The sequence below is a fragment of the Catharus ustulatus genome, chromosome 26 (genome assembly GCF_009819885.2).
Source record: "Catharus ustulatus isolate bCatUst1 chromosome 26, bCatUst1.pri.v2, whole genome shotgun sequence".
Lineage (NCBI taxonomy): Eukaryota > Metazoa > Chordata > Aves > Passeriformes > Turdidae > Catharus > Catharus ustulatus.
Window position 1 is genome coordinate 2,876,498 of NC_046246.1, and position 70,385 is coordinate 2,946,882.

At 41.6% G+C, this 70,385-nt stretch overlaps 4 protein-coding genes across 5 annotated transcripts; 3 read left to right on the forward strand and 1 right to left on the reverse strand.

Annotated features, from left to right (window-relative positions):
• Positions 1 to 4,818: 4,818 nt before the first annotated feature.
• On the reverse strand, positions 4,819 to 10,220 carry LOC117007557 (NF-kappa-B inhibitor delta). Of its 2 annotated transcripts, none has more exons than XM_033080807.1 (12): positions 10,142 to 10,220; positions 9,455 to 9,543; positions 9,332 to 9,365; positions 9,108 to 9,226; positions 8,530 to 8,606; positions 7,975 to 8,080; positions 7,181 to 7,327; positions 6,963 to 7,014; positions 6,350 to 6,489; positions 5,896 to 6,009; positions 5,484 to 5,648; positions 4,819 to 5,174 (listed from the first exon to the last, which is right to left on the reverse strand). In XM_033080807.1, exons 1-12 carry the CDS (start codon positions 10,155 to 10,157, stop codon positions 5,115 to 5,117), a joined length of 1,119 nt encoding a protein of 372 aa, XP_032936698.1. In that variant the 5' UTR covers positions 10,158 to 10,220; the 3' UTR covers positions 4,819 to 5,114. The 2 variants fall into 2 exon arrangements, with proteins under 2 accessions (XP_032936698.1, XP_032936697.1); XM_033080806.1 differs by having other exon boundaries at positions 8,530 to 8,714.
• Positions 10,221 to 14,816: 4,596 nt separating this feature from the next.
• GJA9 (gap junction protein alpha 9) lies at positions 14,817 to 18,426 on the forward strand. Its single transcript, XM_033080472.1, has 2 exons — positions 14,817 to 14,895; positions 16,288 to 18,426. Exon 2 carries the CDS (start codon positions 16,309 to 16,311, stop codon positions 17,830 to 17,832), a length of 1,524 nt encoding a protein of 507 aa, XP_032936363.1. The 5' UTR covers positions 14,817 to 14,895; positions 16,288 to 16,308; the 3' UTR covers positions 17,833 to 18,426.
• Positions 18,427 to 20,777: 2,351 nt separating this feature from the next.
• Positions 20,778 to 25,896, forward strand: LOC117007673 (MYC binding protein). Its single transcript, XM_033080991.2, has 5 exons — positions 20,778 to 20,865; positions 21,065 to 21,137; positions 22,735 to 22,783; positions 23,477 to 23,606; positions 25,801 to 25,896. Exons 1-5 carry the CDS (start codon positions 20,851 to 20,853, stop codon positions 25,843 to 25,845), a joined length of 312 nt encoding a protein of 103 aa, XP_032936882.1. The 5' UTR covers positions 20,778 to 20,850; the 3' UTR covers positions 25,846 to 25,896.
• A 2,053-nt stretch (positions 25,897 to 27,949) lies between these two features.
• On the forward strand, positions 27,950 to 38,986 carry RRAGC (Ras related GTP binding C). The gene is made up of 7 exons (XM_033080847.1): positions 27,950 to 28,247; positions 31,673 to 31,876; positions 32,560 to 32,759; positions 33,608 to 33,722; positions 35,168 to 35,310; positions 36,386 to 36,534; positions 37,037 to 38,986. The coding sequence occupies exons 1-7, from the start codon at positions 27,981 to 27,983 to the stop codon at positions 37,186 to 37,188; spliced, it is 1,230 nt and encodes a 409-aa protein (XP_032936738.1). The 5' UTR covers positions 27,950 to 27,980; the 3' UTR covers positions 37,189 to 38,986.
• The last annotated feature ends 31,399 nt before the right edge of the window (positions 38,987 to 70,385 follow it).

Genomic DNA, 70,385 nt, shown 5'->3' on the forward strand with positions numbered 1-70,385 from the left:
TTACATAATGTTATCTCATAGTTAGAGTTACTCTTCTGTACCATGCTTGTGCTTGCCCAGTTTAGGTGTTTTTGGGGGTTTTCTTTGATGAAAGCTCAAGGTCTTCCTCACATCTGAATTTTTCAACTTTATCTTTGGAGCATGTGCAGTTATGGGGTTCCTTGGTCTTTGTGGATGTAACCAGTTTAAATTCTCCATTTTGTGGCTAATTGGCTTTACATTTGCCAATTCCTCATTAGTACATGTCACTGATTCCCAATATAATTATACCTGTCTATTTTTGAGATCATTCACCTGGCGAATTTCTGTTTATTTAAGCATTCAGTGACTAATTAACCATACACTAGCTATTACATTGTATGGACAGTTATATTCAGGTTATGTGGGTACCTTATAACTCAAGCTATGTTAGCACCTGTTGCAGTGTGGTTTTGGTCAGCTGTATGTTCTGCCCAAGTTAATGGTTTATTCCAAAATTATACCCTCCCACCCACCCTGTCAATCCTATTTTGTGCCAACCTCCTGCTTGGCATCCCCCTTTGGAAATCCCCTAAAACTCCAGGTCTCATTAGTCCATGTGACCCAGTTTCCCCCCTACCCCCCTCATTGAACAATGCCTTTTTGAACCCTACCCTTTACCCCTCCCCAGAATTTTTCCAATTTGCTAGCAATTTGTACCTTCCCCTTGAACCTCCCCCATATTTCAGTTGTTGCACCTTTGCCATTTTTGTATTCTGCCTCCCCAAATTCCCCAGAGTAAGAAATCCTTTTTATCCTATGCAAAATCCCTCCCCCTCCTCCTGGGCTCCTTGGGACACAACCTGACAGCCAAAGGCCATGGAGCCTGAGCTGGAGCCACAGCTGGACCTCCTGTTCCAGGAGTGTGACCCACCCTGGGCACAGAACCGTGGTGGCAAAGTGAGAGCAGCTCTGGCCCTTGTCAGGCACTTTGTGACTTTGTCCCAGGTTGTGCAGGTGTCACCTGTCCCATCTCCCTGCCTGCCTGTTAGCACAGAGCACATCACCACAGGGTGATTGTGTGCAGTGCTTTTATTGAAGAGCTCTGGGAATCAGGGGCACAACCCCAAATCTGACTCCACATGGATTCCAGAGGGACAGGTTTTTATACCCTTTTCCTTATGTAACTATATAATAAAAATTAAACCCATATTGTTCTGTTGTATACATTGATCTTATCCAAGCATGTATTCTTGTGATTTTCATCAGGTCCCCAAATATCCTTTCTCATGATTCTTGTTATGATTACATTGTTTCTCATGATTCTCATTACGATAAAACAATAATATATTCAATTTACCAAACAATTATTACATTTAACAATCATGTTATTTATCACAAGATGATTATACAGGTGCAGTTTCACATGATCTAATAAAGACAAAGCCCAACATTCGTTCCCAGAGCCCAGTTCCCTTTCCCAGCCCTACCAGACCCAACCTTTCTCTCTACCCCCTGAATCTATTGTATACAATTCCCATTATTTTAGGAACATTTTAACCCCATGCTATCGTGCCCAGCCCCGCGTTTTCTCCCCGCGCGTTCCATTCCCGAATTCCCGAGCCGTGTCCGGGCGGTCCCGGCTTTGGGGGCCCTTGGGTGCTCACGGGGTGCCCCCTGCTGGAGCTTTCGGGGCACGGCGGTGGGGGAGCGGCGGAGATGTCCCTGCTCCAAAGGGATCTCACTGCTCCAAAGAGATGTCCCTGCTGCAAAGGAATGTCCCTGCTCCAAAGGGATGTCCCTGCCCCAAAGGGATCTCATTGCTCCAAAGGGATCTCATTGCCCGAAAGGGATGTCCCTTCCCCAAAGAGATGTCCCTGCCACTGTGTTGATGCCTTCAGTGATGCCTGGATTTTTTACCTTTTTGTATTTTTCCTGTACTGCATTAGTGTGTAACTCTGAACTCCATAGAGGGTGTTAGTCAGCTCTCTTCACATTTTGGTGAGACAAAACAATCCTTCCATGCCTGAGAACCAAGGACACCCTCTGCCTCAGGCCCCAAAAAGTGTAAACAAAAGTGAATTGGGGAGGGGGGAGCGAACTGGGGGTATCTGATTTCATTACCTGAAGCTGTAATTGGACAATTAACCCCTGATATGCAAATAGAATGAAAATATGCAAATCTGAATCAAAAACTCGTGACCACCATCCATCCTGGGTGTAGCCTCTGGGAGGATTTTGACTGCCCAGGGTGTATCTGTTGAAGGCCTTTATTAGATACTCACTTTATTCTCTTAACTCTGTCTGGCCTCTGTTTTAGGTTGCCACTCCAAGGCATCCTTGGTGCTACCTATAAACAGAGGCCAGACAAAGTTAAGAGAATAAAAAGGGGTTCTATTTATTGAAAGGCCTTCATGTGTACTTTGGGCAGACAAAGCCCCCAGGGGTTATAGCCAAAATGGATGATGGGCCATGGGATTTCACACTTTTATAAGTTTGGTCCATTTGCATATTGGGGGTTAATCTTCCATTCACAGCTCCAGGTAATGAAGTCATTTACCCCAGGTTTGCTCCCCCAACTCACTTCTGTTTCTATCTCTCAGGGCCTGAGGCAGTGAGGTGTCCTTGATTCCCAGCCTGGAGAGGAATTGTTGTGTCTACCCAAAGTGGGAGAGCAGCAGCTCACACTGGTATGGAGTTTAGAGTTATACACTAAAGGATTACAAATATAGAAGCTAAAATCCTAAGGCATCAGGGTGTCCAAACATGAAGATTCAAAGTTGAAAACATCCTTCCCTCTGAGAAAATGTACCAGAACAGAAAGATTTCACTGACCTTCCCTTCCACCTGCAAACTTGAATTCACACCAGAATCAAGTGGCAGCTGCATTTCCTTGCAGCTTTTAAACTGTGCACATAACCATGGTGGCAATGTCCTTTTGTTCTCCACTGTATCATGCACTTTCAGTCTTGCAGAGTCAGAAAAACGTGTCAGGATAGAGGCAGAGTGGCAGGCTGCTTCTGTTGAAGCAGTGTCATGCACTTTCTTTCTCAGCTATTCATAGCATCACATTTTGTCATAGGGAGAGTTTCAGTACAGATGTTCTTAGTGTCTTCATCTCTGCTTTCTGCAACACATTCATGTAGTCTGTAAATTTTGCACTCCTGGTGTCCTGTTCTGATGTGCTTAGGCCAGCAGCAGGACTCAGCCAGAGCTGACTTACAGGATGACCCCTGTGCATTATGTGACTAACAAAATCAGTATTATTTAGCTAAAAATAGATGACTGAGATGCTTACTCCAGCTATTTGACACCAAACACTTTAGAAACTTTCTAAACTTTTTTTAGAAACTGCTTTAGAAACTTTCACATAACCTTGGGGAGTTATCTCCAAGAAATGTATCATTTTAAGAAATTTTCCCAGCTGACATGAATAGAAGCTTGTTTGTAAGATATTTGAGGGGAAACCTTCCCAGCCAAGGCCTGGGCTCTGGCCAAGCCCTGGCCCCTGCTGATCAGAAGTTGCCATCAGATCCACAAGTGTTTCTTTACCAAAAATATAACCTAGTCACTTTGACTTGTTGGTTTGGGCCTCTCCAAGCTGGACCCAGCCTCAGGGTGATTTGGAGACCTCACCTGTGAGTGGACACACGATGTAGGATTTTCCCAGTTCTGGGAAGGGTTCTCCAGGTCCTGGCTGTGAAATGAGGCTCCCCAGAGCCTGCAGACTCTGGAGGATGGTGAAGCATTTAGGCCATTGGTGATGTATTTTCCTCAATCACTGTCTTGTCTCTCCTGTAGTAATGATTAGGTGCACTACCTTGGTTATTTTTGCTTGCTGCTAAAGCCAAGCATGTGGTTTTATTGAATGTATCATTTTACTTTTGTTATAGTAAAATAAGACCATTCTTTCTGTTGGTGTCTGTGTCCTTTAATTTGCCCCTGTCACTTGGCAGAAAAGTTCTCAGCATCATTTCTCTCCCTCAGGCTTTGTTCATTGAAGGATATCAAGGTTGGTTTAGCAAAACTTAAAATTGCTGTAATTGTCCCAAATTGTTCTTACAATAACAGTTTGTGAAAAGTCTTTGCTACATACTGGCTAAAGTGGGAAATTACACTGCTTATTATTAATTAAAATAATTAAATTTTTCTACTTAGTGGAGTTAATTAACTTTAAATTAATTAGCAAAATTCCATCATTTCCATCTCTAGGAGGAGTTCTGTAAGGTGCTGGTACAGTGTTGGAGATGCTAGGAGGAGTTTCAGTGCTGGTAAAGGGAAATGGGAAGGATTGTATCAATTGGCCTTTCAGGTTTGAGAGTGCTAAAGAGGAGCTGTAGCTGGCTAAAATGGTTTTGGGTGATGTTGGGCAGGTTTGAAGGTGGATTGGGGGAGCTGGGATGCTTTGGGCTGTGAGTGGGTGCAGTGAGGGGTTTGGTGGCTCTAAAGGGATGCTTCCCTCACCAGTTCCTCTAGAGCACCCCTAGGCCCAGGGAGGGGAAAACCTCAGCATTTGGGGGTACTCTGGCAGTCACCTCAACTGGCTCATGGTTATCACCCTTTTCCCCTTGCATTTCTCACCTTTTCTCCCTCATGTTTCCTGCTTTTTTCCCCCCTCACACTTCCCACCATTTACCCCCTTAATTGAAGAGCTTAAAATAGTGCCAAAGGAGGGTTTTTAGATGACTTAATCCTTAAAGTAAGAGGAAAGGAGGCTTTCTCAATTTGAAGCCCTTTGTTCCTGAACCCTCTCCTTTTCCAGGGGTCACTGGGATGGACTGAGGAGAGACTGAGGGCACTGGGAAAAAAACAGACTCAGATTTTAAGAAAGTTTTTTTTTAATTCCAGAATTCTCACAATTTTATGGGTTTCCCCTCCAGTTTGGCATCCTCCACCCCAACTCCCCCAATTTGGAGGATAGGTTCCTCATTAGCAGCCCCCATTAATGAGGCTGGGGGGGAGGGCTCATTGGGGAGGGGGGACAGGAGGACTGAACCCCCTCCATGCTCCTCCCCCCACCAAACCAATGTGGTTCAGACTCATTTCACAGAAATTTGGGGGCAATTTCATTGAAATCAGGAAAAATTAACATGGAGGGGGGGAAATCCCCCAATATGGGGGTGTCCCCCCCATCTGATACCGGGGACCCCCTGACGTCACTCGGCGGTGGGGGGTGGGCGATGGGACCCCCGGTGGCTCCTCAGGAGCAGGCGCAGCTGTGGGGGAGGGAGGGTTCAGGGAGGGCCCCAAAACACAGGGTTCTACCCCAGAATTTGGGGATGTCACCCAAAGCTCCTGGGACAGGACCCCACAGTTTGGGGTGGGGGGGCTGTGAAAATGCAGGAGTAAAGCAGCAGGATTTTGGAGTGCAACAGCAGAACTTCTGGGCATAGCAGCAGGGATTTGAGGGCAAACAGTGGGTTCCAGGAGCAATTCTGGGCATTTCTCCCTATCAGCAAGGAGTTTTAGGGTGCACTGGGGTGCTGGGGATGGTGCTGGCTGTGAGGGTGATCTGGGGGTCTCACCTGGTCTCCGGGGGCCCCGGGGGGCAGCAGGCCCTGGGGCAGGTCGTGCTCCAGGTTGCAGGCGCTGGGGTCAGCACCCCAGGCCAGGAGCAGCCTCACCAGGGGCTCCTGGCTGGGGGTCCCAGGCAGTGCTGCTGCCATGTGCAGGGGGGTGTTCCCGTGGGCCTGCGGGACGTCAGGGGGCTCAGGGTACCCACAAGTCACCGTCCAGCCCCCCAGAGCTACCTCAGAGAGCTGATACCCATTCCTCCAGCCCCCCAGATCCCCCAGTGCCCTTCTGATCCCTCTGAACCTCCCAGAGCCCCTTCACGCCCCACAAGCCACTAGCTGGACCCCAAAGAGCTCCACAGACCACTCCAACCGGCCCCCAGAGCCTCACAGAGCTCCCCCCAACCCCCCCAGCCCCTCAAACCTTCATGTTGACAAGGCGGGGGGCCATGCCGGGCTGGCGCAGCAGCAGGTGGGCCAGGGCCAGGTTCCCTCCCCGCACGGCCAGGTGCAGCGCTGTCAGGCTGCTTTTGGTGTCCTGGGGGCGACACAGTGTTCAGGGGCGGCCCCGCAGGCGGTCCCACCCCCCTCCAACCTCCTCAACCTCCCCAAAGGGACCCCAAGAGACACCAGTGCCTGCGAGCACAGGTGTGTGCAGCCCATGGGGACCCTGCAGGGAGATGCAGGGGTCTTTGGGGGGCACACAGGTGTTGTGGGGGTCTTACACCCCTCCCCAGTCCCCCTAAGGTAGCCCAAGGGCCAGGAGCTCGGGTCTGCCCGGCACACAGGGACCTTGAGGTGGGACAGAGGTCTGTGCGGGGAACCCAGGGAATCTGAGGGAGCCCTGGAGAGTCGTGGGGTCCCTGGGGGGTGTGTACCTGGCTGCTGCTGTCCGCCCCCATCTGCAGTAGCAGCTCAACACAGCGGAATCGCTCCTGGGGAGTGCGGGACCCTTCTCCTGAGCCCCCCTGCAGCGAGGCGTTGTGGGCCAGGACAGCGCAGTGCAGCGGGGTCTGACCTGAGGGGGGAACCAAGTGGAGTCAGGAAGGGCCCCTCCCAAAAACAGGGCCCCCCTGGAGTTGGGAACCCTCCTAGGGACCCCCTCAAAATATAGACACACTCCCTAGGACCCTCCCATCATCAACCAGGACCCCAAACTGGAGATCCCCCATCCCCCCAAAACAGTGATGCATCCACCAGGAATCCCACCAAGAGCTACCAAAAAATGGGGATCCCCAGGGTCCCCTTCAAACCAGGGACCCCTAAGCCCTGTTTTGAGTACCCCTCAATTGGGACTCTCCCACGACCCTCTGAAATAGGGGACTGATCAGATACCCAAATCAGGGACCCCTGAGTCCCCCTCCAGTTGGAGGCCCATCAAATGAACTCTCCCCGGTCCCACCCAAACAAGGGCTTCCCAAGAATCACCCTCACCCCAAAAATCCCACCCCAAGCCCCTCCACCACCCTTGCCCCCCACAAATTTGCTGACCCTCAAAATTTCTGGCCTCCACGTTGACAGGAACTCCTGAGGACATAATGGCCTGGGAAGGCAAGGGGAAAGATTTGGGGTCCCCCTGGATACCAGGGACCCCCCTAGGCCAGTTCCCTGGTCTCCCAGGATAACTGGGTCCCTTCTGGACCCATTTTGGGGTCCCCTTTGGGAGGGTTTTGTGGCCCCCACGGTTACTCATGGGGTTGGGGTGTTACCTGGAGGATTTCAGGGTGCCCATAGGCTGCAGCCAGGTGCAGGGCAGTGCGGCCCCCGTAGTCAGCAGCATCAGGATTGGCCCCCAGGACAAGCAGGTCCCTCACAATCTCTGGGGCTGCAGCTGCTGCTGCCACCAGCAGTGGAGTCTGGGGGGATAAAATGGGGGGGGGGGTCAGGGGAGATTAAGCGACTCCTGGGTGGAGTTAAATATCGAGATAAAGGGGACCTCGGGGATCTTGCAGGAAAGAAGGAACGTCAGTGGGATTTGGGGGAGTCAGGGTGGTTGGGGGGCACTAAGCACCCCCCAAACACTCAAATTATCACCCTGGTATTCTGTTACTGCTCTGGCCCCCCTTATCATTCCCTTATAATCCCCTCATTAATTATTTGTTATTAATTGCCTCTTCATTAGTCCTTTATTGGGGCCTCTAATTACACTCTAATCACAAATCACCCATTATTACCCCCAGTATTAATTACCCCTTTATCCTCCACTCCCCATGATTATTTATCCCAGAATTAATTACCCCACCCCCATTACTAACTACCCCCATAACCCCCTGATCTATTATTTTTTTTTTACCCCCCTCATGCCCTTATTGCACCAGTTAAGACCCACTTATTACCCCTATAACCTCTTCTTTACCCCCAGTGCTGTCAACTATCCAGGTGTTCTTGCACCTCTAGCTTCATCCCCCCCTCCCCCAAAACTTGTTGAGGTGCTCCTGCACCTTGATCTCCTCCAGATGTCCCCTCAGCCCCCCCAGGTGTCCAGGTGTGATGTCCCCCTCACCTTGCCCAGGTGCTCCCGCACCTCCAGTCCCCCCAGGTCCCGCAGAGCCTCGGCTGCAGCCCGGGCGAGGGCCCACAGCCCCCCAGCACAGAGCACATGCAGCAGCCTGGGGGCACAGGGGGGTTAGAGGGGACCCCCTCGCCCCTCTGCTTGCCCCCCACGTTCCACCCAGAACACAGACCCCCCAAAAGGACTGTGTCACCCTGCAGCGCCTCCCAGTGCCTCACACCTGCCCCTGGAGGCTTCCCAGCCCCGCTCTTGCCCCATTGCCTCCCAATTGGCCTCCCATGGGTTCCAGATTTGCTCTCCTATTTACCCCACACTGATCTCGCCCGCACTGACCCCACTTCATTGCACTGCCCCCCCACTGAACACCACACTGACCTCCACTCACCCCACTGCCCTCCCACTGCACCCCATGGGCCCCACTGACCCCCTAAATCACCCCCCACTGACACCCCCATTTGCCCATTGACCCCTCACGGACCCCCTGACCCCCGTACCCCGTTATGACCCCCGGACCCCCCCGTGCCCTCCCATGTCCCCCCTGCTCACGTGTCGCCCTCCTCGTCCTGCCGCAGCAGCTCCTGTGGGTCTCGGCCCCCCAGAGCAGCGCGGGCGGCTGCGAGTTCCTGGGGTTCAGGATACGGCTCTGGGGTGTCCCTTCCCAGCAGGGGCGCCCCAAATTCTCCCCATGGCACTGCAGGATTGGGCCAGGCAGGGCCAGGGATGGCAGCAGCCTTGTGGGGGAGCAGTCAAGGTGGAGGGGGGGGCTTGGTCCCAGTTACCCCCCAGGGTGTCCCCCAAATCCTGCCCCAACAAACCCCCGCATTTTCCTCCCCTTGCCCCCCCAGCTGCCACCCCATTGTCCCCATCTATATCATCTCCTCCCATTGCCGCCCCCATTGCCCCTCCACTGCCCCCAATTGTTTCCTTCATTCCCTTAACCATCCCATTGTCCCACCATACCCCTCCCACTTGTCTACCCCCCCATTCCCTTCCATTCCCCCCATTCTCCTCCCACTCCCCTCTCATTTTCCCCCACTGACCCCCATTTACCACACTCCCCCCTTTAACCTCCCAGTTCCGCCGCATTTCTCCCCCTTCTCCACTGTCCCCTCCAGCCCCCTCACCTGGAACCCGCTCAGTCCGGGGGCCCGTCCCCCATGGGACCCCCCCGGGCTGTCCTGGGGGGACACGTGTGGCACCGCACAGAGCTGGGGCGTCCCTGCGGCACCGGGCCAGGGGGCACCTGAGGGAACAGCAGCGGTGGGGGGACATGGGGAGGTTTGAGGGGAAGGACATGGAGGGGAATTGAGGGACACAGCGGGGATCTGAGAGATCGCAGGTCACTCACCATCCGAGAGGCGCGGCGAGGGCAAAGCCAAAACCTGGGGGGCAGAGGAGAGAGCCAGGGGGTCAGCGAGGAGCCTGGGGGTGTCACTTGGGATCACAGGGTGTCACCCTGGGGGTCACCCACCGGGGATCTCGCCTCTTCCCTGCTCTTCTGCTGCCGCAGCTCCTTCAGCAGCTGCTTCACCGTCTGGGGCGGAGCGGCGCGGGGGGCACCTGGGGTGTGCAGGGAGGGATCGGGGCTCACCGGGGTTCCGCGGAACCCTGACAGCTCCTAGAGCCCCGCCAAGCGCCCAGGCCTCCCCCAGATCCCCGTGTCTCATCCAGACCTCGGGGGTGCCCCCTGAACCCCCGAGACCCCCAAAGCCCTGAGCCCCCCCCAGCGAGGCAGGAATCCCTCTGTGGTGACGTCACGGGGATTCCCATGCGTCACCACCCGCCCTCCTCCCCGGGGAACCCCGTCCTCCCCCGCGGGGAGAATCCGGAGGGGAGTTCCCGGGAACTCCCCCGCTCCTTGAAGGTCAGTGTCCCCCCTCCTGCCCCCCAGGTCTCAGAAAGGGTCCGCAGACCCTTCTTGGCTCTCTTAAAGGGCCAGTGTCTCCTAAAAGCAGCTCTTAAAGGGCCAGTGTCTCCTAAAAGCAGCTCTTAAAGGGCCAGCGTCCCCTAAAACGGGGTGTTAAAAAGCCAGCGCTCCCTCCCAGGTATTTTAAAGGGCCAGCACCTTGTCCCAGAGCTCTTAAAATGCCAGCGTCCCCTACGAGCGGGTCTTAAGGGACCCGCGACACTCCCTCCCCACCGCCCTCTCCCCCACTACCTCTCTGGGGCCGCATCCCGCGGGCTCCGGGGACAAGTGGGGCTGGGGCGGGCACGGGGGCCGATTTTGGAGGGACTTGGGCGAGGAAGCCCCGCCCCGGAGGGAAATGCCATCAAAACGCCAACGCTGTCGCTGTAGCGACGGGTGACAAGGGCAGGGCGGAGCTGCGGAGGGGCCCCTGGGACCCGAGGGATGGGTGAAGGTTGCGGGGTCACCCGGGGTTCGGGGTTCTCTGAGAGGGTGTCGGGAGGGGTCCCAGGTCCTGGGGTGTTCCCTTGGGACCTCATCAGCACCGATTTGGGGCGACAGTCCAGGGTCCCACCCCCCCATCGTTTTGTGGGGGTCTTTGCCCCACTGGGGGGTGGTTGGGGGGTTCTGTCTCCCCAGCCCCAGAAGATCTCGAGACACACAAAGACCGTGACTATGGAACCCCAGGGCTGGAGTCTTTATTGGGGGAGGGATGCTACACCGGGCTGTCCCCCCAGCCACAGTTTGCAGGGTGTCACTGCTTCCCTCCATACCCCCCACCTGGGGTGTTTTACCCGTTTGGGGGAGACCTCTGCCCCATTTGAGAGAGGCTTCTGACCCACTTGGGGGGACCAATTTAGGATAGGGGAGCTCAGCCCGATTTTGGTGGCAGTCTCTGACACATGGAACCCCCAACTCAAGGAAACCATGAGACCCAGGGAGACCATGAAGATCTCTGAGGCCACCAGGGTTGGTGGTTTTATTTTGGGGGATGACACACAGTAGGGGGATTCCCTCCAGGATCCTGACTGGGGGCGTGTCACACGTGTAGGCTGCCGAACCTCCACCAGTCCTGAAGCCTGAGTCAGACAGGCTGTTCCACTTCTCTAAATGCCAGAACATACCTGCCCAAAGAGTCAAAACAGCCTAGGAGCTGCCAGCAGAGGCTGTGGTTTGTGCACCCCAGCCTCAGTGGCTGCACCTTTTGCTGCCCCAGCCCATCCCTTCCTGCAGCCTGTCTTAATCCTTGGCTCAGCCACATTCACACCTCGTGAGTACAACCCAGATGCTGCAGCTCACAGGTGAACTCCATCTCCCCTCCCCAATCACAGACATTGGCCCTGAGCCCAGCAGATGGATACAGAACAGGCAGGGAAGAAGAAAAAAAAAAATAGAGAGGAAGCCTAATAAAGTAGACATGGAAAGAAACTTGAAAATGCAAAGAGGAGCAAGGTCAGGAGAGAACTAAAAGCAGGCACAGAAAGCTACAGTACCCGTGTATATGTATAAATAAAATTATAAAGCCAAGGGATTGAGAGGAAAACAGCAAGCTGGATAAAAGTATACAGAAAATACAAATTTTTTAAGCTAAGGAACTAAGAGAGGAATGAATCTAAATTTATCAACAGTAGAAGAAGATAAAGACAGACAGAAACTAAAATAAACCACCTTAAACTTTCTGATACAGACCAGGGTATCCTCAGAAATTTTGCTTGTGAAAGTGAAAATGTAAATGTGCACCTAATGATTTGCATGTGTATCTGTGTGAATCTATAAGGCAGCACAGAAAATACACTAATATGAGGAACATGTGCTTCAGTCTTTACATGGTAATCTCTGCTCTGCCTTCTAACACAGTACTGCTGAATTGGTGATCCTAAAGACAACATTGAGTAGTAGAATTGTCCAAATTTCTCATTGTTGCAGTTTATCATTTGTGGTTGTCCTTCACTACTGAAAGAAAACTGTGGGAGTGAGCTCATGTTGCCCTGAAAACATGTAGGACTCATCAGTGATGTTTGTGTCTCTGCTTATCTTGTCCATTGTGGGTCACACAGATAACAGTGGCAAATAAAAAATCAATTGTACACATAAAGTGCACATTATTGATGTATAGAAATGAAAAGGCCTTCATCTTCAGAGAATATTTCCATTTGACGTTTGACCCTAAGCTAAGAAAAATCAATACAGTCATAAAAATTTAGAGAATAACTTTGCAGTGAATCAAAAGCCAGTGAGGTAGCTTCTATACCTGGAAGAAAAATGAATAGTCTCCCCATATATCACTAAATTACTGAATTCTGAATGTTGATATAAACAGTTTGTGTAAACAGTCAGAGCTGCAAGCTGTCTGACCTAAGGTAAAAAGCAATATCAGCACCATAAAATTATTGTTGGCACTTGAATTTATTTTCCCTTGTGACTTATCAAGTTGTCATTTAACTGTAGTACCATTTGAAATGAGCTAATGCATCCTGGAACACTGTGGATCGTTACATGTTTGTTGTAATATTTAGGTTTTACACAGAGCACGTAAATCTCCAGCCCTGCTAGTTCAGTCTCAATCACTTTGGGTTTTCAAACAAAGCTTCAGCATCTCTGTGTCTGTGGACCACTTCAGCAGACTTAGAGGGGTTTTTATCAATGACAGAAAACACACGTTTAGCATCCTGCTTAAAGTGCTTCATAGAAATGGCTGGCTGGACACTGCTGGCTTGCCAAAATGATTGAGTACTTCAGGCAAGCAGGCAAGTGTGAAATCGGACACGACCTATTGACAGATCTTCCGCACCAAAATTAAAAGATAATGATTAGCTTTTTAGAGTTCTCAGCAGAGGAAGTTTAATCATCCTTTTTAGGGCATTTGAATCAGCACTACACTTTTGCAGAGTGCTGATGAGGATCACCTAAAAGAACATTACAGTGCTAGATATGCTTCTTAACTCATATTGGTCCTAGCAGTGGGCTTGCACATTAATACCAGGCATGCCTAATGAGGCTGTGCCCTTGGCCATTGCACTGCTAATGCTGGCTCCAGAAAAAGTTTTGTACACAAAATAAACATATTTATTTCTTTTTTCCCTTTTGTAAAGTAAGGTATTTCCCCTCCCCACTGCCCAACATTCCTTAATGTTTAGAGTGTCTGAAAGGGTTTTCCCAGCTTACCATCAGTACCCAAAATAGACTTAAGCAGTTTGATCACCTCAAAAAAAAAAAACAACAAGTAGATTTTTAAGCTCTCCTAAATAATTTTCATGCTTAATCTCAGCTTCCAAGCTGTGGTCTATCCCCAGGTGCCAAGAAGAATTTTTAGAGAGCATTTGCTCTGAGGATTTTTGTGTGAGACTGTATGAAGGTGATGAGACATGGAACAGCTTGTCAGAGAAGTTGTGAATGCCCCATTGTTGGAAGCATTCAAACTTCGTTTAGATGAGGCTTTGAGCAACCCAATCTAGCAAAAGCTGAATCTGCCCATGGAAGGGGTTTGGACAGGCACTGTATTAATGTCCCTTCTGACTCATTCTATGATTCTAGGCACCTTTAACATATAGAACCTTCCATTGCCATTCTTCCAAAAATGTTTAAACTTGGTAAAAGGTAATTTAGGAGTATTCATTCTGTTCCAGTAGCTTTATCCTCCTCTAGGAAGACACAGAGAATGGTAACTTTGTGGATTATAGGTACTACTGCTGCTTTTAATTTCCAATTCTGCCACATGCTAACATGGTGAGGATGTATAATGCACAGCTTTAACAAATCTTCTACCAGAAGTGTTAGGAAAGATGAATCAGGAAAACCTTACAAATATGATTGCATAGCAAAAGATCCTGAGACTATGGAAACCATAAGCTTGATTGAAATGAAAGCTATCTTTGAGATACCAAACCTACACAGAAGTAATCATGTTCTCCAGTAGAAGAATCCCATGCATTCATCTCAGTCACAGGCCAACTGTGCAATCCATCTGAAATAAAGAAAGGAATAGGAAAGGGAGTTAATAAATAAAAAATTAACAACAGTAGATTTTAATCCATGACAATTACATCATCAATGTTCTCTGAGATCAGACAGTCTGTGCACACTTTTATAACAGAAAATATTCCAGCTGGTTCTCACCACTTTTTCCTGCTGAGGTAATGCAGATGGGCAGGTTAAGGTCTGGATTAAAAATGGAACTTGTGTCATCCAGTCAGTTTTTACAGGCTACACCTAAGTATCACTATCAAGAAGAATGCCACCTTTATTATGTCTGACATTTAAGACAAGAAAGATAATGATTTGCTCCCCAAAAGAAACACTGAATTATATGGATGGGGAAAATAGAGTAAAACCATTGTCAGGTTCAGGAGTTTTAAAGATGTCTGTGTGACAAGTGACATGGCCTCAGGAGAATAAACGAAAAGTGAAGAATCATAGAATCTGTGAACAGGAAGTGAGTTTGGAAGGGCCAAAAGTACAGCCACTGATCTGTTTTTACATCAGGAGTGTGGTGCTAAGCTGTCAAAGGAGAGCAGACTGCTGCAGGAATTTACAATGATCGTGTTTGGGAAGATTTACCTTCTTTTGCACAGGCAAGCTGAATGTTTGCTACTCCTGAGATACATAAACTAAAATTAGTCTGAAAGTTCTGTTTATTCTGTTTCTCTGACGCTGAGACTGTTCTTAAATTTAGAAGGTGCTATAGAGGCAAAAGAGAAGATAATCTCAAAGAACTTAAAGCTGCAGATTTTTTATTTCTAGCTTTTAAAAAATTAGAATCTTTTACTGCTCACAATTAAATGATGCTTGGAGCGGTAGTACACTGAACAATCGGTCGATTTTCTCCTCCCTTCAGCCCCAGCAAATATAAATTCAATGTGCAAAGCTCCCACTCTGCCACTTGCTCCTGCAGCAAAATAAACTGCTTATAATGTGTCAATTTACTCACATAGATGGAAGATGGCAGGGGTTGTAATATTTTATTGGACGTCGCAGATGGTTAGTTTTACACATTTTTGTAAAGAAAGGTATGTTTTATTTTTAATTTACCACTTGTTTTTAATTTGTTTCTCTTTAAAAAATGTCTAACTTGCCTAGTCATATACTGATTTGCCGAAGTATTTTCATGTTTAGAAGCCTTAACATAAAGATTCCTGTACAGACATCAATATTGCAACCATAAAATTCCAGCTTCTGTTGACCTGTTAGCACTCCTGTTTTACAGGGTAAAAATTAATCCCATTTGAAGAGAAAATGCTATGCTAAAGCACCTTTATCCTAAAAAATACCAAAATAAGATATTATTCTATTGAATTGTGCTGTACATACAATGACAAGATAAATCTACAAGGGTTTTGCTTGTCCCCACACATATGAAAAAATGTGTAACAATTGTATATGTATACAATAGCATAAATATTGAAAAGAAATTAAAAATTCTGTCCACAATGTGTTATCCTGTTAATGGAGAAACAAACATATGAAAGAAAGGTGAGATGCACAGTTACAAACATATATTGCCAGTTTATCTGTATTCAGATGACAGTCATTTAGGAAAATGCTGATAAAGAATTTTTGGGTAAATAATTTATTTTTCAAAGAGTTGAGGTCAAAAGTAGTAATGCTTGACATTTAGGCACTCTATTCACTATTTCAAATGCAGGTGTCATTGATCAGAGGAAGCTAAGCAATTACAGCAATTCTATTTATTTATTGTTGCCATCCATAAATGAAAGGCAAATGTCTGCACAAATGATACGGTTAAACGAGTCTTTTTAATTAATATTGACATTTTCATGAGATGATTTATTCCCTCTTGAGCTCCTTTACATAACCAATTTTCTCTGTGAAACAGTAATTGGACTGCCACAATTACAGCTGTGACATGGGGCTTGGAACATCCGAAAACGAGGACAAGCAAATATTCCTGTACCTCGATAAGTGTCCTAAATATAATATAAACATAAATATTTATATAAATAAATAAATGAAATTGTATATAAATAAATAATTATATAGAGATTATATATATATATATATATATATATATAAATATGAATGTACTGCTCTCACATTGTTGTTGGATGATGGTTCAAATGGATCACACAATGCTTTTAAAATCCTGCTAGAAGTCAGGGACTCCAGTTTCCAGTGATCTGATGCAGACTGAGTGTGTGTAATATCTTGTAGTGATGTGCTTGTCAGGATGTTAATAATAAAGTAGACACAGGCAGATGATGCAGTTCTCCATCTCATAGATGTGAGAAAATAATACCTAATTATCAATGAGCAGTTGGTCACATTCCCATGGTTACAATGTGAGATATGACAATTTTCCCAATATTGGTTTTTTCATAATGCAGTAAGGAAGGAATGCAACTTTTACAATGTTTGATACTTTTTTCTCTCATACATTTTAGTGTTAATATGGCAGAATAACCATGGGAGACTGGAATTTCCTTGGAGGCATTTTAGAGGAGGTCCACATTCATTCCACCATTATTGGCAAGATTTGGCTAACGATCCTCTTCATATTTCGAATGCTTGTCCTCGGAGTGGCAACTGAGGATGTTTGGAATGATGAACAATCAGAATTTATATGCAATACTGAGCAGCCTGGCTGCAGAAATGTGTGCTATGATGAGGCCTTTCCCATCTCTCTCATAAGATACTGGGTCTTGCAAGTTATATTTGTGTCTTCCCCTTCCCTGGTGTATATGGGTCATGCCTTATACAGACTAAGAGCCTTGGAAAAAGAAAGGCAAAAAAAGAAAGCTCAGCTAAGGGTGGAACTGGAAAGCACTGAATTAGAAATGACTGAAAATCGTAAAAGACTGGAGAGAGAGCTGCGGCAGTTGGAGCAAAGGAAGCTAAATAAAGCACCCCTGAGAGGCTCTCTGCTCTGCACTTACGTGATACATATTTTCACAAGATCTGCAGTGGAAGTTGGCTTTATGATTGGGCAGTATCTTCTTTATGGTTTTCATTTAGATCCCCTTTATAAATGTCAGAGAGACCCATGTCCAAACACAGTTGACTGCTTTGTATCTAGACCAACAGAAAAGACAGTGTTTATATTGTTCATGCAATCAATAGCGAGTGTATCATTGCTTTTAAATATTCTAGAAATTATCCACTTAGGATTCCGAAAAATTAAAATGGGACTCTGTGAGCAGAATAAAAACAAGGATGACTCTGACAATTTCTACATAAACAAATCTAAGAAATACTCTGTGATACCACACTCCTCTTTGGAAATATCCAGCACCCCTCAGAAAACACTTCCTTGTGCTCTTAGCAGTCATACCTTTTTGATAGAGAAGCAAACTGACAGTATGCTCTACCCAGTTTTAAATTCTCCTTCTATGTTTCAGTCTGTGCAAAATAACCTTACAGGAAGCAGCAGCAATTACACCCATTGCAATCAGGGAAGTAAATCTCCAAAGAAGAGGCCAGCTACAAATGCTTTAGACAATCAGACTCAAAATGCTAGCACAAATAACAACGAAGGTTTTCCTGGTGAGCTTTGGACTGACATGCAGGATGCACCAGAGGCTGAAAAGAAACATTTTCTTCTTGTTACTCAGAATGCAGATACAGCTTCAAACTTGAGAAGCTTTGCTGAGATGCCATCTCAAACGTCATTGCAACCTGGTACAACTTTTCCTAGTACCAGTTTTAGACAACAGGCAATGGCTCAGAGCACAGGAGCACCAACAAATTCTCTTCTGAAGAACAGTGACAGAAGACAAAGCGGTTTCAGTGGAAACAAAGCCCAAATTCCTTACAATGCTGATGTAAAAAATTCCAGCCGACCAGACACTTCTGATCCTATGGGGGTGGTGAGCTCAGAATCTACACAAAGCAGAAACAGGAATAGTCCCAAGCTTTTCTCTCCATCTAAGCAACAGTCCCTGCCAAGCAATGCCAGCAGCAGGCGTGCCCCCACTGATCTTCAGATATAGTGAGAGTTAACCTTCAGCTGCACCAGCCAGTGCTGGGATAATTCCTGAACACACATAATATGGACCTGTGTGCAAGTGTAGCTAAATAATTCAACTTTAACCAGCTGTTTACATAGATGGAAAAGTTGTGTAACCCTTTCAGTAGTAGCTAAGTAATTTTAAACAGTTTCTTTACTTCCTTTGTCATGAAAATGTGCCATAGATCTCAGTGTATAAACTTCTACACTCAGCTAAAAAGGAAAACATACATCCTCTCAATCCACACATTAGGGAAAAGTCAGGCATAAAATCACAGCTGATACTATTTAAACTGAATAAAAGTAGAAGACAAAATTTACAGTCTAATGATATTTTTTACAAAGGCCAGTAAATCAAATTAGGCTAAAGATGGCACTGGTACTCTCAGAACTTATCGGTAAACACATTTCCACTTAATTGGTCTGAGAATTCCAACAGACATTTGATAGCTGTCTGAAAGCAGAACATCAAACATATTCCACTGTTCAAACTGTGGTAAATACAAAAAGAGAAAATATACAAAACAGATCACTAATTCTTTGACTCCATGGTACCTTTTTTTCAGTGTATCACCACTGACTTCCTCAGCAGAAAAATAGTGAATTTATTATAATATACTATCAGAATTCAATACACCACTACATTTTTAAAACATCATGAATTACAGACATGCTGTGAGCTTTACTTTTGATATTTTTCATAACACTGATAAGATAGCAAAATTAGAAAATAAGTTACTAAAATTTACTAATCAGACATTTTGAATTCCAGAAGGCTTACTATAGAAAACAGAAAAAACCCAAAACCAGAAACAGAGAACAAAAAACAAAAGCAAATATGGTAGTACCTTCCTGATTTCAGTTACAAAGTTAAAAGACATATAAAAGGTTTATCAAACAGTAAAAGTACTCCTTTTCTGTTTGTCTCTCCCCTGAATTCTGATACACTTTTAAATCAAACAAAGCTTCTACCAGTTTAGTAGCATTTGTGTTTGTGCTTTTGATGGATATAACAAAACATTAGGACATTCATCCACTTGCTGTTCAGGTCCAGATGGTGGAAAGGAAGTTCCATGAAATATCTTGAAATAATAAAGGAGGCAAAGATGAACAAAATACTATGGTATATTTGTAACCAATCTTTCTATGTATGAAATACATTTATTGGAGTTGCACAGCACTGAAACACTGGTTGGTGAGGATGGAATGCATTAGTATTTTTGTGTGTATTTTTTTCTAGCAGATTTGACTTACTGTACATGTACTGACAAAATAATTTGTGAGATGTAGCATCGTGATGTTACAGCACAATTAAATTCTTAAAGTACATTGTCATTTTGCTTACCACACAGCCATGCTTCAGATTAACTGCTAGCAAAAAAGGATTAAACCTAAAAGGCTCTTTTGCTTGTAGCAGCAACATTAATTTGCTGATGTCCAGGTAAGAAATACACACTAGAACTATTAAAACTATTCACTGTAGATTTCTCTCCAGCAAGTATCCTTCTCACTTTTAGTACTGTTCTATGTGTACACACAAATACAGCCCTACTTAATTGGGTTTACACTGCAGAATTTCAGATTGTGCAATACACTGGAAGGTACATAGATGTAGAGTGTGACTTAGGCAAGTTAATGCTGCTGCTGTGGCTTTGATTCTTGCATTTCTTGATGTGTAAGATCCTGTGGGCAATAACTGCTAATGCTTGTTTTGCATTTAACCTCTCCATAATAAAACCCCTATTACTTAATGCACTCTGTTCCTGCTGTCTAAATAATAGAAAATTAGCATTGAGATATTCATGTATGGAACATGACATTTGTATTTTTGTTGTTCGACACAAGTTTAAAAAGAATATTTTGCTGCTGTTAGAGGAATATTATTAACTTTTTTGTCTGCACGAGTCAAACATTCTGTTTCATCACAGCACCTTGGCAAATGAAGAGTAACTACTGAAAAATATAAAATATAAACATTGCAGAAGAGCACGGAGAAAAAGTGTGAAAAGTCCCTAACATCATACGTGCAAGATTATTTGGTTGGTCTCTTTTATTATTTTTAAAAATTTCTATAATAAATATATTTTATCTGTCAGCGTTTCAGAAAAATAAAGAGATATAACTGCTTCTGCTTTTTTAAACACAGGCTAAGACTTTCCTTTCGATGTGAAGTTTTCACCACGCATCACTCTCGGGCAGGCACCTGTGCAGCTGCTGCTTGCTGCAACTTTCTCCTGTGATTGCAGCCACACGAAATTTATTAATCAGACATTTGGAATTTCACAAACCAGAAGGTTTACTATGGAAAACAGAAAAAAACCCCGAACGACCAGCAGGACAGCGGCGGGGTCTCGGAGGGAGCTCTGGGGGGCTGCGCTCCGCCGGGCCCATTGCTGCTCGCCTCGTTTGAGGGGGGCTCCGGGGCTTGCCCCTCGCAGGCTGAGCCAAGCGCTGGGCCGGGCAGAGCAGGACGAGGGAAGAGCCGAGCAAGAGAGCGGCACAGCGCCAGCCTCGGCTTCCCCTCGTGCGGAGAGACCGGCCCGGGCAGGGCGAGGCCGCCCCGAGGGGAGCGAGGCCGGCCCGGGCAGCGCGAGGCCACCCTGAGGGGAGCGAGGCCGCTCTGAGAGGAGCGAGACCGGCCCAGGCACCGCGAGGCCACCCTGAGGGGAGCGAGGCTGGCTCGGGCAGGGCGAGGCCGCCCTGAGGGGAGCGAGGCCGCCCTGAGGGGAGCGAGGCCGCTCTGAGAGGAGCGAGACCGGCCCGAGCAGACCCAGGCCACCCTGAGGGGAGCGAGGCCGCCCTGAGGGGAGCGAGGCCGCCCTGAGGAGAGCGAGACCGGCCCGAGCAGACCCAGACCGCCCTGAGGCGAGCGAGGGCGGCGCGCGGGGCGGGGCCCCGGACGTCGCCGCGGCGCCGTTGCCGTGGTAACCGCGGGGAAGCGCTCGCGCCGTTAAAGCGCAGGGCGCAGGCGCGCGGCCGGGGCAGGCGCCGTGCGGGTTAGATGGCGCACTACAAGGTAGGGGGGAGCGCGCCGGCGTGGGCGCGGTGCCGCTCTCTGTGCCGGCTGCGCGGAGCGGCGGGCCGCCGACCGACACCGGCCCGGCCCTTCGTGCCGCCTCCGCGGCGGAGAGCGGGACCGGCCTCGGCCAAAGGGCCGCCTCCGCAGCCGAGGCGGGGCGCGCCGCCGATCTGACCGTGTGGGCGTCCTCCCTCAGGCCGCGGACTCCAAGCGGGAGCAGTTCCGCCAGTACTTGGAGAAGTCGGGAGTGCTGGACATGCTCACCAAGGGTAAGGCTCCGGCTCTCGGCTCTGCGGGGGCGGTGCGGGCGGCTGCCGTTGCTCTCGGGGTGTCCCGCCCCGCACGGCGGTGTCGCGGCCGTCCCTCGGGCTGCCCTGCCGCTCTCCGTTGGCTTCCATCGCCTCGCCCATCGCTTTTTGTCCTCAGTCCGGCGGGGCGGCCGGCAGAAGAACTCGCCTGGAAAAGTTGGTGCGGCGTGGCCCGGAGGTGGAGGCGGAGGTGCCCGGCGGGGCGGGAGCGGCCGCGGGCCCTGGAGCGTGCCCGGAGTGCGAACCGGCCGCTCCCGCACCCCCGGCTGGGGGCAGGGCTGGAGGCGCGTGGAGAGCAGCAGGGTCGGTCCTTCCCCGGGCGTGCTGTGCTGGAGACCTCTCTTCGGCCAAAGCGCTTCTTTCAATGCCTCCTTTGCCTATTTTCTTTCCTTTCAATGGGTGCTTTTCGCTATGTTCTGGGGACTGTTCCTCTGCAGAGCTCTGTTAGAATGTCAGTGCTTGAGATGCGATAACAGCAGATATTACCCTAAAAAAACTTCACTAATACCCTTTCTTGGATGGGGCTTAGTGCTTTTTCTAAAATGAATGAAACTAAGTTCTGGAATAATGACTCTCCATATCAAATGATGCTGCTAAACTTGGCACATGTGACTGGTAGCTTTGAAATCCTTTAAAAATATTTTTTAAAACCTTCCAATATTATGTGGCGAAAATAGGTTAATAATGGAAAAAAATAATATTCTGTTAATATTGAAAATATGCTGTTTGAAGAGGGAGCAGCAGATCTAGGATGTCAAGCAGATAGCTGCTGCACTAAGACTCTTGCCTGGTGTGTGAGTACCATTTGATTTTTCAGTCACAGTCTTCCAAGCAGTGAGGCAGCCCAATTTTGCTTTTAGCTTAGGAGGTACTTCGCTTAAAACCAGTTTGCTGTGTAGTTCAGACATCTGAGGTTGGCAATTTTCCCCTGTGGGGAGCAGGGAGTGGTTGTGTGTTTGGGAACTTGGTGGGTATCCATGCGACAGAGTCTCCAGATATGTTGCTATGGATATGGCTAACTTTATTTAGGTTGTGGGGGTATTGCTGCTTTTGTCTGGTGGTTTTGGCCATTAAAGCCCCTCCATCCATAAAGATTATCAGTGTCACCTAGCCATTTAGAAGCTATTTAATTTTGTAACTGTAGGTGCTCAATGGAGGTTTGCTTTTAAGCTGGGAGTTAAAAAAGTGCTGATGTCTTGTGGTTCAAAGATGTAGCTTGAGTAGAAGTTTTATGAACAATATAGTTAGGATTTCAGTCTTACTGGTAAAAGCTAGTACTAGGGTGCATATGGTATATGTAAACATTTTTCAGGCCATTTTGTGTTCTGTGCTAGAATAGCCAAAGGCTGTGTGGGGTTAGGGATCAAGGAAACTTCAGCTGTTACTGGGTGCAATGCTCTGTCCCCTCTATACAGCAGACCTGTTGCTTATGTCAAAGTATGCAGGTGAAAATCTTGTTAAATGGAAAAATGCAGCTTGTATACTTTCTGACTTATGTGTTTTAAAAACTTAGAGTTGCATGAACTTCTTGCAATTGTTAAATATTTTCTATTTGCAGTGTTGGTAGCCTTATATGAAGAGCCAGAGAAACCAGATAGTGCACTGGAGTATCCTTTTTCTTTGCTGTGACTTATTTATTGAGACTTCATGTGTATGCTTCTGACTCATGGGTGAGCTGGATAGGCTCATTTTGGAGCCTTGCATTGAGAACATGACTTTCACCAATGCACTTTACCTAATATTTGCATTTTCACAAGCTTACAGAGTCTGACAGGATGCAAGAAAGCTGGGTGTCTCAGTATGCCAGCAATGATGAAGCTAAGTTCTAAGTTCTCATTTCAGAGTGTTGTAGACCTGCAGATTAGTTTTGGGTACCTGCAGTGGCAAGGGGTTCTGAAGTTTGCTTCTTCACACTTCCTTTTTTTTTGTTTCTTTGGTTTTAAATACACAAAGAAGGGGGGAACTAGCATATTTTGTTTCTTGTTGTTTTTAAGGAGCCTCCATTTTTGGGTATTGCTGGGTTTTTTTGTTATTTGTTTTAATTCTTCAAAATATCTGCAATTAAGAAGAGAAAAGAAAATAAGGGGGTAGTAACATAAGAATTTGTACTGATACCTTGTTTTTGTTTATTTGTTTTATGAATTTGAACAGCTCTTTTATTTTGCTGACTTTTTTCCTGTAGTAATCTGAATGGTTTAGTGCAATTTTAGCCATGTGTACTGCAGTGTGAACTTCAACACGGGTGTTAAAACTAAAATGTAGTTTTATAACTGAAGAAATACTTAACATCTAAATATCAGTTTTCTGAAGCATCATCTGGGAGCTTCAGCTCCTGAGAATCCAGAAATAGAGGCACTTCGCTTGGAAGTGGCAGAGATGAAAGAAAAATATGAAGCTGTGCTGGAAGAAAATCTAAAACTGAAAAACAAGGTAAAAGTCTACTTGGTGCTACTCTATAATTCCATATTATACAGCAAGAAAAATACTTTAATTACTCAGAATAGCAATAACTTTCTTCCATTAGAGTAACTGATGTTGTTGCATTGTTTAACCTTGTGACTGAGAAATGCTGATAGCATTCATTGTATTAAAGATTATTATTTTCCATGGAACACTTATAGTCTATACCATAAAATATTGCTAAACTATTTAGGGAAAGTGTATTATGTCTAATATGTTGTATTGAGTCTCGTGTGGATGTGTTTAAGTTATCTGATATTATGTAGATCATGCTTTCAGGGGAGTTTCGAAAAACAAGTGAAGTCATGTATCCATTATAAAGCCTTTCAAAAGGCAGATTGAAGAAGGAATATTATGTATTACTTTGTGTCACTTGGCACTAACATGGCAGGATCTTACACAGGCACTTAGATCTGTGCAGAACAGTAATTTGTGCTTTTTACCTAAAACGATCCTGGTGTAACAGTGGATCTGCAGTGCTAGGACAGGGCCATTCTTTAATGCAGGCTGTCTGAGGTGTGAACAACTTTGTGACAACACTGGAGAAGGAAACCCATGAGTTAATATTCTAGTAGCTTATGTCCACCACAGACTTCCATGCATTTGTTCAAAGAGGATGGTGGCTGTTATGTCTGAATATCCCTGAGTTTTTTACTGGGAGATGAGACAATAAACTCACTTTAGTTTAGTGGGAAAGGATTATTGGGCATTATCCTTCTGTATTTCTTGTGTAGAGTGCCATCTTGCTGCCCTAGCAATTCTCCTTCTTCCCTGTTATCTGTTATGAGTCCTCAGCTACATTTGTTATTTCTTACTACAAAATATGGCAAAGAATTTTAGGCAGAGTAGCAATGGACCAGCCATTTGTTTGACTTAGAAATACAGCTGATAGTAAGCAGATAGATGAGAGCAGAGCAATCTGGGTCTTTGCTTAAAGAAGTCTTTTCAAGAAGTCAAAACTTGTTGCAGGAAAGAAAGCTTTTTGGCATCGTGGAATTTGTGTTCTTCATTCTATAAATAATAACTCCTTTACATATTTTTCCACTCTGAGTGTTTTGTTTTTTCCTGTTCTTTCCACTGCAATGTAATGCTCATCATTCTAACATACTGTAGAAGTTCACACAGCATGCAGGGAGAACACTATTCTTGTAGCAGTCTAACATAAAATACATGCCTTTATCTAATATAAAATACATAAAATACATGCCTTTATGTGCATTTATTGGTAACTACTGCTGCATTCATCACAGCAATGTCAGATATTTGTGTGTCTTGGGAGGACAGGAAGTCAACAGTTAAATCCTTGGTGGAAAAATGGCTTTGGGTTGTGTACTAGTAATCTGTTGTAGTAAAATCCACAACAATAAAATAAAATACCATTTTAGTGGTTCTTGTTAGCAGCAGAGTGATTGCTGCAATTTACTGTTGCCAGTAGGAACACATGGATGTTTTATATTCTATGTGTTTATTAATATTTTAAATTTTTATTTATAATTTTAATTTATTTTTATGTACTTTATTTTTAACCCACTCTGCAGTTTGCAGGGGGAAGGAATCTTAATTGACTAAACTGAACTGGCATATTTCAGAGAGAGGGCCCTAATTCTTAAACTGTTTTTGAAGCTTGAACTTACCTTTAATGCCACTGAGGTCATGTGAACAACTGGCTATCTTTCTTTGGTAGTAACTTTACAAGTGAAAGTTGTATTTAAGTGTTTAGTTGCCCAGCTATACTCTCCAGAAAGCATAATGGGAGCTAGGATGATTGCAAGGTTGGATACTATTGCAGTGAGAATGACTGTTTCATTAAATCATGTTTCAGTGAAAGCTTATAGTCACTACCAGCTGCTATTTAAGCTGAGAGTTCTTAAAGACTGCTAGAATAAGAAACAGGGAAAAGTTAAGGGCAAGACACATGTGGTTCAAAGTGCATTTAAAAATCCACCTTGTTATGGCTGCATGGTTATGCAGTGTGAGAAATGGATATTTTGGGAGAAGGGCTGCTTTATTGTCTGACTTTAAAATGGACTTGCATAAGGATGAGTGAGTTAAAATGCACAAAGTAAATGGCACAAGTCCAGACCATACATTTTCCTTCACATTTTAATATAGAGTGTTACATTAAATATTTTGACTAACTAAATTCCTTTCTTTAAATCCACAGCTGGCTCAGTATGAACAACCTCAAGATGAGAAGCATGGTGAATAACAGTAGTTTTTTCCTTTATTGCCTTGACTTAATAAAGGGCTTCCTGAGAAATGTGGTCTTTTGTATGTGTGTGTGTGTGTGAACTCTGTATTGTCTACTTTGTTACTTCATCTTAAAGGAAGAATGCATTACCATGAGCGTGCAGATGCCATGGCAACTGAGTTAAGCATACTGGCCACTGTTGCTGCTTTCTGTGTTAAGAAAAGGTGGCAGTTATGATTAACTTTGAGATAACTGTGCTTGCCAACTTCATGTGGTTTTCACATCATGGTCAGTGGCCCTGTTGAATTGCTGATGTCTGTTTTCTTTTAACTGGAAGGGGTGACATGACACTGATGGACCAATTGTACATTAAATCAGGACCTTCACATTACTTTCTGTGTTTGTGCTCAGCACTGAGGTGAGGCTTCTGCTGAAGCTGGCAGGGTAAGTGCACTCAGAGGGGCATGGAATGAGCAAATATAGTAAAGTGATGGACACAGCACCATGTGAATGCAGTACCTACTGAACTTACACTTAAATTTGCATCTTCCCATGCAGTTCATGTCTCTGCTCCCATCTCAGACTGGGCTTTGAAGAGCTGATCCAGATATTACCTGTGCAGTTCTGAACAGAATACAACATTCTGACTTGTGATGAAAGTTCTGTGCAATTAGAGTGGCACATATAAGACTACAATGTGGAGAGTTCTGCTTTGTGATTCATTTAACAAGGAAAATAAAATCCAAGTGGGGTGGGATGTGATTTTTGATTATTAATTTGCCTATGTTCCCTCTCCCCTTTCCCTAAATGGGTTTCAAGACTTTTCTGAAATGCAAAGTCGACCTTTACAAAAAAGAAAAGAGTAATAATACTTTTAATACTTTAAAGAACTGCATTTGTTTCCTACCTTAAAACTAGGTACTTTAAAGGCAGCTGATGACAAGAAAAATAAAGAAAGGGGAAATGAAATGCAGTAGTTGTCTTATGTATTAGATTTAGTGGTGGTTAGTCTGCAAAATCCACCCTAAAAATAAGGAAGTTAAACTATCTTGAAAATGCAGGACTGATCAGAACTTTTGTTAGTCATTGTAATCGAGGGCTAGTGAATGCAGTAATTGCTTACCTTAAACGTACTTTACTGTGAAGTAAAAATAGATACTGTTGTATCTATTGACCTGAACAGAGCAGAAGAGAGTGGTAAAAGGAGAAAACAATGTTTTAAGTCTAAAGTATTAATTAGGAGGAAAAAATGCCCTGCACCAACAAACCAAAGCCAAACAAGAAAGGCAAAAAATGTCCTCAATCTCTGGAACAAGGGAATGAAGAAAGTTCCCTTGAACGTAAGCTAGAACATGAAGCATTAAGTTGCACCATGTGGAAGCAGGGGCAGGGCAGTGCTGTGGGAAAGCTCTTGTACAGCTGAACGTGTTTGTGACTGATGGGACAGGCACGTCCTGCTGAAGGAGCAGCAAGGGCGGTCCGGGTGTGAGTGAAACCGCGCAGGGCACGGGCAGGGCGGCAGCGCACACTTACACTTCCATCACTGTATCTGCTTCCCGCTGAAAGCCCTCGGATGGGGCGAGCCTTAAAGCAGGATTGTGGTGAAATAACAAAGATTTGTTAAAACTTCAGCACCAGGGCTGCCAGAAGAAAACTAATGAGGAGAATTGCTTCGCCCAGGTAACGTTGGCTTCGGCGCAAGATCCCGTGCCGCGGCGGCTTCAAGGCAGCGGGAGGGCGAGCGGAGGGCGTGCCCCGAGCAGGGCCGGGGTGGTGCTGCCGCTATCGCGGTGCGGCCGGGGCGGTGCTGTGGCTGTCGGTGCCGCTGTCGTGGTGCTACCGGGGGCGGTGCTGTGGCTGTCGGTGCTGTCGGTGCCGCTGTCGCGGTGCTGCCGGGGGCGGTGCTGTGGCTGTCGGTGCTGCCGCCGCCCCGCCGGGCCCGCCCCGCCCCGCTCCCGTGCGGCAGCGCCGTCAGGTGACTGGGCCCGGCTGACCGGAGCCTTCCTGCCTCGCTCCCGCCCCAGCCAATCGGCGCCGCCGGGGCCGGCAGCGGCCAATCAGCGCGGCGCTCGGCCGGGAGGGCGGGGCCGGCCCAGCACAGGGAGGCTCCGGGCCGGGCGCTGGCGGCTGGCGGGCGGCGGGCTCGGGCGGACATGGCGCTGCAGTTCGGCGGGGCGGGCGCGCCAGGCACAGCTGAGGAGCCGGCCTTGGTGGGGGGGAGCTTCGGGGCTGCGGACTCGTTCCCCAAGGACTTCGGCTACGGGGAGGAGGAGGAAGAGGCGGAGCTGGAGGGAGGCCCGGGGCCCGGTGGGCCCGGGGGCGGCGCGGGCGGGCCTGGCGGCGGCGCGGGCGGGGCGGACTCCAAGCCGCGGATCCTGCTCATGGGGCTGCGGCGCAGCGGGAAATCTTCCATCCAGAAGGTGAGGGGCAGCCGGCGGCTCCCCGCCCCTGCCTGCCGCGCTGCCTCTCCGGCGCCGAGCTGGTTCTCCCTGCTGTGCTGCTGCTCGGGCAGTTCCTACTCTTTATTGTGGGCCCATGTGGCGAAGTTCGAGCGACGGGAGCCTCCTCCTTAAAGACGTTTGCTTTCCAGAATGGACTCTGATCATCTGCCCTAGAGAGGAAGGTTGTGTAGCATAGGTTGTAGCTTTTGTATTTCTTCACTTTTAAGGCTTCAAAAGTAAAAAGTGAAGACAGCGGTGTGAAATGTGTATAATGAGGTGTTTTCTTGCGTGGTACAAGTGTGTGGTGTTGAGGTAGTGCTTCCACTTGGAAGAAGACTTGAGCTGCTGTTCTGCCCTTTGATGCTTTGGAGGAGACTTCTGCTTTTGTGTGAGCGAGAACAGCCTCTGGTTTCCTTTAGTTTGCTAGGCAGAGTAAACGAGAGTCACTCGGCAATGAGGAAGCGCAGCACTTCTGCTGCCTCAGGTTTGTTGGTAGCTTTGTGAAGTCACTAGTGTTTCTTAATAAAAATAACACAAACCTGACTTTTCATTTGCCGCGTAGCTCAGTAGAATTGTAGCGCTCAGAACAATCTTTGTTCCTCAGTGTGAATTTTATGTTTGCAGTCCCTCTTGTGAACTTCTCAGGTGATACTTTTATGGGAAGATATTACTAGTGAAATGCATCAGTCTCAGCTCTAGACTTTAAGGCCTCAAATTTTTTTCAGATGCAAGTGTGAAAACCTACAGAGTTTTCTGTAAAGGTTTTGTGCAGAGAAGCCTTTTTGAACATTGCAGTATAGCAGGTATGCATCTGCTTTTTTTAACAATCTTATGCAGACTGCTTGGTAATCCATAACTGCAGTAAACCAATGAGTTCTGATTTCGGACTGATAGTGAGAAATTTTTCCATTGTGCTGTGCTGAAATACAGTGGCAGACTGGGCTGTTGTTGCTTTTTAGCCTTATCAGTTATTCCCATTATTTAGGTCAAATGCTCCCACTGTATGTGCAAATGTACTGCTTTCACTGAAAGCCTTTTTCTGACTCTTTTAGTCATGTGAATGGTATTCGTTGTAGATTCTTATTAGAGATCTTATTGTATCCACTTTTGAAAAAATGGAACCCTGAAAGCTAGAGGAAGACAGGAACTCCAGATTGCAGATAGATTTTTAAGACATTATGAGTCTTAATAGATGTGGCTTTTGCACCTTTTTTATGGCCAGGGTTGGTAGTCTTCAATTCTTTGAGGCCTAATCCAGTAGTTGTATAGGAAAGGAATAGTGTCATGTTGAATATGCAAAAAGAGGAGATAGAATTTATCTTTTGCTAGTTAGTTACCAATCTTACTTGGGAATTGGAAGCTGTGATTCAGGTACCTAGGAGCTCATGGTGATGCTGCCTGAGCAAACTTTAATATCAAGAAATTTCTTATTAACAGTGTCCCTGCTCTTAAATCTCTCTAGTTCAAAAGTGGTCATAACCAGACCCAACCCTTCTGTCCTTCTGTCTGGGCACTAGCTGTTGATCCCCTTGCCAGAAAATTGGGGTGTATGCAAGATAAACACTGTATTGGAGAAATCATTGGCTTTGTGATTATCTAGAAATTTCTGTCTAAAACATGAATTACTAAATCATTTCGTGCTTCTCCTGAGAGCAGTATTGACAAGAGGTCTCTCACAGAAGAAATAACCATGGGACTCTTTTTTCCCTCTTTGGTCAATTGGGTTTTCTTACTGGTGTAACCTATGAATATTCACTAACAAATTGTAGGTAGATTTTGTGAATGTGCTGATTGCTTCTGTTCATAAACAAATTTTTGTTCAGACTTGCATAACTGGACTTGCTGTACTGATGTAATAGGAAACTGGAAAGAGTTCAGGTGGAGAACATCAATCTGATGAGATGTGTTGTTTTGGGAATAAAGGAAAAAGGAGGTGACAGTGTTGCTTCCCAGAAACTTAGCAGTTTTAAACTGAATTTACTAATTCTGTCCTGCTCTTGTGGGGGATGCAGAGTTCCAAAAGAAGTGGTGATTTCAGAATACTTTAAAACTGTGCTGCAAACCTGGAAGGATGCAGTATAGCTGCTATGTATCCTGAACTGTTCTCACTTTTCCATACAAATGTCCTGCTGTTTAAAACCTCATTTAGACCCTGGCCTCCTAAGATGTTTGCCCCAAGGAAATAAATTCTTTCCCTTGGCCTTAAAAATCTAGGCTGAAGTATTACTTTAAACCTCACTAAACTGCCCTGGGTGTGGAGCTGTTTGTCTTGCAGGGTTTTTTTGACAATTTGTTGCATCAGGTCTCTAATAGATGACTTCTGTAACAGTTTGAAACGTTTGAAGAAACTGAAATTCCCAAGTTTGCAGTCTCTATTGTGAAGTTTTTAGGTTTACCAAGTGCTGCCTGTGAAACTTATTTGTTGCAGTCCTAGTGTGTGACTGCATTATTTGGAGTAACTTTATATTGTCTGGTTGAGATGCATTAGCATGACATTCTGTGTTGACACTTTTTGCTACAGGCTACTTTTGCTGGTTCTGTACAAGGAAGGGCTAAAATCCCAGTGGGGCTTTTTGAGTTCTAACAGCGAGTATGTTTGTCCTCCTGCAGCTAAACTGTTTTTATCCTTCATCCTTTCTTTAGTGAACTTTCACAGGACGTCCCACCTACATATGAGGAATTGCTTATTTACTGTGTGGATGCCTGAGCCCTGGAACAGGCTGTCCAGAGAGGGTGTGGAATCTCCCTCACTGGAGTTACTCAAGAACTGTCTGGATGCAATCCTGTGTCATCTGCTCTGGTTTGACCCTGCTTGAGCAGGGAGGTTGGATCAGATGAACCCACTGTGCTCCCTTCCAACCTTACCCATTCTGTGATTCTCTACTCAAAAGGAGTTGTTAATAGATGGCAAACTACCCAGCAGTTTGGGTCTCTGAAACTGAGATCTCAGATGTGATTTATGAGATGTTATTTTTGTACATAGGAGCCATCCAATTATATTGTGTTTTAACACTTGACACCAGACTGAAAGTGAAATTTCCTTGGGGAATTTCTAAGACAGGAAAGGTTCTTAAAATCTTGCAATTATTTAATTTTTCAAGATCTGAATATAACAATTTGAAAACACTATGCTAGCCTTGCAGGGAAAGAAAGAGTAACTTGGATGTCTGTGTCTTCAGCCAGCAGTGTTATTTGAACTTGTGAAATGTTTAACTGTGTTCAGTTGCTTGGTTCTTTCAGGGGTAGGTAATTTCCTTAGTTGATGCAGGAAGTTATCTATTTACCAAAAGGAAGCTGTACATTTTAGAATGGATAAACCTATTTGTAGAATTCAAGTCACAAATCTTTTACTGATTTCTTCTAATAAGGTAAAATCTCGACTATTATTTGTGTTCTTTCAACAGGTGGTGTTTCACAAAATGTCTCCCAATGAGACTCTGTTCTTGGAAAGTACCAACAAAATCTACAAGGATGATATTTCCAACAGTTCATTTGTGAACTTCCAAATATGGGACTTTCCTGGACAGATGGACTTTTTTGATCCAACATTTGATTATGAGATGATCTTCAGAGGAACAGGTGCTCTAATATATGTTATTGATGCCCAGGTAAATACAAATCACAACCAGGTTTTATTTTTGCTTTTTGTGCAAAAGGAATGATTGAGAGACCAATAATTTATATTTTTAGTAAGTTCATAAGGCCTCTGCTGTGTATGAAGGGATGCATTGGCAATCTGATTTCTGGTGTGTGGTTTTGTTTTGGGGAAGTGACTGTGGGAGTATGGTGGAGAGAGTGGAAAAGGGCTTGTGCTCTGAACTTACATGTTCTGCAATAATAGTGAGAACCTGCTTGCCTGGAAGGTCTCAATTATCCCTTTTTTTCTGCTCTGGAGTTCAATTAATAGCAGCACACTTCTGACCTCAGTTTCTAGAATTGGTACTGCTGGGTATCTGGTAGCTTCTAATAAACCCAAGGATTGCACTGTGGGAGGTCACTGGTTATTGGAACACCTTGGAGATCCCTGCCTTGTGCTGCAGTTCAGGTTTAACCCACCTTTTGCTCTCAAGTCTGGTTTTGTGTAGCTGAGCCTTGTATAGCTAATGAAACTTAATTGATATAACGAGTCTAAGGTGCTTGGATTTATGGCATGTCAAGGTATTCTCTTCTCCCATACTTCTATTTAGTTACAGAAGTGAATTCTTGCACTGAAATATTTTGTCTTTGTGCAGAATGGAATAGTTATCAGGCAGAAACTTTGTCATTCATTCCTGCCAAAACTGATTTACAGGATGACTACATGGAAGCTTTAACAAGACTCCACATTACAGTTTCAAAAGCCTACAAGGTCAACCCAGAAATGAACTTTGAAGTTTTTATTCATAAAGTTGATGGTTTATCAGATGACCATAAAATAGAAACTCAGAGGGATATTCATCAGAGGGCTAATGATGATCTTACAGATGCTGGGCTTGAAAAACTTCACCTTAGGTGAGTTAAAGACTGGCAAATGTGATTCATACTGTTGTTGATGTGGATACAGATTAAAGGCTTTCAGTAATACTGAAATAATGAACAACTGGAGCAAGGTCTGGGGAGTTTCTTAATATTGAACCAATTTGTGTTAATAAAATTCACTGAGTTTATGGACAAGCGTCAACTGTTAGGCTGACTAAAAAGGAGGCAGGCTGCTGTATCAGATTCCAATCAGCTGATTTATAATTGAAAGTCTTTCTCATTCAGTGTAACAGATTTGTAACAAATTTGTGCCTGTGGGCTGGAGGGGCAGGGAAAAGAGAGGGGAACCTCTCTGCATTCCAGTCCTGCCTTGCACTGGCTTTTTCCTGTTATTAGTGTGATTGCTTCTAAAAGCTTGGTCTGTTACTTGAGATTTGGCTCAATTTTAAGGTATCTTCTACAGACAAGCTTTTAAACAAGCTATCATTTCTCTGGTTTTGTTTTCTTTTGGTTTTTGTGGAGCCAGTATCTTTTGATGTTAATGAAAAAGGTGCAAGGCCAAGAACGGGACTGAAAGAAATCTGATAAAACATTTTTTCACCTTTGTGATAAGATTCTGTGGGCTGTGTTCTAACAATGTTCAAATTTTTATCCTTGGTCTCCCATCTCTTGAGGATGGGGAAAATCTGCTTCATTTGTCCTCCAGCTGCTCAGAACTTAGATTCTGTGTGCAGTGTCCAGACACATTTGTGATAAAGGCATCCCAGGCAAAATAGCAGGCCTGAATGTTAGAAAACATAACTTCAACATTTCTATTGCAATTCTGAAATACTTAAATCTTCTTTTTCTTTTTTCTTCTTTGCCTTTCCTCCTCATCTCAGCTTTTATTTGACCAGTATCTATGACCATTCAATATTTGAAGCCTTCAGTAAAGTTGTACAGAAGCTCATTCCACAACTGCCAACCTTGGAAAATCTACTTAATATCTTCATATCAGTAAGTGTTCATCTAACACAACTTTGAATGAAATATGCAGGATGGTAAAACAATCCTTCTGCTAAAGATTGCTGGCTAGATCTGCCCTTGAGAGATTTGGGTAGTGCTCATGTAGGTGTACTCTGCTGACCTGCTTTTCTCTATTAAAAACTCTTCACCACAGCTAAATTGTACTGGTGTGTGCTTTGTGGGGTTTCTCTAAATATTGACAAAGTGTACTTTGCCTGGTTATAACAGCTGACAGAATATTCCTGCCAGCAGGGTATCCTGATTATTTCCTAAGACACTTAGTAGTCTTATGTAGCTGTATAGACAAGAGACTTTTTTTGGTAATATGAACTTGGCCTTGGACTTAGCTGTCTTTCATTTGGCCTGTGAGACTTTTGCCCTTATTCTTTTAGTGTTTGTGTTTCTTGTGGAATTGGTGTCATAGAAATCTGCTGCTCTATACTTTTAATCAAATAAAATATCACCCTAAAGAAAAGACCATCTCATTTAAGTTGTCTGTGAGGCTGTTGCAAGCATGTGGACAGCAAAGAATGAAACATTTCTGTCCAGGAGGAGCTGTGCACTTAGACATGGCCCTCTGTGCTTGTTTGGTAGAGGACTGTTTGTAATAACCTGGCCCAGTGGATAAAGACCATGTTGACCTTCCCCAGTGCCATGAGGATGTGGAGTGTAACCCTAATGCCAGAAGGATTGTCTGGATGTTCTCAGGATACTGTCCTGGGTATTCAGACTAGCTAGGAAGAGATAAGGAATGCTTCTGATGCATAAAAAGAAAAGAAGCTTTGCCAGTAGTGTATATGCAGTAAATTGAACCATAGAAAGCTTCTGAGCTTTGTATGAGCACAAAGTGCTCAGTTAGAAGTGGCACTGTGCTTTTCCACAGTCACAGTGTGGTACTTTTCATGGATTTTTAAGTTCAGTAGCTGACATAGCTGCTCTGTATAAATTGTTAAACTGCATGGCAAATGCTTCATGCAGAAACTGAACTACCCAGATACTGCAAGCACAAACCTTAAGAATCAATGTACTGCTGTGAAATTGTCTCATCTCTGAGCCCAGTCCCTTAGGTGGATGTGAATTATGGCTCTTTTGGAGTTAATAGAAATACAGAAGAGGTAAATTACTAAATGTGGATTCTGGAATCATAGTAAAATGTAATCTTAGTAATGACTAGTTAAATAATAAACTAAAAAGAATGGTAACAAAGTCCCCAGTTTTATTTTTGTCAGCTGTGTGAGGTTGATATGTACTATGACAACAAGGATATTGTATTTATAAAGTATATGCTCTAAATCTTGAATCTGTCTTAAGCCTCTAAATTGCTTATACTCAAACCATTTCCTGCTACTAAGAATGTGACAATGTATGACTTCTACTTGAGATTTTAAATATGCAGTTATTTAAAAAATTCATCCAAATTCTTTCTCTTTCTGAAGAATTCAGGCATTGAAAAAGCTTTCCTCTTCGATGTGGTCAGCAAAATCTACATTGCAACAGACAGTTCCCCTGTGGACATGCAGTCCTATGAGTTGTGCTGTGACATGATTGATGTAGTGATAGATGTTTCCTGTATATATGGGTAAGTGATGAATACTCTTAAGAAAAAAAATGTCTCAGAATGTGTGGAATAGGTTGCAAACTGTGCAATTTGTGCTGGCTTTGTCATGCAGCAAAGTGCTGACAATTGGTCTTTAGTAAATAAAATAAATCCAAATGATTTGGCAGCACTTACACTTGGTTTGTTTCCCTCCACTCATGGCCCTAGACAGATATCTGACATTTGAAGAAATCAAGTTTCATGTAAAATCTGAATTCTGCTGTGTCTTGTTTGGCAAGGTGGATGCAAGTACATAAATACCTGCAAATAATGGGGTCAGTAGCATGCAGTAAGTGTAACTTGCAGTGACATTTTGAGACTGGCTGCAGTCTGAACAAAATAACATTTGTGAGGTCAGCTCATCTCCTGCCTTCTGTGAGGGATGCACATAGTGCTTGTATCTCACAATTTACAGCATAATTACACTTCCCACTTTTGAAGTGGTTCTGAAGAAGTGGTAATTTATCTTAGAATTGTGATTGTAGCCTGGAAAATGCAGTGCTACCAAGAAAATACCACAGCATTTAATAGTTTGTCTCCTGATGGGTTGATCCAGGATTGTGTAAATGTTCGGTTTGGGGTTTTTTCAGGAGTGCTTACAAGTAACTTGTTATCCATAATTTTTTTCTATAGTAATTTAACACTAATAACTTGAAGATAGAAAACAGCATCCTCATCTTTTCTTGTAAATGCAGACTGGTTTAGCTTAAGACCAAAAAGTGTCCTGCTCCATGTTGCATCCTCTGCCCCAGCCTCACTAAGGAAGCCTTTGTTTTAATTTACCAAAACACACATTGACATCACTGGTAGCTTGCTTTAAACTGCTCATTTATGATAAACAGGATCTAATGAAGGCCTCTGCCCTGTTTAGATCTGGCTTTCCTGAGAAACTTCAGCTCTTACTCACTGATGGGATTAAGACCTGCATTGCAGGTTCTCCATTTGCTTAGTTCAGTCTGAGTAATATTCTTCTAACTGCATTTAACAGCTGTTTGTCTTGGAAGTTACATATGCATGCCTGTTAGATTATGCCTTGGATTAACTTGTTCTTTTTTAGGTTAAAAGAAGATGGCACTGGAAGTGCTTATGATAAAGAGTCAATGGCAATTATCAAGCTCAATAACACAACAGTCCTGTACTTAAAGGAAGTAACAAAGTTTTTGGCGTTAGTTTGCATCCTTAGAGAAGAGAGTTTTGAGCGCAAAGGTAAGAACTTTCCTGCCATTGGACAGCTTTTATCTAAACTTTTTTATCAGCTGTAAAATATTAATATGACTTTGCAAGTCACCTTGATTTTTGTGTGAGCAAATTTGTGTAGTTTCTAATGGGAGGATTTCTTTTTATTTCTTGGAGACATAATGCCAAAATTAAAAATACGATTCCATCACTTTAATCACTCCTGCTGCTGAAATGGCTTGTGTAGCTAACATGAGCTGTCTACCATCTGTTCTTGTGGAATCAGTAACATGGAGCAATGGTCTCCTTTCCTGTTGTTTGATCATGAATATAAACCTTGCATTCCAAATGACTACCTTTATTCAAAAAACAGAGACAGTCCAAATAAATACTAGCATCAGTAAAACTTGGTTAAATCTTCTGAGTCCAACTTTATAGTAGCAAAATACCTATTGGTTAAATTTAATAATTATTTTGAAGCTCTGTTTGCTTAAGTATGCCAGTCTGAACACAGATTTTCCTCTCTTGGCAGGTTTGATAGACTACAATTTTCACTGCTTCCGCAAAGCCATTCATGAAGTTTTTGAAGTAGGTGTTGCCTCCCACAGGATCTGCAACCATCAATCAAGCACCTCAAATATGAAAGCAGTGACTCACAATGGCACACCTAGGAATGCAGTCTAGAGGAAAGCTAAAGACCTTGGATAGACTTGTCAGCTCTTCACTCCAAAGTTTTGTGGAACAAGAGAAGAGTAGTCTGAAAGCCTGAAGTATGTTTCAGAGGAGAGCGGTCCTAACTGTGGAACAGCAGATTGTAACTCATGTTGGGCAACTGAAACTACTGTGAAAATACTTTGAAGCCAGTGGAGTTAGAAATGCCAGTTTGAAATCAGCTGTGTTGCAAATGCAGTAGGTTTTCAGTTTGGAGTCCTCTTTTAACAGTCTGTGTCTGACTGATTGCCTGGTCAAAAGTTACAAACAATTGAGTTGGGTTTTGTGTGGAACACTGAACAGTCACTTGCTTAACTTTTAAAAGATTTTTTAAAAATTAATCTGTAGAATATCCTCTTTTGCTTAAGGTTACCTCCTGTCATGCAAAAGCAGAATTAGTGTTATTAAGGCTTGTGAAACTCAGGCTTTTTGCTTGCTGAGGCTGGTCTCACAAATCATTCCATTAAGTAGTTCTTGTTCTTGCTGGTGTTCTCATAGTTCTCATGAATTCTGTGCTTGTTAAGTGGATGCAAGATAGAGAGCTCTGTTCTAGTGATCATGTGTTTGTTTTGAGAACTGATCTGGAGCTTCATTTTAAGAGATAGTGATACTTTGCTTTCAGACCACACTTCTTGATATGTCCCCTTTGATGGAAGGGAAGGATTAAAATCAGAAATAAACTACCTGCTCTCTTTTGCAAAAACATGGATGTTCATAAATCTGTGTGATTAATCCTATTCATGAAACAACTGCATGGCTAACTAAACTGAAATGTCTGCCATCTGTTGGAATAAAGCAACCACTCTCAGCTATTCCCAAGCAAAGAAATTACAAAGTTACTGACTTTTGATGGTGGATCTTTCTCCACTCTCTGACTGATAATCAAGACAATTCCTAGCAAAATGTCTGAGGGTGTTATCTGTGCATGGCAATTAAGTTCACTGTGCCATAATTCACTAATAGTACTGGACTTTGAAAGTACATTGATTCTGTACTCTGACAAACACCTGCTTGTTTGTCGCTGTGCAATCTGATTAGAATAGTGGTTTTTCTGATTTTGTGAATTCTGCTGACTTTCATACTATGGGCAGTATATGTGAATTCTTTAATTTATTGGTATTAGTGCTGCAGATGTCATTCTTTACACCAGCCTTGCTGTGCAGGAAGCCCAGCCACTGGCCCACAAAGACCTTGCCTCCTTTTACCTGTGCCCTAGGTGTTGCAAAGCCATTGGACCAACTATACAAGTCCCACTATAAAAGTTTCTGCAAGAAGAGCTAATAGAGGTGGTCTCTGCAACTGGTGTATTTATGTGGTCAGAAATAACCATGGGACTGCTTCTGTGCTTATAGAATGAACTTCCATTGATCTATGTAAAAATGAATATACATGCATTAACATTGGGGTGTATGCACATACTGTGTAAATGTTTGCTTTTTTTTTTTTTTTTTTTTTTTTTTACAGCAGGAAACTGGAATTCAAGTGCCCTAGGTTTGTTCTCTTAAATCTAGGCTGAGCCCCTTTTTGCTAATGGAACTGCAGAGCTTTCTTTAAGAAGTGCTGCAGGCTCATGAGATTGGGTGTTGTAGTTTGCAAGCATTATCACAACTCAAATTCTGAAGGTAAGAGAAATAATTGGCAAAGTAACAGGAAGAAGGAATCCCCATTTGTGCAGTGAGTTTTCCATGTTCTAAGTACATGAGTATGTTCTTTCTTTTCACCCACTACAGGATTTTGTGCTAATAAAATGAGAAAAAAAGTCAAACTGTAACACTGTTGTTTCTGCTTGTGTTTATAAAGTCTGTAAAGGCCTGTGTGATTAAGCAAGCTCTTAAAAGCCATGCTATCTTTATGGTATACTTAAAAAAAGTTAAATACCACATTCCCATTTAGTCAGCCTTAGCTTTCATCTTAATTAAAAGCTGACTCAGAACTGAATAATTAATTTTCAGGCGATGACTCTCGACTAAAGGCACACAAATGATTGAATTACTTCCCTTTTCATGAACAGAGAGCTTTAGACTGCTCTGGAATTCTGCCTTCTGCTGTGCATGTTGTGGTGGCTTTCTGTGTTTTGATTTGGTGCAGGTTTTTGGCCATTGTTTGCCTTTTTCTTGAATTGTTGCCCTACTAAAAGTAAATGGTAGCATCCAAAAAAAAAAATAATATTGCTGTTTTCACTGTTACCTGCACAATATTAACTCTAAGATTTACATTTGTCTCTAGTAAGGAGCACAGCATTTCTTTAGTTTACTGAACTCAGATGCTGTTATACAAGGAGAGTGTTGATAACCTGTTGCTGCTTTAGTGAGGCAGTTTTTGGCATCTGAAATATTTATGCTGCCAGGGAGGAGGAAGGATAGGAATTAGGCTTTATTTTCTTCCTTGTGCAGGAGCTTGTCTCTCCTTTCTGTGCTGTCCTGCTGCAGGGAGAGATCCTTAGGGAAAAGGGAAGGAAATATCACAGTACCTCCAGTAAAAGCACTGGAGTTGTAGAGGAAACCATCAATTGGGCCATCACTTTTCTGCCCTTTTTTCCTTCTCTGAACCTGCAGTGGTATGAATGTTGTGGGATTTTTTTGCAAACTGAGGATGTGTGCTTCTAAGGAGAAGAGCAGTGCTGCCAGGGAAGGGCTTAGGCAAAATGGGAACCCATGAGAGGAGGAATAAAACAATCCCTTTCAAGGGACCTTTGCATTTATTTGCAATATTTGCATTTATAAGCCTATCAATGGCAAGTGTTTTGAGAGATCGATAATTTTTGTTTCTATTGGAAATCTTTGCATTGTTGGGCACTGGGGTGTTGCTGATGACTGCCTGAGTTTCTGGAGAGGGGTGGAGGGAAAGACCAAGCCTGGGGAGAGGGGCAGAGTAATCCAAAGTGATATTTCTCTGCTGTTCTGAAGGTCTGTGAAAAACCAAGTTCACCTTTTTTTTATTAAAAAAGTTTAATAAAAGACAATAAGAGATAATAAAGCGGAATGTAACAACTGCTGTGTGCTTGGCATCCAACCAAGAGCACACCTTAACTCAAAAAACACTTTGGTAGATCCATCAACCTGTTGCATATTCATAGACCTTCATGCATTATTCAAAATCACCCTCCAACCTGTAAATCAACATTTTCTGCTTTTTTTATTTTTTTCCTTGTGGCACCCTCTTGTCAGCCCACTCATTCCCTGATAACAGAGATCAATAAATCCTTTCCCTGGAGTTCTGGGTGTTGTCTTCATCCAGATGGATAATCCAAGAATGTGAAGAGTTTTCTGATTACCTTTTTACCATTCTCTGAGTTAGTTACATGAACAAAAGCTTTTTACATCACCATGTTATAGTCTAAGAAAAAATATATTTATCACATTACTATTTTTAAGTTTTGTTAATAGCAGAACTAAAAGAAACTCTGTTCATTCAGCAAAGTTTTCCAGCGTTATACACAGAGCATGTCTGACCCTGTGAGACAGCTGGACTGACCCCTGTGTGTGTGTGTGTGGTGTTTTTTCATTTTGGAAAGATTTTGTGTTCCCTTTGAGGCTTGGCTTGGAGCCCCTGCTCACAGCAGACGGCGCTCTGGTAACGTGTCTGCAAGGAGATTTTAAAAAATGCATTTGCAGTGCCTGCTACTGCTGTGCATTTGGACCTCTGCTCCCTAAATTTCCTTTTCTTGCTGTGCTTCTCCTTCCCAGCACTGTTTCCTACCCTGACAGTTGTGCAACGGGCAGAAGGAGAAACAGAGTCTTTAAAAAAGGAGATCTAGAGGAACCTTTCCTGAATGCTGGGGTTTTCTGAGGTTTACATTTGGTAAAAATCTCTTGCACTCTGCATAAACAATTTGGAAACTGGACTTCAAGGGATACTAATGAGGTTTTCTTATGACAGTAAATTTGGAAATGTCAACTCCCTCGGAGGCAGAGGCCCTGCAGCAAGACCCTGACAAACAGAGGCTGGGCAAACACCAAATGTGTGAAATGTGACAGTGCTGGAGTTTGCAGCTGGGACTGGTAACCCTGGACGGGACAGACTGGGGAACAAGAGGCTGAAGAGTGAAGGAAAAGGCTGAAAAGTGGCATGGAAAGTGAAAGTTACTGTCTCATTACACATAGTTAAATCTGTCATTACCTCAGAAAATATTTTTTAAACCTTTTACCCTATGACATAAAGAGAATGATGTTAATTCCCTTGTTTTATGTCACTTAGGGGCAAATAAAAGAAACTATTCCAGTCTTGCTTGACTTTGATTTTCACAATAATTTTTATTGTTGATGTTGTGCCCATCCTGCTCTCTCACCATCATCCCCCCCACCCCCAGATGTCTTTCAGGCTGCTGCTTATTCTGTATCTGAAATCTGTAAGAGAAAGTCAAAGAGGAAATATTTGCATTTATAAGCCTATCAATTGCAAGTGTTTTTGAGGGATTGATAATTTTAATTTCAATTGGAAGAAAGGGAAAATCTCACTTCTCCACATACCCATTCACTCTTAAAAAATTCTGTGAGGCTGCAAGTGCAACCCCTCCAGTGCCCAGGAACTCCCAACTGCTTGCTCAGAGTCATCCTGTGAGCTGCTGCTGTCACTCAGGGTTTCAAATCTCATTTGAAAATCAACTTTGTTTTAGGCCAGACAGTTTTTGACCTGGAAGGTGATCTGATTTGCAGTCTTTGCTCTCTTTCACCCCTTCCCTGTTTGGTTTTTGTTGTGTGGATGTTTTAAAATAAACCCTTTGATATATTTGCTGTATATACTGTTTGATATAAATACTGATGTTAGTGGCTCTTGAAAAATGACACCGTGTAGAGCAAAGGTTATATTATAATTTGGAGCTACTGAGTGATGAGCAGATGGGTTTTGATGCCTTTGCAGGATGATCTAAATGTTAAACAGACAATTATTGTGAGACAGTGTCTTGGTCTGAGCTTGTCATTTCAGTTCATGTTACACTATTTTTAAAATACTGTTCAAAGACTGGTAAAAGGTTAAGGAAAAAAAACCAACACTGAAACCAGAAAAACAGAGGAACACATAAAAGGATACTGTTTAAAATGAAAGAATGTATTTTAAAAAATATTAATGGGAAATATCTGTCTTTCCCTTGTCATCCAAGTACAAGGCACACACTTTATCAGCCTGTCTGCTGAAGGGGTGACTGTAGCACTGGCTGACAGATCCAAACCCCAACTTCTGTGGTTCCTGAGGGAGTTTAACTTCTTCCCAATGAAAATTAACAACAAAAATTAAAGCTTTTATCAGAAGGAGGTGCTTTTATAGCTGTATCAGTGATGAAAAAAACCAGTTGAAACTCCTGCAAAACCAGGGGAGATGTCAGAATTAGAGGACCAGTGTAAAGAATCTTCTAAAGAACTCTTTTGGGTTAAATTCAAAGAATTATTTGCTGGTGTCATTAAGGAATGGTGTGAAATGCCTCAGGTTCATCCAGAGGATGAAGTACCTCAGTGAGAACAGCCTTCTGTAGACTTTTCCCTAAACCAGTGTACAGTAGAATTAAATATTCCTCCACACCCCACACATTTCCCTGTCCCCCAATTCTTGAGCAGCAACTCAAGACCTTTACTCCATTTTGTGGAAATGACAAGAGAGGTGAGAGAATTTCCTCTGAGTTTATTCTGCATTTATACAACAAAAAGCAATATTTGGTACCTGTAATAGGCCTGGGAGACTCCTGCAGGGTCACAGTGGGCTTGGTACATTAAGAACCTTTAGATCTCTGGCAGGGTAGAAAATGGAACAAGCAGAAAGGAAATAGGTGCAGACAGAGAGAAAAGCATTGCTGATTAATTATTTGTTTCATTCCACAATCTTTCCCTAATCTGAATCAAAACTCTAGACACAGCTTTCTCTGTACTTAGTTCTGATAATTGTGGACTGATAATTTGGTTTTTCTGCACATTTTTCTTCATGCAGAACATCTGTTCCAAAGCAGCCAATCTATTAGAGCTGTACTAAGCTTTCTCACTGCCAACAATAAACAGTAAGAATTATTCAGAATCCTTCCACACTGGGCTGTAGTGCCCATATTTATCCTATTCTCTCATATATCAGGATACAACTACTTGCAAAGTGCAAAGATGCTTTACTTGGAAATCCCACTTCTCTCTCTTCCTGTGAAGGTTCACAAACTCAGGAGTTGTGAACTCTGGTGGGCAGAATGGTGAGAAATGCTGATTTGCAATACTGCTGGAAGGAATATTGTACTGCTGCTTTAGCCACCTTTTCCTGCTGTTTTCTTCTGTACCAGAGTCAGTGCAGGAAATGATGAGTCCAGTACTGCAGGTAAGAAATTAGACAGAATTGCCAGGTCTATCCCCAGTTATGGATCAGTGCTTTTAATTTTTTAGGTGTCTGTGCCATACAGTGAAAATCATTTTGCTCTGGAAAAGCCCATACTTTCTGTATAAGTTATCATCCTAAAAGGAAAAAAAACTGTGACTTTGGGGGTTCCAGGTTACTGATAGTTATAACTGACTTGTTGAAATACCAAGTAATATTAAACTGCCTGGTGGATAAAAGTAGTGTGGATTCTTTTCATTCTTTCAAGCTTGCAGTGAGTGAATTGGGTATTCAGTGCTCCCTGTGACCTAAAGATATTTTATCTTTCACGCCCTCTAGATGGCTGTCTTGTTCTCTTTGAAAGAATATTGCACCGAGTCTGGTAGAGCTGTAAGGGAGAAAGTTTATCTAATTAGTCTGGGTTTTTAACTTTTGTGGTTTTGCAAGGTATTTTAACGTTTATGAACAAAAATTCTGAAATGTGACTATTGAAAACCTTCTGTGAACCACTGTCAGCTGATGTCTTCTGCTTCTGGGCAGGAGGTAGAGAAGTACTAACTTGTTTCAGAGAATTGAAAGCATTTCCTAATAAATTTTCCATTATATCAAAAAGCTGCTAATTTATTGCACAAGAAAACTTATGTAGATGATAATATAGAATTGCCAAACAACAGCTTATAAAACCACGTCTTGAATCACCCAGCAGCAGTGAGGAGTGGAAACTTCCTGAGGTTTTCAGTTCTTCCTTGTTAAAAAAAACCAAAAACAACAAACTAAAATTTTTTGTTCTTGAAGTCCTTCATTTATTTTGTTAGATAAGCTGCTAAATGCAGGAAGGAGCAAGTTCTGTTTGCTATTCAGCTGTCATTTGCTTACCTGTAAGTAAAAATCATCTTAGAGTGGGACGTGGTATTTCCTGTGAGTTAAATACAGAGAGGATCTATTGCCCAGTTTTCAGAATTGTGATTGCCTTGGTTTGAAAGACAAGGTCTGCCAAGGAAGTCAGGAACCTCCCTTGGAATGGAAAATACAACTCTTCCCTCCTGGTTGTTATAATCTGGAAAATATAATCTTTGAAATTCCGCTCTCTTGGAGGGGTGGGGATGATGCCTTGGCTTTCAGCTGTTCTGTTTTTCAGACTCTCTGCTGCTTGGTGTGTAACTCTGAAACTTCACATTGGGTGTCAGTGAGTTCTCTTCACAGGGGGGTTGGACAGAACAATTCCTTCCTAGCTGGGGAATCAAGGACAGCTGGTACCCAAAAATCAGAAACAAGGAGGGAAGGGGGCAAAGCCAGGGGCTGAGACTTGCCCAGGACACCCCCAGGAGCAGCCAGGGCACCTCCCCTCACCTTGGCCACTTTTGTCTCTCTGAAATATCCTCACCAGCATCTCTTAGGCAAAAAACAGGAGACAATTCCCTGAGAGAAAGAAAGGGAAAAAAAGAGAAAATCCTAACCTCTGACAGTGATGATGATATTTATTTTCACTGTGTTTCTTTTGTTTTTAAATGTCTTTACGTACATATTTTTTCCTGCTCCTGAACTACAGAAAATGGATTTTTCTCAGTGTTGCACTGAATAGGAAGTGCTCTCCTCTTGGCTGCAGCACTGATTTTAGGGTGTTCAGAATCCACTGTGCCGTTAATTGCTGTTAAAGACATTGTTAAGGGATGATAACTTACCTGATTTAGCATTGATTAAAATAATTGCTTTCTGGAAGAAACTCCCTTATAAATTAATGCTTCTGAAGGGGAGATCATAAGATTATTAAACATCCTTCTGCTGTCACAAAGAATGATGTCAGTTTTCAGAAATGACAATTAGCACAGTCTGATGCTAACTTTGGTTAGGAAGTGACTGCCTTAATCTGCCTCTCCTGCACACAGAATCACAAAATCATAGAATGAGCTAGGTTGGAAAACACAGTTGGCTGGTCAGTTCCATTAAAAAAATCAAAAATCAAATAAGAATCTTTTGAGATTAAGAAAAAATATTGCAAAGTTTCTATTTGACTTTATTAAATTATTAGTTTTTATAGAATTTTCAAGTCTATCTAATTTAAATATATTTCCAATGAAGTAGATGGCTTGGTAGTATTATTAAAAAGCTTCAAAAACTACATTTGTTTTGACTTGCAGAAATTCTTGATAACCTGAGCAGTTTATTATAAAAGAAAATCAGAAAACTCAAGGAGCAGGAGGAAGTTCAAGGTGTGCTGGTTAAGGTGTGTTTGTGTGAGAATGATGTCACCAGGTGTGGTGACACTGGAAGCAGCAGTGTTTGAAGAGAGGACAGCCCCTGAATTGTGTCAAAAGCAGATGAATGTGGCAGTTGTTGGGGGAGGTCTTTTTGGAAAAAATGTTTTCAACATTAAAAAAAAATATTTTTTTTACTTCTGTGTCTGCAGCAAAGTCCTTCAGTCAAGAGTTGGGAAATAATTTTTCTCTGTCAGATTCTTTCTGTTTTTTCTCATAGTGCCTTGTTCAAAATGCCAAGAGATAAGCAAGACCACGTCCTTTTCTCAAAACTTCATTGAAAATACCATAAGGATGGTGTAAATTTAAATGGAGCTCTGAATTTCATGTTCCAGCTGTGCACCTTTCAGACCAACATTTTCTCACAGATTTGGAACACATCACCAGGCTGATCACATCTTTTCCAGCTTTTTGCATTATTCCTTCCTTTTAAACCTGTACAGAAGCTACTATGTGAAACTCTTGATAAAATAAGAAAAGTTTAGTGCAATTTTATTGAAGTTCCCACCTTTTACTGTCACTGAATTTCCTTTTTAATATCTGATACTGGAATGATAAAGTGTATATATATAATTATATATATATATGTAGAAGATTGGTGGTAGCTCCTGTTTCTGTTTAGTTTTAAACATGTAGATGGTGCATCTGTAAGGCAGCTTCAACATTCCTCATATGACAATCATGTTATCCTTTTACTCTCTGCTCTGAAATCACTTCTTTATTCCCTGGTTTTGCCTGGGGATTCAGTCAATCAGAACTATATATGCATATTCTAAATCTTTCATTTTTTTGGTCATGCTTCCTCTCTAGAAAAGTAATTATCAAGTGTGCAGGCACTCAAGTAAATCTAGATCTTATGTGAAGAACGTTGAAATAACAAGAGGTTTCTAATTACACAAAGAATGTACAAGAGAAAATACATTCATCACCACATGACACTGCATGTAATCCAGGTATGTCCTGAAATACTGGGACATTTTATTAGAGTGGCATAATAGCACGAAATATTTGAAGTCTGGTGTCAGTTTTATACATAATATTTGTTGAGTTGATGCTGCCAAATGATGAATAAATGGAAAATTGGTACCACTCTGTGTGTGTGAGATGTAACTGATACAATCACATTTTGGTTTAAATAACATTCATCAGACTCTAAAGGAATTCCTGTTCCAACAGAGCATAAGAAAGAAAATACAGGGATAAAAAGATCTGGTTTTTATCCTAGCTGCTAAGGTGCAGCTAGATGAGTGAGTCATCTTCCTTTGTTTTATTTTTAATTCTGCATAATTTCATGAACAAAAGAGAAAGGTGTAAAGCAAGGAAGGAGGATGTCTGCAGCTATTTATTAGGGTGTGCTAGAAGACTGTATCTTAACTTATTCTTCCACATAATACTCTGAGTAAAGTTGTGTGACTCCCTCACAGAAGGTTATTAAAAATGAACATATGGCTTCTGTCCTGGTGGTAGCACTTAGCACCCTCACTGCAATGCACCAAGCATTTGGAGGAAGGAAGGGGAACACAAAAGAATAAATAAAAATAAATAATAAAGCAAGCACTGTGCAATGCTAATGAGGGAGCACGCAGCCCCTCTCAGCGAGCAGCTCAGCAGAGCAGAAGTGTGGCCTCAGTCACACTGTGAGTCATTATCAGAATCCTGTGCCAGGGGCTGGAGCAGTGATGCAGGAGGAGCTCACGCTGGGGAGCTGATAGCTGCTCGCAGTGCCTGTGAAAATCATCAGGCTGCTGAAGGCTCGCGTTTGTTCCCTGACACACACACTCACAATCAAACAGCAGCACCGAGCAGCCCTGCTTATTGACTATGAAATGTTGTTGTTGTTGTTGCAATAATAAAAATTATTATCATTTTTACCAGCTTCAGTTCTCTGAGGAATAAGGAAATGTCCCTCTGGAGCTGCTGCAAAGATGATGTTTTATTTTGTAAATTATTTCTCTGATTTGGACAGGGCAGGATGTTAATCTTCAGCATTAGAATAATATTTTTCTATTAGCCTAGGACAGGCATTACTGGAATGAATATTCTTCTGGTGCTGCTCTCCATCATTATAGTGACAGCACAGGAATTATAATATTAGCCTAATTCTAAAAATTTTCTACCTTGTGCTCATTTTGTATTCCTGATTGTTTCAGCATTTTTGCATAATGTGTCTGCCACACAACTCTTCTTTTGTAATGATGAAGGTATTAATCTTTGGTCACTTAATAATGCTTCAGATTCTTTATTGTAGTATCTAAAAGCCTCTTGAAGTTTGAATAGAGTTCCATTTTCTTTATGGCCTTTGCCATGCTGTGTGTCCTTAGTTAGCTATCTGTATTTTAACTGCTTCTAAAAAACAAAATTTGATGTTAAATGGAAGCATGGGAGGCCTTCAGGGAAGGGAAGACTGAAGCCTGAGAAAGCCAAAAAATGTGGGTTCACAGTACTTCAGCACTGCAGTTCTCATATCTCATGTTTTGTGGCACAACATAGATCCTGTCCTTTTCCCAATGATGCTGCTGGAAATCCTTTGCATTTCTTTACATTGACATGGGGACTCCAATCTTAAATATCTCATGTTCATTGTACCATGTAAAGAAAATGCCCACTGACCAGAACTGGGCTCCACAACAGCCTGTTAAACAAATTGCTTTAAACAGCAAAGAGAAAACACCAAAGAAAATGATGGGCTTAAAATTCTACTTTGTTAAGGATTTGGATGTCTGACTTCATTAAGCAGCTGAGGCAGGCCAGTCTTTTTTTCATATTTCATTCAGAATACAGCAGGGAGAAGATTCAGGCAGGAATTCAAGGGGACTGGGAACTTGGCCGTTGGAAATTTAGGGAACTCAGAGCTGACTGGCAACTGAGTGGAGCATTTGGGAATCAGGGTGATAAGTCCCACTTAGAAATTTTTTGCCAAATGGTTATTTCATGAGTTCTGTATTTCCTTTTTCTGAAGATTTGAGAGAAGATAATGTGGTTCTTTATGCCTGTGTACATGACCAAAATAATAAAACTTATTGATGCTAGGACCAACAGTCATGGGTTCCCACCATTTTTAATTGTCTAGGTTGGAAATATGAACTGCCAAGACTGAGTTTATTGTTTACTAAACCAAGTGCTCAAGATACATGCTTTTCCTCTCTCGTTTTCTCTATTGATTGTATCTGAAAGATACTGAATCCAGCAATGGTTTGAGGAACAGCACTGGAAGCTGAAATGTGATTAAACCAGAGACAGTATAAAGGAGTGAGTGTCAGAGACCTTGATTTGCCTCATCTGGCTGAAATTAATTCGAAATACAGGATAAACTTTCACCCTCATATGCTCCTGTGACAACCTATTTGACATAAACAGCAGTTACACAGAACTATGAATTTAACCTCCTTAAGGCTGAGTTTAAAATCTGAGATAACAATCAGATTTGGATTAATTTTTTGTGAATTTGCATCATGGCTTTGTAACTCTACAGAAGCAAATTCTGATTTAGATGCATAAAATTATAACTTCAAGTATTTAAAATAGTATTGGGTAATCATGTAATTGCTTGGAGTTTGGAAAACATTATTTCTGGATGTGTGTACTTGGTTTCCTTTGAAAATTTTATTGTGCTTTAGAATGGTAACCTACCAGAACTCTGTACTTGTCTAGAAATAATTTGTGCATCTGGATTTCTGAATGCTAAAAAGTAACTTCAAGCTGTATGACCAGAGTACTTGCCAATGATTTGCAGATTTCAATACACAAACTCAAGAAATTTATAGAAAACTTTAAACTTGAGGATTTTGACTTTAAAGTCTTTAAGTGGAGCTGCAGGTTCAAATGACATTGATAGCACCAGGTAACAGCAGTTACTGGAATATTTTGTTTATCAGTGAATCCTTTCAAATAGTGCCCTAAGTAAACTTATTTAAGGAACATAAACTTATTTAAGGAACATAAACACAGTCTGAAAACTGTAATTCAGTGTAACTTAGGAACAAAATATCAAGTGTGGTGTTTTCCAGATGATGTGAGGCTCTTGTTGGATCTCACATTTCAGTGCCAGTCCTGATCTCATTTCTGTACCTTGGAAATGTTTTGGTGACTTGAAGGAGTCTGGTCACTGCTGACCACAGCCCATAACAGAAGTGACAAATTTTGCTTTTATCTGCACATTCTTCTTGGGCATATCTCGATTGATTTCTGTTTGTGTTGGTTTTAATTCTCTAAACATTAAGATAACAGTATAGACAATGTAATTATTATATTATTTCTTTTTTTTTTTTTTTTTTTTAATTAAGAATTACACTGCAGGATTTGTTTATTCCTTTTGGTTTTGTTTTGTTGCTGACTTCTCACAGCAGGAGATAATGGTAAATGCTTTATTTCCCACCATCTCTTCGCTGTATTCCTTCCCTGAAATTTCTACTCAGTCTTTCTGAAGAATTTCTAGTTTCATCTCTTAAAAATACATTGGTATAAGAAGTTTAAATGTATTTACAGTGCATGTCTTAAACATCTAAGTGGCCAAAGCATTAGTGAGGGCTTTTAGATTTTCCTTCTGCTCTACTTACTGCTTTGGGCAAGTAATTTGAAAGAAAATGTGGGTGCTTTAGTGAAGGGCAATAAGTTAAAGAACTTTATTTCTTAGTTTTAAATATATACTGAATACAGGCAGAGTGTGAGGCTTGTTTAACATAATATTCCAGTTTAGTTATTGTCTAACAGAGTAAGAAATCCCAGAGGAATTTCTTTAGCAAGGTAAAATAGAATCACATACACTCCTCATTATTGCAAAAATTTCCTTAATCGCATTGTTTAAACTCTGCAATACACTGTAATGCTTATTAGTGAGTTTTCATTTCCAGCTGTGAAATAATTCCTTTTGCTAACTCTGGATAAATAGCACTCTCAATAGTTTCTGGTTTAGTTGTAGATGATTTATATATGACCAGACAGCTGATAAAATAAAGAACTATTGTGTTTTCCACTGTGGTGCATTTGGAGGCTCAGATGCAATTTATTTGATTTGTAATATTTTATAAAAGTTTCTTCAACTAAAATTCTGTTAGTGATTCTTGTTGTCAAAGGTACTGAAAGGAAATTAAATGTTCTTTGACCTGTAATGGCAGCAGATGGTCAGGGTCTAAACAAGAAGAAAGAGAAATTGTCTCATGGTCTCTTTTTGTTCCTATTTTCCAAAGAAAATTACATTATCAAAAGTCCCTATAATTAGAGACACTGAAATGTATGGACTTGTGTGAGGAAATAAATTTGGAATATCAGTTTGCTCTGCCATTTCCAATAATGGTTCCCCTTTTCAGTTTTTCCTTGTTATTATTTTGTTTACCAATTTGAAATTTTATTTGATTTTGAGTTGGAAGTATTCTGAGAAAAGTGGAGAAGGATCTTCAAGAGACCCATCAAGGCAGTAATGAGGGTTTAAATGTAAATATGTAAATAAATAAATAAATAAATATTTTTTGTTTGTTTGTTTACTTACTTGCTGGTTTGTTTTTCTGGGTTTTTTGGTTGGTTTTTGTTGGTTTTCTGTTTGGTTTTTTTCTTTGTTTTGTTTTGGTTTTGTTTTCAGTTTTTGGGTTTTTTTGTTTGTTTGTTTGGGGTTTTTTTTGTTTTTTGTTTTTTTTTTGGAAGAGAGAGAAGCACTAAACCTGGGGCTGGTTAACATCTGTATCCTTTGCTATGGAAAAGGCTTTAAGATTTAAATTTTCTTGGTTACTTTTTTTTTTGTTTGTTTAGTTTTAAGCAAGGTAAATAAAATGGCATAGCTAATTATTAAGATATAGTCAGGCTAACAGGGTAAAAGAGTTAATAGAATTTAAGATGAGAACAAAATCTTTGCAATTCTGAACTACTTGAATTTTAAAAACTTTTATGTTTAACATTTTAGGATGCTTCAAGACAGACATCATTGGGAATGGGACACACTGATACTGCATTTCAACCATTAATATTTTCTTGAACCATTTATTTTTAATGTGCCCTGTACTCAGCTAAACTGGGTTGTGTGGAGAGGAAAATGTTCAAAAGTGCCAAGAGATTGTGGACAATTCACTGCTGAAAATGGATCACCTGTACTATTAAAAAGTGTTGATTTGTGTTTTTTTCACCCTGTATCTTGTCCATACACACATAGTCCTGGCTCCTTTCTTTTCAGAAAGTCCTCAAAACCAGAAAAGTCTTCAAAAACAGAAGATCTTCAAAAACCTGCATAATGTTTGCTGTTTTATTTCCATGATGATCCTTGCACATAATGATGAAATGAATTCTCAACTCTTTTCATGAAGTACTGAATTCTGCAGCTGTGTTGTAACGGGGACATTTTGTCTGTAATACTTTGCTGGTTCTTAAATAGGAAAACTTATTTGTGTTCCTTTTGTTTTGATTCATGGCTGCAATCTGCAGTAACAGAATAGTTTCCTCTTGTCTTCTCTCCTCTTACATGCACACAGTTATTGCCTTCATCCATTTCACAGCATTGCAATGGAAGCTTGAATTGGAGAGCTTCCCTATGTTCCCCCCAAATACTATTTGTATTTGTGTCAATCCCTTTTTGATATCCACATTTTTACAGTTCTGCATTAGAATACCATAAAATAGAATATAGCAGTGGTACTTTTTAAAAAATCCACACCACTTTTTATGCCTGAGTGAATCTCTTACTTATAAATTATTTCACCAATACAATAAACAATGGAGAGTGAGAACTTAAGGTGCAGAGTGTTAATTTCAATAGTTTTGTGTATAAGACTTTTCCCAAAACAGAGGTGCTTGAAGAAAAATTGTGAAGTCTTATACTTTTATAAAAGGTGTCTGAAACTACTTGATTTATGGAATTTTAAGTACTGAAAGTAGTATGATTCCTTTCCTTTCCTTTCCTTTCCTTTCCTTTCCTTTCCTTTCCTTTCCTTTCCTTTCCTTTCCTTTCCTTTCCTTTCCTTTCCTTTCCTTTCCTTTCCTTTCCTTTCCTTTCCTTTCCTTTCCTTTCCTTTCCTTTCCTTTCCTTTCCTTTCCTTTCCTTTCCTTTCCTTTCCTTTCCTTTCCTTTCCTTTCCTTTCCTTTCCTTTCCTTTCCTTTCCTTTCCTTTCCTTTCCTTTCCTTTCCTTTCCTTTCCTTTCCTTTCCTTTCCTTTCCTTTCCTTTCCTTTCCTTTCCTTTCCTTTCCTTTCCTTTCTTTCCTTCTCTTTTCCCCCTTGTTTTATATATATAATAAATTCTATATAATAAAAGTTCTTGATCATTCCTGGGATACTACACTGGGTTTGGCCAGGTAGAATTTCTAGAGCTCTATCCAGTGCTTACTTGAAAGTGTAAAGAAAAACAGAATATGCTTTTCTTTCAGCAATATATTTCATTTATTGATCCTTTTCCATTAATGAGTATGGCCAATGTTGTTGCTTTGAACTTTATTAAAGTGCTCATGATTCCAAGACAGAAAAAGCAGATAAACATAAGATCAATCAGAAATCAGTGCTTATGATCTCTTGTAATTTTTTGACCAATGAAAAAAGAGGGGGTGATCCTTATTGTCTGTCCTACCTCATTTAAATTTATTAGTGGTTGTAAATTATTGCCATTAAAAAGTGAGTGTTTTGATATAAGAAAATTGACATTTCAGTGAGTTACAGGGGGCAGCTTATCATGTGAAAATCTGAGTTACTCAGCTTATATTGAGATTATTTTTTTTCTCCTTTCCTAAAACTTAGGTCCTGGTATTTCTGTGCTTCCCTAAATGAGTGAGCGCAGCGTTTGGAGCCCGAGCTGTCCTTGGTGGCAGCTCCTCTGCGCAGGGCTCTGGAGCAGAGCTGTGCAGCCCTGAGTCAGGAGGGCTGAGCCAGCAGAGCTCTGAGTGTGACACGAGAAAAGCTGGAGCTGCCTGTCTCACACCACATCAAATCACAGAGGATCAGGCGCGGAGATGTCGCCTTGCTCTGAGTGACAGAAGTTAATAATTAGTGACAATGATTGACAGCCCCACTCCCTGCGCCGCTCTGACGCCCAGGAGCAGTTATTGCAAAGTGTCTGCAGGCACAATGAACTCCTGGGGGACACGGGGATGGCTGTGAGTGACAGCTGCCTCCAACAGAGACGGGCACTGACAGCAAAGTCACTGTCAGCAAAAGTGCTCCAGTCTCTCCCTGCAACTTCCACTGGCTGTATACATTTATTCTCTTTCATTTATCATGTCAGGTGGGGTTTTAAATATATTATTAGCCAGTCATTTTCTTAACTGCAGGGTTGGGTTTTTTTTTTTTTTCAATGGTCGTGGAGAGATCCATACGCAGTGAGATGATTTCACCTATCTGCAGCTGAGTGAGTGTAGAGCAGCACACTGACATATCTCCATCTAATTAATCTGTCTGTCTGTCTGCTGGGAAAGAAGAAATATTGCATTATTTCTCTCTCTATTAGAATATTGAATGTTCATGTAACAATGTTGCATTTCTTGTATTTTCAAATGCAGAAAAATATTTGTAAATGTTTTATAATTTAAGTCTGTTGTATTATCCCTTCAGATTTGCAGCATTATAGCAGAAATACAGGTTGGTTTTGACAGAGATAGTAATCTGTGGGAGGTTTTTAACACCATGCATAAAACCATGATCTGTAAGGTAAAATTGTACTACAAAAACAAAGACAAGCCAACTAGGTCCTGCATTCTGTAAGGTAGATACATGTAAGAAAATTTATTGTGGCTTGCTTAACAAATTCATTTCATCACTTTACCTAATTATAGATTATTTGTTCTATGAAAGTAGGTGCAAATAGCATTAATTTTTTTGTGGCTCTCATTTCATAATGCTAAGAACCTTCAATGTTTGGGAACATTCAAGAGTATAATTATTTCTAGATTTTCTTTTCTTTTTTAAAATTTTTTTAAAAATTTTCTTCTAAATTTCATTAGCAGAATACGTTTGTCCAAACCCTATATAAAATTGAAGTTGTGAAGCATTAGATGCCAAGGTATTTCTATTTAACAGGGAGTAGGACTTACCCTACCATGCATATAAAAAGAAATTCTGTGACCCATTCATAATTGCCTTCTTTCCTCCCTGTAGCATATGAGACCACAGAAAAGAACACAATTGCTTCTCCAAGAAATTCCTGCAGATGCTGCAGTAGTTCTTTGAGGATGTTATTTTTGCTCTGTTTTGTGAAGCTCTAAGATGAGGTCTTTCATGAATCAAATACTGTATACTTAGCAGAGGACATCTAAGTTGAATTTTATTCCTGTTTTCTTTTTCATTTTGAACCCCTCTCCATATTTTCTCTAACTATACATTTCAGATTGCCTGGCTACACAGAAAGCTGTCAAATGTAGAATGAGCAAAATACTGAAAGAAGCTTCATCTCTGATCTTTTCATGAGAACCCTCACTATGTTGATAGTAATAGATACAATGCTTTAATTTGAGTTTGCTCTTTTTTAAAAAGTTCAATTGGTTTAGGTGGGTATTTTTAAAGTGATCAGATAATCTTCAGGCACTGGTTGTTTATTGTGATAGACAAAGAAGAAATCAGAAGGGATTCAGTCATAACAAGGAGTTTGTCTGCAGGAAGGCTTAGTCAGCTTCCATCTTTCTGTAACAGTTCTCTTGCTGTATTAATCTAAAATCTAAAATCTAAAATCTAAAATCTAAAATCTAAAATCTAAAATCTAAAATCTCTCTGCTGCTCCTGTCAGGCCAGGAAGGAAATAAAACCCTACAAGGTTCAATGGAGCTGTTCCATATGGAAAAGCCCCATCACTGCAATGTTCCAGGTAAAGGCTCCCAAAATCACTGTGATCCCATTGGTGGGCATTCATTTACTCTGGATTGAAGCATCTTCAAGCTGCATTTTAGAATAGATTCTCTATGAAATACATGTGGGGTTATTAATGTCTTCAAGTATGGTTGTGCTGTTGCCAAATGCCAGTTGTGACAAAGAGAGGCTTTTTGTTTACACCTGATTTTATTGGTTGCAGTTTCCCTCAGCTAAGCCTTTCCCATCACTGTTTCTCCTGTTCTCACTCCCCTTCACAAAATGAAGAATGAATAAACAGTTTTACTGAGTGGTTCTTTAGCACCAAAGCTTAAGGACATTTGTGCTTGACGTGCAGACTTTTACTAGAAAAGTGAGACTGAGATTCTGGGTGTTCAAATGTTCATCAGTCAAACTGCAGCACTGCTTGCCATGGTTTTGAAGTTTAGCTTTCAAAGAAGCCAGTTTAAAATAATGTTTGAATTGTTCTGTGAGTGAAAATTAAAGGGTTTGGTAGAATCAAACTTTCTGGGATTTCTGCACAGTTATGGAAGTAATCTGTTACACAATGACACTTATTTAGTCCATATTTATGACAACACAAAGTTAACAAACCCACTTTTGTAGCAAAAATACAAGCAATTCAAAGGCAAAATAAATAACTTTTTTACCCTATTTAATTCTTTCTTTCTAAATCTTTTGTAGTTTTGGATTTATGGTCAAATTTTTTTTACAATAAATCTTTTTTCATCTTTTTTCTCTTTTACATTTTACTGATTATTTGAGATTTATCACTATCTTTAAGGACCCTGTCATGTAGGATTTTCATTTTCTAACCTGTTGCAATAGGGGAGCAATAAAATGGAAAGTTAGGTATCTTTTGGAATAAAATAATCAAAAATGTTCATTTAGTGTTTGCTGGGAACATATGGAATTACAGAACACAAGTGTTCAGTCTTGCAGCCTGAAGGTGTTTGCTGCTCTGCTGACTCTCTCCTTCAACTTAAATAAAAATCCTGTTGGGTGCCTCTGATATAGTCAAATACTTTCATTTTTTAGGAATGTAGTAATTTGAAGTCCTCACAATCTTAAACTGACACATCTTCAACAGGTAAATAGATTACAAATTGAATTTGTTTATAATTGACTTGATCATTTCTTCCTTCCTAAATCCAGATGTTTGGATTAAATTTTCATTTCAATATTTAATGAAATGTTTAATTTTTTTGCCTATGGCTGAACATTGTCATTGTTGGACTTTCTTGTCTCAGCTGCTGTTTGCACCCGAAATACATGTGGGTGTATGACACTGTCAAAGGGAACATTGCAGCTGAAATGAAACATAAGCTAATAGAAAATTAAAGTACCTGTATAAAATAAAATGTCTCAATTTCAGACTTCCCAAATGATTGCAATATTTTGGTTTTAAATCAGAAAAAATAGAGGGCAATCCCAAATTGTTACCTGTTTGTTAATAGCACCAGAACACAGAAACAAGATGAATTTCCAGATCTGACATGTACTAATGGTCTGGAAAATATATTTGTTTATATGATTATATAAGCTCTCCTCAGTTTGTTTAAAACTTCATCTTGATCTTCAGATTTGGAGACATGCAAACCTTGAAAAATTTGGTTATGAGAAGGTGTATTTTTTCCTTCCTATCTTGCAGGGGCTTTTGGTATTCTTTAGATTTCTACAAGAGGAAGATTACATGATTGTTTTAGAGATAAAGATAGAAGACAAACTGAGCTGGAGAGTGGTAAAATCTTCTTAACCTAAAGCTGTACAAAACTGTGACTATAGGTAAAATAATGCATTAAGAAAATAGGTGAAACTATGACAGTTTAAATAGATCTACATGAGGAATTCAGGAATCTGACAGTTGGGAGACAACACAATTTTAAACAGGCAAAGTGCAGAGATTTATAGTGTCACCTAAATCTAACTAACTCAAGGTATCCTGTTCAGTCAGTTATGATGTGTAGTTAATAGATTGGATTTTACTGGTTAGAGCAATCACAAGTTTATCAAATTTTCGTGTATTTCACATTTTGGCTCTATCTGGCATTTAAGGAAAGCAATTAGATTATAACTGGCTCTATTCTATTAATTCCTTTCAAAATCCCAGAATTTGTGAAGCACCTGTGCTCCTGAATTCTCTCTTTGCCTTTTATGATTGATGAAATGTTTGTTTTCTCCCAAGCACACACTTTGTCAGGCTGAAAAAAAGGTGAAGAACGACATAAATCCCTATCAATAACACAGCTTAGAGCTGTGAACCCCTGATACATTGTCTGAAAAAAGGAAGTGTTATATCCAGTAAGAACCATCCTTTATTTAAAGTCTTGTTATGTAATCATCAGGGATATTTGACTTAGATGTCTTTTACAACACATTCTGTTCTCAGGAATCCCATAACCAGCACATCAAAGTATAAATGGACACTAATTGGAGCTGTAAAATATGTTACTTCATTTTCAGTAATGAATTTAAGCCTGAGGGTAGCATTCTAACAATCCAAGTATTCTGAATAGCAAATAGAAAAAAAAACCCAACAAACTCCTCTTTATTTATTTTTTTAACTTGTATTAGCTTCCTAATATCTCAATCAGCAGACACACCATGTTTGCAGTGATATGCCAAAGAAAGGCAGACTAATCAGTTTGCCAGAAAAAAAGGAAAATGAAAGAAAACCCACCTGTCTGTGAAGGTTTAAAAAACAAGTAATTTTTATGAAAACATAGAGATCATTATTTATTGCTTGTCTTGTTCTTTGCTTCTTTCAACTGTGCTTTTCTTGTGGTGTGATTAAAATAAACTAAATGAAGATTTGACCTAGCTTTTAATTCAGCTTAGATTTGTTACTTGTCTGTGAGAATACAGAGGGTGCCATTCTGTTCTACAGAATTCTTAATTTTGAGAAGTCTGTCTTGGCAGTGTATGTTCTTTTTAATTTATTTGTAATTTGAATCCTAGAGGAAAAGACTCCTATCCAAGAGCAAATAAGTTCTTAGCAAGCCAATATGCAAGAAAATATCCTCACTTGTTAGTGGTGATGTCCTGGTTTGGAGGACAGGTGTCTGCTGAGAAAGGCAGGAGCCTCTCTTTGAAATGGAGAATGTAAACCCCCTCCCTCCAAATTATTGTAATTTTGAAATCAAGGGGCTTTCAGGCAAAGATATGGGAATTAGGAATAACAGTACTTTACTAGGGAAATTAAAATAGAAATACAGCACTACAAAGAACAAACCCCAAACCCTGACACAGTCAGAGTACAGCCTGACAGCCGTCAGTCAGGCAGGGTGTTGGCAGCAGTCCCATCCCATGGTGGCTGCATCCTCCTGCAGTGACAGATGTGGCTCAGCTGGAGCAGTGCTCCTGTACAAGGTGCAGTTTCCTCCCAAGCTCCAGTGGTGATGTGGAGCAATCCCGTTTCCCTCTGGAGTCCAGTGGAGAAAGGGCTCCCTTAGTGTCCCAAACCCTCTGTTTTTATCTTGGTGAGAAATGTTGGGCTCTTCCCCCTGGCTGGAGCAACTCCCAATGGGATGCAGTAATTTTATCAGTCCCACAGTGGGACTCAATGGCCATGAGCAGAAAATGACTGGCTGGAGGAAGGATGGGTTGTGAAAAGATAAAGAACACTGCCCCAGCTGGTTTATAAACCATGGCCATGAACAGGAGATATCCCATGAGATAAAGAACACTGCCCCAGCTGGTTTCAATGGATGCCCATTAGCAGAATATCTCCTGGAGATCAGGATCACTGCCCCACCCTCAACAGATGGTGATAGAACAGATACCTTTGATCACATCCTGTACTGTAACCCAAGACAGGTGCTAACAGTTCTGAGTGCCCTGGCTCTTCCCCTGCCTGCACCAACTCTTACATCACTAAGCTGCCAATGGCTGTGGCAGAACAAATCCAAATCCAGAGAAACCATCCGCAGATTTGCTGCTGAAGGATGACCAGTTACCGAGTTTACATCACAGTGTTTACTTGGCAACAGATGCAATGTTTTCCTTCTCTTTATCTGTGTTTTTTGGGAGATGTTTTTTCTTGTTTCTGTTTTGTTTGGGGGGATTTTGGTTGGTTGGTTCGTTTGGTTTGGTGTGGTTTTGGGGTTTTTTTGCTGGGTTTTATTTGGTAGGGTTTTTCGAAGAATGACATTAAAAAGAGCTTTGTACCTTAATTCTTCTGCCAAATTTGCTTGCAGTTAATAAATGAGATGAAAGCAATCATTGGGCATGGATGGAGGACTACTGTCATTCATAAATTTATAAAACTCTATTAAAGGAAAGCCACCATCATTGCTCTCCCTCTGCCCTTCTAATATGGCTCTATTCACTTCCAACCTTCAACCAGTTTACGCTTGAGTATCTGCACTGGATCCCTCTGACCTGCTCTTGCTTTACAGTGTGATAAATAGCAGACTCTGATACTGTTCCTTCATATTTTGTGCTCTGAAGGTATTCATAACACAAACATTCATTGAAGTATTTTTTTTCCTTTTAATGGTAGTAATTTCAGATAATTGCTGACTAAAAAAATCCTAGCATGCTTTTATACTTTGATTATTGAATGGTTTTGACTAAAGAACACACTCAGATTTCCTTAAAGCTACTAAGCATAATAGAGAACTTCCTTGAGATAAAGAAGGCTGTGCTGCTTTCTCCTGCTTGCTTTCTTGGAATAAATCTTTCACCATATACCATTAGAAATGTGTGAGAAAGTTCCTCCTTATGCAACATGAGTGTTCAACAGCACCAAAGATTAATGCTTTTTTTGATTACCATAAACATCAAGAAAGTGCATACCTAAAGGATAGAATTGGCTGCTGGCATTTGGAATGCTTTAGCTTCTTGGGTATTCTTTAGTTTTGTTTTAAGACTGTCTTGTCAGTCATCAGGCTACAGTTATTTTAAGTAATGCAGATATAAGTGCCCAATCACTGTCATCCTGCTCTGGGAAATAGTCCTGGAGTGTCTCCCTGCTTGCCTTCCAAGTAATTATTTAGGTAAATTAACTAGAAAATGTTGGGTTACTACAGTGAGATAAACTTCAGCATACAAAGTTATTTCAGTTACTACAAAGTCTGTAAGAAAAAGCTCTTATGCAATATAATGGTATAATATTTCAAAATGAAAGCAAATTTGTTGTTTTATTTTAAGGGGAGAATCACATTACCCTTCTATTAAACTATGTTGATTTTCCATAATGTTTTATTTTTGGACTGTTAATAGTCTGTTCCCATTTCAAACCTTTCCTTGATTCACAATTTGATTTAAAGATCCAGAAAGAACAAGGCCAAGTGAGAGAGCTGCTTAGATCAAGCTGAGGGGCAGAGACTACAGCTTGGAGACTGCAGCTTTGGGCTTTTTGGACACATTCTTTCAGTCTGAGGCTTCATTTGCAAAGTTCACTGTCCATGCCTGCTGGCAGTGAAAGTCAAGTCTTGTTGAGTGTGTGTTTGCCAGCACAGCAGGAGGTTCATCATCTGTCTCTGAGCAGGGCTGCTGTCGTTTCAGCTGACACGTACAAGAGGAAGCATGCCTTGCAGAAATAAGTGTGTGATAACTATACAGTGAACAAAATATTCTTAAGGCATTAGGAAACTAAACATATCTCACTGTGTTATACTTCATCTCCACAATTCAAAATGACACGTTTTTATAAGTTCAACGTGTCTGGCCCTGTGAACGTGACCTGTAAAAACCCCTGAAGTTTTATGGACTGCTTTGCAGCACAGGCCTCTGTAGAGACAGTTTTTAAAGAGAAGGAGGAAAAATCCTTCATCTGTTAAAAGTGGGGTTAGAAAGAAGCTCCCCCCACTGCTCTCTTTGACTCACAGTACTTAAAATACTTATGGAATGAGTAAGTATCAGCTGAAAGTATCTTTTTGCCATCTTCATAATTTTCTTTTCTCCTCTTTGTTTTTTGTTTACACATCCAGTCTAGTGTGTGCTGCCTCATCATTATTACTTCTGAGCAGATGACCTTACCAGAAAGATGTATCTAGCTGTAATTTTTGTCTCATCATTAACAGCCTGCTGTGAATCTGTTCTTAATGGCCATTGATCCTGTAATGCACATTTCCTCAGTGATATTTTCCCCTCAGTGTTACTTTTTCTGCTCCTCATTGTACAATAATTAACCCTTTTGGCCAGTACAGTGAGATAACCTCAGATGCTACACATAAACCCTGCAGGGATATGAGGAAACAGATGCTGCCAGCACTTTATTGTTTAATTATGATTACAGATGTTTTTGCACTCGGGAGACTTGTCTGTCTTGGCAGTACATTTCCCATCCAGTCAGTCAACAGAATGTGAAATAAGTTTCTGGGTTAGTTTTGCAATACAATATTGAATTACCTTCCAACAGAAAGAAGCAGATCAGGTATTTTTTTTCCCCAGTCAGAGCAATGTTAAATTAACTAATTCTGTGTAGACTTGATTTCAGACCTAAATTATTATTATTTTAAAGTCCCAAGTTACTTGTGGATGACTATATAGAAATATAGCTGTAGCACTTACATGTTTTGTTGTGCTTGGGATGTGCTGAGCAACACTTTGGTTCTTTCCTTGTGGAGCTTTTTCCTCCTCTGATTTTGTCCCTTTAAAGCACATTTTAATGTTATTCTTTATATTGGTCTATGCCTTTGGTCTGTTTTCTCAAGTAAAGTTGAATGAGTTATTTCATGTGGAGAGTGGAAATGAGCCTGTGGTAAGGAAAACCACAGGAATGGTGAACATATGAAATATCTCAGCTGAAACTGAGAGTCAGCTAACAGTCACTGCCCTGGTCCTGCTGGCCACACTGGTGCTGACACAGAGGGCCAGGAGGTCACTGTGCTCTTTGCCCACCTGGGCACACGCCAGCTCAAGCTGGGTCACTGTCAGCCAGCACCAGAGTTCAGCTGCTCTGCCCCAAGCCTGGAGCACTGTAGGGGCTTGTTGGGACACACAGGGTGATGTTCACACCTTGTTATTTCACCAATGAGAGTGCATTAAGAGAATAAAAATGATTACAACAACAGTAAATAGTCCAACAAGAATGTAAGCATGTTCTTAAATGCATTACAAATGTTTGCTAATTTATTGCTTTTGCTTATATATGTTTAACTTTTTCTGAAGATACTTGTGGTTTCTAGAGATAACTTAGTGGCACACTGCTGTTACAAAATTTATCTTCATTTTTATAGGCACTAAGTCAGATCTTCATTGAAGAGAACGGTTTTCCATTTTGGTTAAAGTTTTGTTCAGTTTCAAGTAGCATATTTGGAAGTAAAGCAGATAGTTCAGAGGGTGTCATTAAGTTTTGCTTAAGGCAATTCAGGAATTCAGAAGTATCAGCACTAAGTGCTTTTGCTTTTATCTAGAGAATGGATCAAAGAGTTTTACAGACAGAGGCTGCACTCTACAGGTATTCTAATCTTTTTTAATAAGTATTTTAAGAGGATTTTTTTGGTAACTCTTCACATCACAATAACAATTTTTTGATCTGAGATATATTTCTTAAAATGCTTACATTTGCAAGAAGTGCATGGCTGCATAATAGAAGCAGTTGTGAACTCTGTAGTTTCTCAGCTGTTTCAGGAAGGAAAATGAACAAAGCTTTCTTTCAGACTAAGGTTTTTGGTGATCAGCATGAGAGTAAAAGAAGAACTATTTATTTTTACCTAGTCAGATGAACTGGGAATGCCCTTAAAATCCCTTATTTTTTCAGGTCAGACATTTTAGATTTTTCTGTGAGATGAAAGGGAGAGGGCCTGCAACAAAGCTGCTCCAATTGAAAATGAATATAAATATGAATCACGTCAAAGACACTTCTCATGTTGTTAACTTCTCCTGTGAATGGGCAGATTGCAATTTAAACGTGTCTGAAAACATCACCATTTTGGTGTTTTTAATAGACAAGCCTTGTGGTGTTTATCAGATAGGATTTCTGGTATGTTTGTTAAACCCCTGTAATATTGGGGCCTTAAGCTGCTGTTTTAAGAGGTTATGTATTGTAGGGTCCTTCCATCTTTCTCCCTTTTCTGTAAAAGTATTTTTTTTTCAGGTTTAGTGACTTAAAAGCCATAGGAATAGACTTTAATAACCTGAAAAATAATTCTTTTCAGCAGCTCTTTTAATCAAGAAGAGAGTGCCTGGTTAGGGTTCCAGTTTCATTTGCAAGGTGTTGGCCCTGCTTCATTCAGTATAAACTGTAATGCAAAGGTCATGGAGATGAAATAACATATTTAAGAATTATAATGATGCAGATAGGATAGCAGGGTTATATCACATTTTTGCAATCTAAAATTTTTGACTAATGTAATGAATCAAGAATTGTGTTTGTTAGAAGATAGAGGTCTTTGACCTTCTTTAGACTTGATTAACTGAGAGTGAAATGGTAATTCCAAAAGTGATGGGACTGATATTTAATATCTTCCAATGTTTTGTTTATAATTAAACATTAACACTTTCAATAACTATTTAAATCAGCTGAATCTAAAAATCTCTTACTGTACTTCTTCAACAAGCATTTCAAATATTGGTACTTGTGGTGCCAGAAATTAGTTTTTACTTTGCCCCTTGTGCACATAACTGTTTTGTTGTGGAATGAATGAAGATACTGGCCTAAGGCCAAAATGAAGAAGGAAGATAGGTGAGGAATTAAGATTCTAAACTTTGATTGGAAGGGCTTAGTATTGGCAGGCAGAATATTCAGAAGTGGCATCCATTAAAGCATTGTCCACAGTACTGACTGCTTTCTAATTTAACAAACCTTTTGGAAGATGGGAGATTGATCTGTTAGCTATCAGGATGCATCAATGGCATTCAAGATCTGTTTGTATAATTCCTTTTTCCAAAACAAAACACATAGACATGAATGGGTTGGTTCAGTTACTTGAATGCCAAACCCTAAGAGAGTTTTAGGTGCTGCCAGTATTTTATCCAGAAGAGTATGAATCACAGAATCACAGAATCACAGGATCAGTGAATCAACTGTGTTGGGAAAGACCTTTGAGATCACTGAGTCCAATCTGTGACCTAACACAACTTTACCAAGTAAACCATGGCACTGGGCACCACATCCAGCCTGGTTTGACACCTACAGGGACAGTGACTCCACCACCTCTCTGAGCAGCCTGTTCAATACCCAACCACCCTTTCTGTGAAGAACTTCTTCCTAAGGTCCAATTAAACCTGCCCTGGCTCAGTTTAAGTGTGTCCTCTTGTCCTATTGCCACTTGTCTGGGAGAACATGGAATCATAGAATGGCTCTATTCCATCCTGTATTAGATGTGATTACAGAGGGACCCTGAAACATTCAGGGCTTAGACCATTTCCTAGCAGAAGTTAGTTACTTTATTTTTATGGAGTTACCTGCTAAAGCTGATATACACTACTGACATTTCCTGGGTAATGCTTTAATTCCCCTGAAAATGTCTGGATGCAACTGCCTGTTGAAAGACAACACTTTCCTCTTACCTGTTTGGGGGGATTGTGAAGGAACAGTGTGCCAGCTCTGAGCTGAGTGCTTTCAGAGTGCTCACATCACCTTGCCTGGTGCTCTTGTGTGCTGAGAGCCTGAGCCAGCAGGAGGCTGAGAGATGCTGTTGGAGCAGCTGCTTGCTGTGTTTCAGAAAAGGTTCTATGCAGGGATAGTGCAGGGGGCAATCTTTCCCCAAGAATTACAGCCATATTCATTGCCAAGGAGCAGAAACAGCCTTGCCTGCCCAGTGAGGATGGGTGTTATCAAAGAGTGGGTCAGCTAGTTTAGAGTAAGTTGCAGCTGGAGTGTTGCTTCTGGGCTAGGAGAGCAGCAAAAAGGATGAGAGCAAACTTCCTTCAGGCAGAAGAGGAGTAAAAAGCCCTTTATTAAAGAAACAAATCACTCTTTTATAGATTAGATCGTGGAATTGAGGATAGACTTGATTTCATTGGTACAAGGAAGGTAACACTTTTTGTCACATTTCTTATGTACCCTGCAGATGCTTATTTTTATTATTAATTCTTTTTCTCATGTTTTCTTTGAGCAGCTTGAGAAAATCTAAGGCTGCTTTTCCCTGGCTTTTACCAGTATCCACACCAGAGTCTGCTGCAGTTTGGGATGGAGTGTGCTGCAGTTTGGGCTGGAGCCCTGCTGCAGTTTGGGATGGAGTGTGCTGCAGTTTGGGATGGAGTGTGCTGCAGTTTGGGACGGAGCCCTGCTGCAGTTTGGGATGGAGCTTTGCTGCAGTTTGGGATGGAGCCCTGCTGCAGTTTGGGATGGTGCCTGCTGCAGTTTGGGATGGAGTGTGCTGCAGTTTGGGATGGAGTGTGCTGCAGTTTGGGCTGGAGCCCTGCTGCAGTTTGGGATGGAGTGTGCTGCAGTTTGGGATGGAGCCCTGCTGCAGTTTGGGATGGAGTGTGCTGAAGCTTGGGATGGAGTGTGCTGCAGTTTGGAATGGAGCCCTGCTGCAGTTTGGGATGGAGCCCTGCTGCAGTTTGGGATGGTGTCTGCTGCAGTTTGGGATGGAGCGTGCTGCAGTTTGGGATGGAGTGTGCTGCAGTTTGGGATGGAGTGTGCTGCAGTTTGGGATGGAACTCTGCTGCAGTTTGGGATGGAGTGTGCTGCAGTTTGGGATGGAGCCTGCTGCAGTTTGGGATGGTGTCTGCTGTCTGTGCTGTGAGGAGGGAGGGACAGTTGTGCAAGGGACAGACAAGGTAAGAAGATGCTGTGTGAGGGACAGACAGGGTTAGGTGGCTGGGTAAAGGACAGTTTGGGGTTAGCTGGTCATGCAGAAGAGAGAAGGAAACTTGCAGAGAGCAGAGAAGGAGTCAGTGCTGTGTGCAGCTGCCTGTGAGGAAAGAAGTCAGAGTTGCCTGAGAGAAGGCATGAGAAGTTTGTAATAAATGTCTGGTGATGGTGCCAGTTGTGTCCATGTTGACATATTTACTACAGTTCCAGTGTGCAGGGCAGGTTTGTTTTGCTGCAGGCCCTCCTCACCTCCCTCATAAGAATGCACCAGGTGTGTTTGCCCCCAGTCTCCCCTGGAGGAGCCAGCTGCTCACCTCTGCTCTGCCTTCACTCACCCCTCCTTGGCTGTGAGCAGAGTTCTTACAAAGAACGTTTCTCCCTCTGCTGCTACAATCCTCTCAGTGGCACAGGAAATGTCACTCATGGTGATTAACATTTTAAAGAGGTAAATCTTGAAGGTCAGTCTGAAACAGAGGACAGGGAATGCTCGTGGCTTCCTTCCCTGTCTGCCTCCCATGAGGAAATGTATAGCATGAAAGTAGTGTTGGCAGGGCAATAACCACATCTTGCTTTTCCATTATTTTCTATCAATAGAAGGCAGAAATTATTTTAGACACATTTCAGGTAAATATAAAATAAATAAACAATTGTGTTTATCATATAGAAAATGCATTACCTTGACACATTCCCGTATTCCCAGGAAAGAGCTGCTGCATAAACCAGTGCACCTTCTTCTAACAGTGTCATATTGCTCTGTAGAACTTGTTAATTAGAGTATTTAATGATACAGTAAACATAAAACTCAGTAACATAAGAACAGGTGATATTTTTTAATAGCAAAAGATGTCCCTTTGTAGAATCACCATATTACAGAACTCCTCAGACCACATCTCACAGTCCCCCTATGTTTCTTGCTAAGTGCATTCTGATGCCACACTGAAACATAAAATAGAATCAAGCAGCCACCAATGGCTATTTATATGCTAATATACATCCTCTGAGCTGAAGCAGGCCCCTAAATCCTATTGCTGCTATTAATGATGGCTGTGTTTTAACCTTCATGGGGAAAGAAGTACTTCTCCTTAAGAAAACAACTCAGTTTCTGTAAGATGAAATGTAATTATCTGTTATCAGATGTCCTTTAAAAATGGAAGGCATATTTAAGCTGCTAAAAATATTGAAGCCCTAATTCCACCATAATAGCATTTTAATTTCAGCTAATCACATCTCTATTGTTACAGGACATTTTGCTGTAGGAATGGGCTAAGAGGTACATCTTTGCTTTTTTTTAAGAAACATTTTTCTTTCTTTTAGACATCCAATTAAATCTTTGCAATCATCTAACCTTTTGTGGCACAAAATTTTGCTTACTAAGTGAGAAAACAATGGCCATTAGCATCTAAAAGACTTTGTTTTAAAAAGTAGTTGAAGTTTAGTTCTGATGTATTCTCATCAGAATATTCTTTGGCTGCTGGATTACCCCTTGATGTCAGAAGACTGGAATTTAATTTACTACTGCTTTCCATTCAAAATACTTATTTTAAGTGCTGGACAAAGTGTGTATAAAATCCTTCTGTAACTGGTCTGTGATTTGATTCTGACAATCACTTAAAGGTAATGTCACAGGCAGGTGAATGCAAGGGTGATTGTTTTGTTATCAATAAGTACATTTACTTTTCTATTTAAAATTGTGTACTTATCACCACTTTGATTTTTATGGTTCACATACATGACTGGTACAATTCCACTCATTTATATTGATGATTTTGTACTGTCAAGAGATCACTTGGTTTATACAAAGCTGTTTTGCCAACAGGTACCACGGATTTCTTTTTAAAATGTTGAGCTTTGCTTCACCTTTTCTATTGCTTGCTACTCCTGCTTGTCTCTGGAGTTTTTGTTCTACAGGATCAAATGAACAACTTTTGTGTATTGGCTCCATGATGATGGCCAGAGTGATTATAAGAGCAATTTTCATCCATCATTCAGTAGCACAGGGACTTCTGCTACTGTGAAATAGTTTCAGTAGCCCTGCAGCTGAATCTTATTGGCACTGCATTTGAATGCCAAAATCTGAAAAAGTACAGCTTTCTCTCACATCAGAAAAAACAATACATAATGTTATTTCCCAATCTGTTTTTCTTGTCTGAACTTTATCTTGGAGTAAAGTCTTTAACTTCAGGTAGTCTGCACTGCTTTAGCACTGAATTCTGAATTTAACATGTTATTTGCTCTGGGTTTTCACTTTTGGGCTTTTTGATTTTAAACAAAACAAACTGGGAAATATTGTTGGGTGGCTAGTAATGCATAATGAAGTTGTAACTCTCCTGTATCCTGCTAAAAATGCGTTCTTGTGGTTGTACAATCAAAATTCAGCTGTGTGAGACTTGCTCTCAGTATTGTGAGGAGTGCATTAATGAAACACTTTCATTTTCCAAACTATATAGATCATATATAGTGCAAGTGCTTCTGCATATTTGCAAAATAATGATGCTAATTCTCTGAAATAACAACAATAAGGAATTCCTGAGTTTGAGAAAAGTTCTGGTACCTGGGGTGAAAAAGCAGCATTGAGAATTTTAATCTGTGACTACTGATGAAATGTTTATGCTTCAAGTTTTTGGGTTTTTTAAAGAATTTCAGGAACAGGTTGAAGAAAGTTATGTAGCACTTTCTTTGTTTAAAAGGAAAAATAACTTTCTTTTAAACATTTTTTAAAAATTCTTACCTTCCATTCATTTTTCACTGAAAATATGAAGTCATGCTTTCACTTGCTCAGTGGATTATCTTCTCCAATTTAAACTTGTGCTTTAAAAAGTGACCTACACTGATTGTATTCAGACTATTTATAGGCTGAAATGTCTGTCCTATTGAGAAGAACTGAAGCAGAATGTCCTTATACCTGCTCTTTAACATCTGTAATTCTGTGTCAGTAGGGAAGAAAAGTCCCAAAGAGGAGTTAATCCTCTCCTGTCAGGTTTTTGCCCACACCCTTGTGCTATATGGATAGTATTGTTATGAATTTGTGCATAAATAAGGCGCCAAATTCTGAATTATGTAGGTGGAAGTTTTCTTTTGATACATGGGAATCTGACTGGCACAGCCTGTAGATTGTATTTTCTAATATTGTCACTAGAGAGTGATGGTTGCCTTTTGAACAAAAAACCTTTGTTAAACTTGACACTAATAAAAGGGGCAACTCTCTAAACAGAGTAAAAGATTCTAGCTCTATAGTATGTAGAATTAGTGTGGTCTTGCTTTGCAAGATGCAATAAATAGATACAGATCAATAAATTGATACATGCATGGAACAATCACCATTCAGTTAAAATTTAGTTATTCCAGCACTAACAGAACAGCAGTGACAGGCCTGCATAGGTGTGGTGTATAGCTGTATGAAACAACCCATTTAAGGTAAATTACCTCTTCCTTAAATGATCATAATGAGCATCCTCTGAGCAGCTCTGGGGGTGCCATTTATCACAGTGTAATAGAAAATTGTAATGAATAATAGCACCTAGCTATTCTACAGCAGCTTGCATGTATTAGGAAAAATGCAAATAATGCATCCAAGATGAGCACTGTGGTGTTCTGGGTTTTGTTTGGTTTTGGTTTTTTTCTTGGTTGATTTGGTTTGGTTTGGGGTTTCTTTTTTTGTCCTTTACCTCTCCCCACCCTTTCAAAAATGACATGTCTCCAATCTGTGCAGAATGAATTCTTGCCTAAAAGATTTTTGTTTCAGAGGTAAAAACTGTCTATAACTCTAATCTGCATGTCTTTTCTCTGCACTGTACTATCTAATGCCTGTATAGGCAATAATTAATGAACAGGAAAGTGAACAGAAAGAAAACTTATTCTGTAAGGATTATGAGCTTTGGCTCAAGCTTCAGCAAATGTGTAAGAATGGAAAATTACAACAGCAAATTTTTTAGGTCTCTAAACAAGATTTTACAGCTGCTATTCCCCTTAATGCTGATAGCCAATTCTCAGTGCTCTCTAACAGCAATCACTCTTGCCCCTGCACCTCTTGTGTCAGATACCCAAATCCACATCTCTGTGTTCCTTTGTGGATACAGAGGACCCTGGAGTCAATCTCACTGCAGTTACTCACCTGTGACACCAGGCAGTGGGGGGTGTGAGAAAGAGGGAGGGG

Bases quoted from the DNA above. Each gene is read 5' to 3' on its own strand.
- LOC117007557 (XM_033080806.1), bottom strand. The intron at 7,328-7,974 runs GTGAGGGGGACA...TTATCCCCCCAG, and splicing joins TGCGGGAGCACCTGGGCAAG to ACTCCACTGCTGGTGGCAGC. The intron at 6,490-6,962 runs GTCAGCAAATTT...TTCCCCCCTCAG, and splicing joins GGAGGCCAGAAATTTTGAGG to GTCAGACCCCGCTGCACTGC.
- RRAGC (XM_033080847.1), top strand. From the start codon at position 27,981: ATGGCGCTGCAGTTCGGCGGGGCGGGCGCGCCAGGCACAGCTGAGGAG. The intron at 33,723-35,167 runs GTAAGTGTTCAT...CTCTTTCTGAAG, and splicing joins TACTTAATATCTTCATATCA to AATTCAGGCATTGAAAAAGC. The intron at 36,535-37,036 runs GTAAGAACTTTC...CTCTCTTGGCAG, and splicing joins AGAGAGTTTTGAGCGCAAAG to GTTTGATAGACTACAATTTT.
- LOC117007673 (XM_033080991.2), top strand. The intron at 21,138-22,734 runs GTAAGGCTCCGG...TTCTATTTGCAG, and splicing joins GCTGGACATGCTCACCAAGG to TGTTGGTAGCCTTATATGAA. The intron at 23,607-25,800 runs GTAAAAGTCTAC...TTAAATCCACAG, and splicing joins ATCTAAAACTGAAAAACAAG to CTGGCTCAGTATGAACAACC.
- GJA9 (XM_033080472.1), top strand. From the start codon at position 16,309: ATGGGAGACTGGAATTTCCTTGGAGGCATTTTAGAGGAGGTCCACATT.